This window comes from Peromyscus maniculatus, chromosome 12, assembly GCF_049852395.1.
Source record: "Peromyscus maniculatus bairdii isolate BWxNUB_F1_BW_parent chromosome 12, HU_Pman_BW_mat_3.1, whole genome shotgun sequence".
Taxonomy (NCBI): domain Eukaryota; kingdom Metazoa; phylum Chordata; class Mammalia; order Rodentia; family Cricetidae; genus Peromyscus; species Peromyscus maniculatus.
Window position 1 is genome coordinate 39025226 of NC_134863.1, and position 71091 is coordinate 39096316.

The 71091-nt window shown below is 44.3% G+C and overlaps 2 protein-coding genes across 2 annotated transcripts; both read left to right on the forward strand.

Annotated features, from left to right (window-relative positions):
- Positions 1–23372: 23372 nt before the first annotated feature.
- Positions 23373–31684, forward strand: Dppa4 (developmental pluripotency associated 4). The gene is made up of 7 exons (XM_042259654.2): positions 23373–23461; positions 25056–25173; positions 25992–26155; positions 26248–26298; positions 27563–27869; positions 29539–29734; positions 31112–31684. The coding sequence occupies exons 2-7, from the start codon at positions 25095–25097 to the stop codon at positions 31143–31145; spliced, it is 831 nt and encodes a 276-aa protein (XP_042115588.2). The 5' UTR covers positions 23373–23461; positions 25056–25094; the 3' UTR covers positions 31146–31684.
- Positions 31685–45956: 14272 nt separating this feature from the next.
- Dppa2 (developmental pluripotency associated 2) lies at positions 45957–56166 on the forward strand. The gene is made up of 7 exons (XM_076548326.1): positions 45957–46080; positions 47471–47597; positions 49004–49152; positions 49243–49296; positions 51020–51275; positions 54124–54319; positions 55648–56166. Exons 1-7 carry the CDS (start codon positions 46048–46050, stop codon positions 55715–55717), a joined length of 885 nt encoding a protein of 294 aa, XP_076404441.1. The 5' UTR covers positions 45957–46047; the 3' UTR covers positions 55718–56166.
- Positions 56167–71091: the final 14925 nt, after the last annotated feature.

A 71091-nucleotide genomic window follows, 5' to 3' on the forward strand; every position in this document is an offset into this window, starting at 1 on the left:
AAGAAAAAAATTATTTCCATATAAAAAGGAAGTGACAGGTTCAATTACTGCTTAAAGTGAGAGCTGTAGGTGCCTAACATGGAAACGGGAGAATGGAGAAAGTCTCTTCGAGGGCAAACAAATGAGTTCCCTCAGGAAAGATGAATGGGGTTTTAGACAAACTAAGAGGCTATAGGAATGTCTGAGATAATGTTTGTTTACCCAGGTGCATGTGGTCTTTCCTTCTCGGCCAGGAACTCCCCTGAAGAGATTTATAGTAGCCACAGTCCACAGAAGTTCCTGCTTCCGTCCGATAAGCCAAGCCTCAAGATTTTTTCCCCTATATCTACTGGATCTCTAATATCTTCAGTTAAAATAATCTTCATATTAACTCTGGGCCTCCAGGTGAGTGTCTACAATGGAAAACACGATGGTTTCTGAGCTGTTTGTTACAGATAACAGCGCTGAATTCCTGGGCAGATGGCTGCAGGTTCTGAACCAGCAGTCTGGGCTTTTGCTGTTTGTTGTTGTTGTTTGGGAGGATTTGGGGAAGAGGTTGTTTGTGTGTTTGCTTGCTTGCTTGCTTGCTTGCTTGCGGTTCTGAAAATTGAACCCTTTAGGCCAGCCCTCCCCGGCTAACCTATCTATCTCTTGCATTCTAATTTCTGTTTTGTTTGTTGGCCAGTTGGTTTTGTTTTTGAGGTAAGGTTGTGTAGCCCAGGCTGATCTTGAATCATTGATCCTTTAGCCTCAGCCTTCTGATAGCTGTGATTAAAGGCATATGCCATAGGCTCACTTTACAATTTCCATTTGTAGTTGAAGATACCAGATAGAAAGAAGAAAACACCAAAACTCCCTGAATTTGAAGTGGCTTATTGGTTGCATCAAGCAATTCCTTTTTTAGTAGAAATTCTGTTGGATATATGTCGGCTTCATTGAACAGAACATTTGAAAACATTGGTACCATTCAAAATATTAAGTTCGATGTGGTGATACAGCTGAATGTAGTCCCAGCATTCATCAAGCAGAAGAAGAAGAATGTGGAGATCAAAGCCAGCCTGGGCTCCACGGTGCCATTATGTCTCAAAAAACATCCCCTTTTATTTCTGTTTTTGGTACTGGGAATTAAAGCTAGGGCCTTGCACATGTTGGGTAAGCATTTAACCACTAAGCTACCACTCTACTCCCAGAATTCTATTTTCATATGTAGCCCAACCACTATTCATTTTTATATCCATTCTCTCACTATCCTATGGGGTGCCGTTTGGGGAAAAAGGAAGGGCAGATTTTTTTTTTTTAATCTTCATTTCCTTAATATGTTCCTAATGAAATATGTTCATTTCCTTAATATGTTCATATTGTTCTGAATTATATAAGCACCATTACCAGTAATTTAAAGGAGTGTAGACTACGTTCCACACAACAAGCTTCTCCCTTCTGTTTCCATTTTAATTGTACTATGGTTAGAGTCTGTAATGGGGGAAGAACTGCATTCCTTAGCCAAATCATATGCAGTGGACTAGGAACTAGAGTGAAAGCCTGGAGGCACACAGATGTCACAAAGCAAGTGTGTGGTGCTCTTGCAAGAAGTGGTTGCTTCACTTTAACCAAAAGAAGAGTAATGGATGATGTTGAGCAGGGTGATGGAGAGAGATGGAGAAAAAGAGAGAGAGATGGAGAAAAAGAACACACACACACACACACACACACACACACACACACACACACACACACACACACACACACACACACACAGGGGCTGGAGAGATGGCTCAGAGGTTAAGAGCACTGGCTGCTCTTCCAAAGGTCCTGAGTTCAATTCCCAGCAACCACATGGTGGCTCACAACCATCTGTAATGAGATCTGGTGCCCTCTTCTGGCCTGAAGGGACACATGCAGGCAGAACACTGTATACATAATAAATAAATAAATCTTTAAAAAAAAAAGAAGAAGAAGACACACACAGGAAAAGACTGAGGCTTAAGAACTTTCATTAACATGTAACTCCCCACCCTCCCCAAAAAAACTGGTTAAAATGGCCAAGCCTTTTCATCTGCATAAGCTAGTCCTCCTCTGTCTTCCCTTTTATCAACTCTAAAAGGGATTTTTTTTCTCCCTACGGGTCTAAGATTAACCACAGGCCTTGTTCCCATTTAGAGAGAGACTACAAAGACTTACAGGACAAAATCAGTTGACCACAGTAGTATATCACAGATTTCGAGAGAAAAAGAAGGCAGGAAGACTGTATGATTAATGCTACCTAAGGAAATAAGGACTACATTGAAAATTGAGAGAGGGTCCCAGACCTTAGCATAACTGACTCCATGATGGAAGTGCTATTCAGACTGTAAAACTCAGCACATAGATAGCACCACTTGCCAAAATGAAAACAAGACTCGAAGAAAGAAACATTTCAATTCTGTGACACGGGATTTTCTCAGGCACAAAAAGGCTGTAGCATGAGGTTTGTAAACCTTGACAAACACTGTATCCAAAGTATTCAAGAGCTTGACAATTCAGTTTTGCCAGCAACATTTAAAAGAATAGCCCAGTTAGGCAGTGGTGGTGCACGCCTTTAATCCCAGCACTTGAGAGGCAGAGCCAGGTGGATCTCTGTGAGTTCAAGGCCAGCCTGGTCTACAGAGTGAGATACAGGACAAGCACCAAAACTACACAGAGAAACCCTGTCTCGAAAAACCAAAAAAAAAAAAAAAAAGAATAGCCCCATTTGTTTCTTTCTGGTTTTTTTCCCCCTGCATTCTGAAGCAGGACCAAACTCTAGAAGGCATCCTTGCATATAACCCCTTCATTATGTCTGTGAATCCCTTTCCTTGCCTTGGTTTTTCTGTTGTATATTACACTTTATAACATACCAGGCTAACTTTTTTTTTTTTTTTTTTTTTTTTTTTTTGGTTTTTCGAGACAAGATTTCTCTGTGTAGCTTTGCGTCTTTCCTGGAACTCCCTCTGTAGACCAGGCTGGCCTCGAACTCACAAAGATACACCTGGCTCTGCCTGCAGAATGCTGAGATTAAAGGCGTGCGCCGCCGCCGCCGCCGCCGCCGCCGCCGCCGCCGCCGCCGCCGCCGCCGCCACCACCACCTGGCCATACCAGGCTAACTTATTTTTCTTATTTCAGCCTCCTTGCACTGGAATACAGTTCCAGTCACAAGGTTTTCTGTCTGTTCGCTGTGACATCACCTCATCGATGTGCTGTGCCTGATTAATCATGAGAGTGTTCAGTAAACACTTGACAAAGGAAGAAACTAATCTGACCAAATGAAGCAATGGGACACACAAAATGAGTGTTGAGTGAACAAAGAAGTCTTTGTTGTCACGTGATTGCAAACAGTCCCTACCATGACAGCCATTGTCAAGAAGTGATCACTTAGGACTCATCGCCCTTGACCTTGATGTGAGCACCACTTGGTAGCCCTAACGTCTTCCCTTGTCTTCCTCCATTGGTCCTCCCTTTGTCCTCCCTTTCCTCTTGACAAAGGAAGAAACTAATCTGACCAAATGAAGCAATGGGACACACAAAATGAGTGTTGAGTGAACAAAGAAGTCTTTGTTGTCACGTGATTGCAAACAGTCCCTACCATGACAGCCATTGTCAAGAAGTGATCACTTAGGACTCATCGCCCTTGACCTTGATGTGAGCACCACTTGGTAGCCCTAACGTCTTCCCTTGTCTTCCTCCATTGGTCCTCCCTTTGTCCTCCCATACCATGGCTAGGGCAGTGTGCCAAGTTTGCCCTCTAGTGATGTGCTGCCCAACAAGTCTGGCAATCCCATATGAGCTGGGCACAGCGGTCCCATTTCTCATCATCTAAAAGCAACATTCTGGCTAGCAGTGCACCATCGGGAAAGGGTGCTGAGCATGTGTGCAGCTCTGGATTCACTAATGGCCCTCCCTAACACACACAGCACACACACACACAAAGCATCAGTCTTTGGGAAGGATTTCCAGGACATTTCCACCTGTAAAAGGTCCAACTCCAAACTAGTCTCCCCACCCAGGGAAGAAGGAGAGGGAGAAGAAAAAGCAATAGAAGAGCTAGCCCTAAGGCTTGTGCCCAGGGTGTTTCTAGAATGTAGTAGTCACCATGTTGACCTACTAAGGTTTGTGCCGGTCATTCTAGAGCGCAAGGCATCCACTAGGAAGAAAGGGGTACTTTTTTTTTTTTTTTTTACTTTAACAATGTAAACTTTCATGATTGTCTTCCATCTTTTTTTTTTTTTTAGTTTTTAGAGACAGGGTTTCTTTGTGGAGCCTTGGCTGTCCTGGAACTAGCTCTATAGATCAGGCTGGGCTTGAACTCACGGAGATCTACCTGCCTCTGCCTCCCAAGTGCTGGGATTAAAAGTGATTGTCTTCCGTCTTGACAAAATACAAAAGCAAAAATCAATACATTTCTTGGCGTCCCAGTGGTCCCAGTCTGTTACTTTCCTCTAGGATCTACAATCCCATTTGGTCAAACGGCCTAAGTTGTCTCTCTCCCTGTCCTGTCTCCACTCTTCTCCATCTTCCCCAGCACAGTCTCCTTGTGGCTCAGCTCTCTGGAGGGGGCTGACCCTTCAACTTCTCCTCACACCCTTTTTTCACACCCTCTTTGTGCACAATATTGTCCACTTCCTGAATTCATGACTGCAGCTCAAATCTCCCAGCAGAGCGCATCATGTTAATGTCTCACCCGGGGTCAAATACACCTCGATCACCCCCATATGAACCAAAATTTAATGTACAAAATAAGCAAAAGATATGAACAGGAACCTCTCAAATACAGACACTCATAGGACCAGGAAATAAATGAAAAAAAAAAAATGTTCACCATCCCTATTCAAAACCATAATGAAATCCCACCCCGTGAATCTATGTGCAATATATGTATATCAGTTAATTCGTTTTTGAGACAGGGTCTCTCGATGTAGTCCTGGCTGGTCTGAAACTCACCATGTAGACCTGACTGTTCTCAGACTCACAAAGATCTGCCTGCCTGTGCCTCCCAAGTGCCGCAATCAAAGGCATGTGCCACCCTGCCCTGCTGAGCTATCTTAATTCAAAACTTCCTATAATTTGCCTTAGTACTCAAACTGCCCCGTATATCTCTGCCCCGGTTTCAGCCTGAACACTCTCCTACCGCAAATGTTTACTATAGCCGTCCTACTTTGAACTCATAACACTAGAACTGCTAAGCAGAACTGTGTAAGTAGTGACCGACCTCTCCCCATGCCTTCACTGATTAAGAACAGTTTGTGTTTCTGTGGGTGTGGCCTACGTGCACAGTCTGGGCAGACTGTCACAGTTTTCAGTATTGTGCTAGAACCTCACATTTGCTCACTCTTCACTCGCTGTCTCCACCAGCGCAAGCCCCAGCCCGGATAGCTCCTTCATGGCAGGCTGGTAAGGAACCAAGGTTTGGGGGAGAGGGTTTTGGACCATCTCAAGGAACCAAGTATTTGAGGAGGGGAGTTCATTCTGGCTTGGTTGGGTTTGAGTGTTTATTTGCTTTTTTTTTTTTTTTCTATAGTCTGTTTTCACTTTTGTTGTGAAAGGCCTCAATAATAATCCTCCTGCCTCAACCTCCTCCGTGCTGGGATTTCAGGTGTGGGCCATCATGACTGCCATTACGTGTCTGTGTTGCCCTCCTCTTTATTTTTCTACCAATGTTTCTAAGGTTTTTCCTATTTCTTAAAGGTTGTTTGTTCAAAGCTAAACTACAAACAAGCACACATCATCCGAAAGCCCTCGCAGGGTCAGAATAATCAATATCACTGTCCACATCTTGTCCCGCTGGAGGGCCCCAAGGGCAGAAACACACTTGGAGTTGTCATCCTCGTAATAACAATGACTTCTGGAATACCTTTTAAAAGACCTGCCTGAGGCTGACTTGTCAACTCACTTTTTTGTAAGCAAAAGGAGTGCATCATAAAATAACAGCACAAAGTTTGGGTAATACAGTAGATGCATAAAGGTAGTAACCTGGTGGCATTATAAAGCACTCATTACCATCTGGACATTTTGTACTTTGATAAGACTGGAAGGAAGCACACGAGCTTGATCACACCATCACTATACACATGATTAGGGCAACTGCACTATGAAGGGACAGTTTATCAGCTCAATCATAATTACATGGTACCACTATCTTACATGTGGCTTCTGGTTGATTCAAACATTATTATAGAAGGCAAGTGTGATGTCACATGCCTATAATCCCAGCACTTGGGGGAGAGTTGTGGAAGAATCATAAATTCAGAATCATCCTTGACTAAACAGCAAAACAGAGGTTAGCCTGAGCTACATGAGACCCACTCTCAAAAGACCAAAAGCATGTTCCTTGTTTTAGGCAGATGACCACATTTTGATGAAGCTGAATATCTCCTTCCAAGTCACAGGCTGTGAAAAGCTCATTGAAGCAGACCATGAACACAAACTTTGTACTCTTTACAATAATCACCTGGCCGATGCTGAGTGAAGTGTCAAAGGGTTACGTTGTCGGAATCAGTGGTAGGAATGGTAAATGAGGCATGGTGTCTTGACCTGTGGCAGAGTGCACCTGATGTTGAACAGGACCACTTGTTATGGACCAAGGAGAACTGGAGAGAAGAAGCACGGGAATGCACTTTGGATGCAAACCTGAGTGTTCTCTACTTGCTTATTGTAAAAGAAACCAGAGAGAACATTCCTGGACTGACAGCTACTACTGTCCTCAGCAGTCGGGGCCCAAAAGAGTGAACAGACGGTGCAAACTTTTCAGTCTCTCCAATGAGATGATCCCCACTGATACGTTGTCGGAATGCCCTGAAACAAAGAGCATACTGCTTCTCCGCTTTGCCTCCTTGTCCACACGGACGTCAGTGCCATCTGCGTGTGCCACACATATACACACAGTTACACACATATTCATATAATTAAAATAAATAAATAAAAACTGATTGTCTTCATTTGTGTTTTTCTCTGGGTGGGGATTTGTTCTCAGGGCTGGATGTTCAGCCTAGACAGAGCCTAACACGCTTGTGACGGGAAGCAATACTTCCCATGAGCTGCTTTCTCACAATTACAATTTCTCCACCTCCAGGCGGATATTTCTTGTCAATTTAAAGGAAGTTTTTTTTTCTTTTTTAGATTTTATTCATTTTTATGTATGTGAATGCCCGAGTGAATGTATGTCTGTGCATCCACATGCATGCAGTACCCACAGAGACCTGAAGAGGGCATCTGATCCCCTAGGAATGAATGTTATATACCTGCATACTGGTGCTATTAAAAGACCCCTTTAAGGCCAGTGGGTGGTGGTGGTAGTGGTGGCACACACCTTTAATCCCAGCACTCAGGAGACAGAGCCAGGCGAATCTGTGTGAGTTCGAGGTCAGCCTGGTCTACAGAGTGAGTTCCAGGACAGGCACCAAAACTACACAGAGAAACCCTGTCTCAAAAAACCAAAAAAAAAAAAAAAAAAAAAATAGTCCTTAGGAACAGCAGGCAGTGTTCCTAACCACTGAGCCATCTCTCCAACCCAAAAAGATTTTATTTTTTAACACTGTCTCTTTTTTTCTTGTAGATCATCACTCAATTCTGGCCATTTCATTTACGTCCCTGCTTCTTGCAGAAAAACACAGGTATCATCTGTCAGGTGGTGAACTTTTGCTTAGCTAGTTATATCACCGGGCTAACTTACATACACCAGATGTTGCCTAGTTGACAATGCATTGTTTTCATACCCATCTGTGCTGATCTTGTCATTTAATTCTCCAGCTGTATTGCTCTCTGCCTCCTCATAGAAATGACATTATTAAAATTTCCCCAAAAATATGCCACTTTTACTTTTTTTTCTTCCTTGTCCATAAGGACCTCGGTGTCCTCGGTACTCCTCAGGACCTCCTCATTCCACTCACACATTATTAAAAGCATCCCAGTTATACCACTGCATTCTACCTGTAAGGAAGGATGAGGCAGTTCTGAGACTGATTGAACCAACTTTAATTGGAACTTATTTCTAAATCCATCTAGGCATCACCAAGAGCTTTAGCACAGGCTTTGCCCACTCCTACAGAATGCTCATGGATGGGGGCTGGAGAGATGGCTCAGCATTTAAAAGACCTGGGTTCAATTCCCAGCACCCACATGGCGGCTCACAACTGTCTGTTGCAGGGGATCAGTCACCTTTACACCAATGCACATAAAATAAAGTGAAATAAATTTAAAAAAAAGAAAGAAATTCACCAGCCCCAGGTTATTTAGAGGAGGGAAAAAAAGAATGCTTATGCCTCACGGATGACGGAGGAAACAAAGGGCATTAATAAATAATGAAAAAACTGGTTTGGTCTGGTTTGGTCTGGTTTGGTCTGGTCTGGTTTGGTTTGGTTTGGTTTGGTTTGGTTTGGTGACGGAGTCTCACATAGCCCAGGCCTCAAGCTCACTCTGTAACCTAGGCTAGCCTTGAACCCCAGATCTTCGTGCCTCTGCCTCCACGTGTCAGGATTACAGCCTGCACCTCTAAGCTAGTCTGTAAAGCACATGTTTTCATATTATTTTCCTAGGGTGGATGAGTGACAGCTCAGTGGTAAAAAACACTTACTGATGCTCTTGCAGGGAATCCAGGTTTCATTCCCAGCACTCATGTCTGGCAGCTCACAGTTGCCTGTAACTCTAGTTCCGGGAGACCTCTGGCCTCTGAGGCCACCTACACTCAGTGGTGCACAGAAACTCAAGCAGGTGCCAGGGTGACGGTGGCACACACCTTTAGTCCTGAGTTCAGGCTGATCTCTGATTTCGAAGTCAGCCTGGTCTAGAGAGGGAGTTCCAGGACAGCCAGGGGCTGTTACACAGAGAAACCCTGTCTCAAAAACAAACAAACAAAAACAACTTATGCAAGCACACAGACAGACAAACAGATGATAGAAGGCTGGAGAGATGGTTCAGTGGTTAAGAGCACTGGCTGTTCTTCCAGAGGTCCTGAGTTCAATTCCCAGCAACCACAAGGTGGCTCACAACCATCTGTAATGAAATCTGGTGCCCTCTTCTGGCCTGCAGGGATATATGCAGACAGAACACTGTATACATAAATAAATAAATCTTTAAAAAAAAAAAAAAAAAAAGATAATAGAGTCTTTCTAAGCATCAACACCTCTTTAAAACATGTTAGATTTCATTAGCAAATATTGTTTAGCTAAAATCCTAAATGTTTGAGGCTTTAAATCAATTCCTAGAGTTCATCCCTTTCAGAGGACAGGATCATTACGATTTATTAATATCACCTTTAAAAGGGTTTGAGCTGAGCTGAGCACACTCCTGTAATCCCAATGCTTGGCAAGGGAAACAGAAGGTCGTCTTGGCTACAAATCCAGTTAGAGGTCATCCTGGGATTCATGAGCCCCTATTTAAATAAGAAAAATAAACAAATAAGCAGGACATTCAAAGTGAGGAAAAATAGCTCTTCATTCTCTGGGAGAATAAGATACTAAAACTTTGCTTATGTAATAATAAAATTGTATCAGAGAATTTATTGATGACTTCATTTTCTTTTAACGTGGACCCTGTGGTAGAGGTTGTGGTTACTTCTGCTTTGCCGAGTAAGTGAGGTAGTCTCAGGAGTTCCAGGCTAGCCTAGACCAGTTAGTGAGCCCCTTTAGAAACAAAATAAAGGGACTTGGGAGATATTTCAGCAGCTAACCGTGTTTGTTCTTCTTCCAGAGGACCTGAGTTCAGATCTCAAAACCCACTCTGGGCTGTCAAGTCAGCACCCTCATCTGATCCCATTGCTCAGACACATACATAAAAATAATAAATCTTTTTTAAAGTAATTTTATCTTAACCAATCTTTTTTTCATACTGTTCACTTTCCTTGTCCCTTCCTTATAAGAAAAGTAATTTTTTGTTTTATTTATTTGTTTGTTTTTCAAGATATGGGTTCTCTGTGTAGCCCTTGCTGTCTTGGAATGGCCTCTAACTCAGACCTCTGCCTGCCTCTGCCTCCGGAGCGCTGGGATTAAAGGCAAGTGCCACCATGATAATCTCTTTCATTTTATTGATTTACTTATTTATTTAATTTTGTGACTGCTGTTCTGGGGTTTAAACCTAGCGTCCCACACAAGCCTGGGCGAGTGCCCTCCCACTGAGGTCCTGCTGCTGGGGGCTCCTGGGTAATTATAATTACAAACACGTGGTGCCAAACCAAGTCTTGTTTCTCCCTTCCTATTTTTTGTTTAATGGGGTTTTTCTGGAAATGTTTTTCTTTGAGACCGGCCAGCCTCAAACTTCAGTGAGGATGACCTTGAACTCCTCCTGACCCCTCCCCACTCCCTCTCCGGTCCTCTTTTTATTTATCTGTTTTTGTTAGCAGGGAGATCGTTAACCTTGCATCAACAGTAACGTCCTTGTCCTTGTATTCATGTCGAGTCTCATCAGGAATAAACAGCTCCTGTCAACGGTTGTTCCCAGGAGTGGTGGCACACACCTGTAGCCCTGCAGTTTGGATCCTCAGGGACAGAGCAAGTTTGAAAACAACCTGTGCTACCTGAGGCCTTGCCTCGAGGACCCTGCAACAGATAAGGAGGCAGTTATTAAGTGCTGAGACTGTACAAGTTCAGAGTCATCCTCCTCCTCTCCACGTCTCTTGATTGAAATGTGACATCGCTAATCCCCCTCGTATCCAAAGTGAAACCCCTCTCCAGAAATTACGTTCACGTCCCCGTATCTAGTAAGTTTCTCTCCTGAGATTTTTGCCTTTTGATGTCTCATGCGACTGTCACTTTCAGTCCCATCCAAATTCCCCTTATTCTGGGCACTTTGCAGAGCAAAATTCCTAAAGTATCACCACCATGGTGCACTTCTCTGTAACACAATGTGCTAATCATTAAATTCCTATCAGTGCGGGGCCCATAGGAGACAAAGCCTGTTTGTTGGAATTGACCCTTGACCCCTGCTAATGAATTTGCCAACACAAGCAGAAGGTCTATTTCACTGTAGTAGTGAAAGGGAATGTTTCCGCACACTGGCTGAAGTCCTGTTCTCCTTTGTATTAGGATAAACAAAACAAAAACTGGCATACTTTTCTTCTCCGATGTTTTAGTTTATAACAGAGCGTGGCCACATTCCTTCTCTTTATTTCTGCCTTTTTATGTGAAATCTGTTACCTATTTGTTTTAACTGGCAAATAAAAACTATATATTTATGCTATAAAAACAACGTGGAATGGTGCTGCTGCCCGTGATCTCAGATGTTCCTTAGGCTGAGGCGGAAGGGGGTTACAAGCCAAAGACGTGCCTGAACCACAGAGTGAGTTCAAGGCTAGCCCGTAAAGGTAAGGAGACACTGTCTCGAAATAAAATTTTAAAGTGAGCTGAAGATAACGGTTACTAGTAAAACACTTACTTGGTAAGTTTCAGAGGGTTCTAGGTTCAATCTTTAACCCTACAAAAAACTTACCAAGGGAATGAGTGTCACTCAAGGGGAAGTATTTTCTCAGTATTTTCGATGTCCTGAGTCCACCCTCCAGCATCACCGAATGCTAAAAATTACCATCTGAGGCATTTTATGGTATACACCCAGACTGACATGTTCAACTTTTCTCATCCCTTCTTGTGAAAACTAACACCTTCCCTGGACAAGGTGACAAGCTCTGCCCTGGACATTGTCTCCCACAGAAAACCAAACCAATTCCACTCGTGTTTCCAGATTCTCGGCATCTTGTTCAAAGATACGAAACACACAAAACAGAGTAACAAATGATTTATTCAGAAACGATATTAAAGCACAGAGTAGGTGCTCTCCAAAAAAAAGGTGAAAAGGGTGTGGTAGCAAAAACCTTTAATCCCAGCACTCAGGAGACAAAGGCAGCCTGACCTTTGGATTCCAGGCCAGCCTGGTCTACATAGAGAGTTCCAGGACAACCAGAGCTACAAAGAAAAACCCTGTCTCAAGAAAAAAGTGGTGGTGGGGGTGGGGGTGGGGGGCGAATGCAGGGAAAGGAAGGAAGGAAAGAAGGAAGGAAGGAAGGAAGGAAGGAAGGAAGGAAGGAAGGAAGGAAGGAAGGAAGGAAAGAAGGAAGGAAGGAAGGAAGGCAAGCAGGCAGCAGGCCCTGAGTGAAATTCACTCAAGAGCCTATGGTTACTGCCTGGGGCTTCCATTTTTGGGTCCATCCCAAGTTCTGGGATTCCAAGTGTGGCACAATACCCTGCCAAGGACTTTTTAAAAACCCCTTTTGGGGCTATCAAGAGAACTCCGTAGTTAAGAGTACTTGTTGCATTTCCTGGGGGGCCTGAGTTGGGCCCCAGCACCTACACAAGGGAGCTCATATGACTGCAGCTCAGAGCTGAGCCTTTTTCTGACCTCTGGGAACTCACACACATGCATTTTAAAAAATATAACTACCACATTCCAGAATTCTCAGAGGTTAAAAAAAGGTAAACACTTCTTTTCTTTTCTTCCTCCTCCTTCTTGATTCCATGAAAACACACACACACACACACACACACACACACACACACACACACACACACACGTGGACATGGAGCTCAATGGGAGAGAAGAATGGAGACACAGACAGTATTGTGTTGGCTGTGCATTCTTATTTTCAGAGGGTAAAGATTTTCAGAGCCAAGCACAATGGCACAGAGTTGTAATCCCAGCACTCGGGAGGCTGAGGTAAGAGAATGGTGTAGTGTTCAATCAAGGACTGCATGAGACACATATAACCAGCCAGGACTATATAGCAAGACCCTGTCTCAACACCCCCCTCAAAATCCCTAGAAAAAGCAAGCATTTTCTACAATTATACAAAACTTTCTACAAATGACTAAACAGATAATAATGTCACATGGATGTTTTTTTTTTTTTTCCTTCCTTTCGTTTTGTCTTGAGACAGGGTCTCGTAGCTCAGGATGGCCTAGCATTAGCCATATAGTCCAGGCTGCCTTTACACATTTCTCCTGCCTCAACCGCCAATGTCCTGGGATTGCAGCTGTAAGACTCTGTAACCTGCTGTGTATTTTGTTGTTGTTAGTTTCATGGCACTGTAGATTAAACCTAAAGCTTCACAAATGCTAGGCAAGTGCTCTACCAACGAAAAGCAATTCCTGTGTGTTGCTTTTAACTCGTTATACCGTAACTCAGGCAATATGTATGGATAGCCTCATTTGGAGATGATTTTTATTTTTATTACTTTTGTCAACACTGGGGTCAAATCTATGTATGTATGTATGTATGTATGCATGTATGTGCAAGGCAAATATTTTGCCACTGACCTATATCCCAGTCCTTAGACAACTGTCTTATTTATTTATTTATTTATTTATTTATTTATTTATTTATTTTTAAAGATTTATTTATGTATTTATTATGTATACAATATTCTGCCTGCATATGTCCCTGCAGGCCAGAAGATGGCACCAGATCTCATTACAAGTGGTTGTGAGCCACCATGTGGTTGCTGGGAATTGAACTCAGGACCTGTGGAAGAGCAGTTAGTGCTCTTAACCACTGAGCCATCTCTCCAGCCCTTATTTATTTATTTCTAATAGGGTACCTCCATCAGACAATTTTTTTTAGCTTGGGGGGGGGGTTCGAGACAGGGTTTCTCTGTGTAGTTTTGGTGCCTGTCCTGGATCTTGCTCTGTAGACCAGGCTGGCCTCCAACTCACAGAGATCCACCTGGCTCTGACTCCCAAGTGCTGGGATTAAAGGTGTGTGCCACCACCGCCTGGCTGACAATTTTAAAGTTTAAAACAAAAATGTAAACAAAATCACACTGTTATGTTGTGGTATTGTGTTCCCCAAAATATTGTGCACCCTAATAAACTTATCTGGGGTCAGAGAACAGAACAGCCACTAGACAGACATAGAGGCCAGAAAATGGTGGCACTCACACCTTTAATCCTATCACTTGGGAGGCAGAGAGCCATCCGGATCTTTGAGTTTAAAGCCACACTGGAAACAGCCAGGCATGGTGACTCACGCCTTTAATCCCAGGTAATGGCAGAAAGCAGAAAGGTATATAAGGTGTGAGAACCAGAAACTAGAAGCTTTTGGCTAGTTAAGCTTTTAGGCTTTTGAGCAGCAGTTCAGCTGAGATCCATTTGGATGAGGACTCAGAGGCTTCCAATCTGAGGAAACAGGATCAGCTGAGGAATTGGCAAGGTGAGGTGGCTGTGGCTTGTTCTGCTTCTCTGATCTTCCAGCATTCACCCCAATACCTGGCTCCAGGTTTGTTTTTATTAACAAGACCTTCCAACAATTCGTGCTACGCTGTTACCAGAGGAAACATGTAAAGCAGGTCAGAAGTTAAGGAGAGGGCTCACCACATCAAAGCGCTGGTTGGGAATCCTGGCAACTTGAGTTCCAGCCCTGAAACCCACAGAAGTCACCTTACAAAGTCATCTTCTGACCTCCACACATGTACTGTGACATGTACACCCATCCCACCTCTCCACACAGCCCGCAGTAATAATATACATATATTTTTATAGAGGGCTGCTGGGTGGTGGTGGCACATGCCTTTAATCCCAGCACTTGGGAGGCAGAAACTGGCAGATCTGTGAGTTCAAGGCCAGCCTGGTCTACAAAGTGAGTTCCAGGAGAGCCAGGGATATAGAGAAACCCTTTCTCAAACAAACCAACCAACCAGCAAATAAATAAATAGATAAATAAATGGGGGTGGGTGGATGGATGGATAGGTAGGTAGGTAGGTAGGTAGGCAGGTAGACAGACAGACAGACAGACAGAGGGCCAAGCAAGCTTTCAATCACAGCACTTGGAAGGCAGAGACAAGCAGAACGCTCTAAGTTTGAGGCTAGCTTGGTCTCCATAATGAGTTTCAGGCCAGCCAGGGCTACACAGTGAGACCTCAAAATAATAATAAAAAAATTTAAACAGAGTGTCAATATCGATGTGGTTTTTCAAGATTTCTGAGCTTCTCATCTGTGTACAGAACAGCCATCATCTTCTAATCTAATAATTTCTCTGAAAGAAATTATTTCCACATGCACCACTGCACATCCTGCAAAGCCACCCTTCAGCAGTGTTGTCGGGCTCATTCTCCCATACTTTCCTGGGCTATGTCTTTACACTCTGATTAAATAACTTCTGGGAATGCACAGAACACTCTAGGTCCACCTTCATCTCAGTGCGTTGCCGCCACAGCCTTTTAGAGAGCAGCTGAGAAAAACGTCTCCCTCTCCCCGATCATTATGATTTTCTCCCACGATGACAAACACTTCAAACCCATGGAAGCAGGCGGTTCATGGATGCAGTGATATTAGAGGGATAGAAAATAAGAGAGAAGGGCTGTGCTCAAAATCAGTACACTCTGCATTCTAGAGTTTCTTTAACTCAGTATCGTATTTAAGGGTGATACTCGGGAATAAGGAAATTGCATGGGTTGCAATTTTAACCATAACACAACATCAGCCACATTTTGCTTCCCTTTCTGGTGCTCTGATGAAAGGCAAGCTAGTATGAATGCAAAGTGTGATTACCTGCCTCTTCTTTGAAGCTACAGTTTATGAGTAATCATTCCCATCTGAGTTTGTCTTGCTGTTCCGTGCATGGGGATGCTCCAAGCTCAGGAGGAAGATAATTTGTATCATAAAAGCCACCTTATTTTAGATCTGGGGAAAATGGAAAGCCAGAAGAAAGTGAATTAAAGTTAACAAAAAGTAAGGGTTTGGTTCAAAAAGGAAAGCACACTAGAGAATTAAATTAGACTGCTTTCATTCACCTATATTTACTCTTTAAGATTTGTTTTCATTTTTATTGGTACGAGTGTGGGGTGGGTGGACATTCAGAAGCCAGAAGGGAAAGAAAGCTGAAGTTGAAGCAGTTGTGAACCGCATAGGTTGTGAGCTGCCTGATGTGGGTGCTGGGAATCAAACTTGGGTCCTCTGGAAGAACAGCAAGTGCTCTTAACTGCTGAGCCATCACTCCAGCCCCTGTGCTTTGTACCACAAGATGGTTCATGAGGGTGGGAATCCATCTGCCTCAGCCTCCCAAGATCTTCAGTTAGAGGTATGAGCCCCGATGTATAGGCAAACTACCCCACTTTTTATAAAACACATAGTGTTATTTACTTTTCTATTGCTGTGAAGCGATCTCCTCACCAAGGCAACTTTTAGAAGAGTTTATTGGGGGTTTGTTTACAGTTTTCGAGGATGAGTCCATGACCATCATGGTGGGGAGCATGACAGCAGGCAGGGAGATATGGAGCTGGAACAGTAGCTGAGAGCTTGTCTCTTGAGACACAACCATCAGGCAGAGACAGATAACTGAGGATTATGTGGGTGTTTGAAACCTCAAAGCCCACCCCCAGTGATACATTTCCTCCAACAAGGCCACACCTCCTAATCCTTTCCAAACAGTTCCACCAACTGGGGGAGAGGGGGGGTTGTGGGGGAGACAAGCATTCAAATATATGAGCCTATGGGGCAATCCTCAATCAAAGCATCTCACATTCTAGCACGGTTATCTATGTAAAGGGTTTCATTTAGTCTTTCTGTCCCGCCCCTGTTCTCTTAGCCATTGCCATTTCAAAATCAAAGGGATTCCAAGGCGTTTCACTCACATCAGACATGCATCCATAGGGAAGATTGGGAAGAGGCAAAACTGGATGAAGAACCCAGTCTGGTGGCATGTCTTGTCATTCTGTGCACTTGGGAGGCTGAAACAGGATGTGCTCAAGATCAAGAGCAGCCTTAGTACTTAGCAGAACTCTATGACCACGGAAGCCTCTGCTCGTAAAACAACAACAGCAACATTCGAACAAAATCACAGAACAAACAAAAAGCAAAAAGCACTGTAAACAAAATTACTGTGTCTGTCCCGAGTAACTTAGTTGTGTAAGAGTGTAAGTTGCTTGAGACATGTATCCACACCACACCACACACACACACACACACACACACACACACACACACACACACACACAAACACACAAGGAGGGGTCGGGTAGGGAGTGGGGTTGGGGGTGGGGTGGGGACACAGGGCGAGCTTCCTTCCAGAGTTGCATAGTCTTTGTTCTCTGTAAGGGCCACTAGCAGAGCCCGGAGGCCTTATTCAGTTGAATCAGAGTTGTCCCCGCCCCTTCCCACAAGTGACAATTAGGCAATTGCTTTATAATTGATGCACTTAATTTCTCTTTATAATGTGTTAACCACAAGATGTTCTCTTTGCAAATGCTTACAGAATCTTGTGTGTGCTAATGATGGCTCCAGGACACACCATTTCTTTGGCATTTAGCACTTCAGAGGGTCAGAAAGGGAAATCAGGAGGCACGGAGAGTGATTCCCTGCAGAGGACAATTAGTTGGGAGGTTGGGGAAGCTAACAGGGAAAGTGCAAGGCAGAGCCCAGCAGAGGGAGTAGCTAGGTAGAGGGCTTGCTGACCTGTTCCAGGCCTGGGCTCCAAACTCCAGCACCAGAGACAGAGAGACAAGTTAGGGGACACCCTCCACTGCCACCTTCCCTCTCCCTATTTTTTAATTATATTTACTTGTGTGTGTGTGTGTGTGTGTGTGTGTGTATGTGTTTTTCTTTTGTTCTTTGCTGCCATTTTGTTTTTTGAATTGGGTCTCTTTATGAGCCTGGGACTTGTTATGTAGACCAGGCTGGTCTCCAACTTGTAGCAATTCAAATTTCCTCTCCCACATGCTGAGAGTACAGTGGGGTTCTCATATGTCCAGCTTGTTTGTGTTTATTTGTTTTGAGACAAGGTTTTCTGATAGCTAAGGGTGCTAAACTTTAACTTGCCATGTAGCTGAGGCTGGCCTTGAACTCTTACTTTCAGGCCTAAATCTCCTAAGCATGAACATGACCATTTTTCTTTCCTTTATTATTATTATTTTTTTCTTTCTTCTTTAGAGATAGACTCTTACTGTGTTGTTGAGTCTGGCCTTGAACTTGGAACTCCTATACTCCTGGGCTCAAGTAATTCTCTCAGCTTCACAGGTGCTGAAACCATGCATACATGTCTCTAAGCACAGCTCCTTGGAAGAGGTATTATGTATTGATTAATTTAGGTTGTTGTTTTTATTGTTTTGAATTGAGTTCTCACTATGTAGTCCAGGCTGACCTGGAACTCACTATGGGGGCCAGGCTGCACTTTCACTTGTATTGCTGCTCATTCTGTCTCTGCCACCCACCTCAGTGCTAGACACTAGTATGCACTGCATAACCATGCCTGGCTAAAAATATGCTAACTGAACTCTCTACATCTCTCAAATCTGCATTCCTCTTTCACACTTGTCAAAGCATCTACAGCTGACATTGCTCCCATTTATTCTGCTGTGAGAGACACTGGTGGTCTTTCTGTAGCCATTTGCTGTTTGGTGTTGTGTTTATTTTGTTGTTTTGTGAAGCAGGGTCTAGACATGTAGCCCAGGCTGCTCTCAAATTCTAAAACTGCCCGACTCAACCTTCCACATGCTGTCTTCATTGGCATGCCCCATTAAAACACTGTTTTTATCAAGTCAGGCGTGGTGACACACACCTTTGATCCCAGCACTTGGGAGGCAGAGGCAAACGGATCTCTGTGAGTTCGGGGCCAGCCTAATCTACAAAATGAGTTCCAGGATAGCCAGGGCTACACAGAGAAAACCTGTCTCGAAAAACAACAACAACAAAAGACGCTGTTTTCTCAAGACACAATCAATCCTTCTGAGAAAGAGCTATTGTTCTTCCCGCTCCACACACACACACACCATAATCTTATCATCTCTCTGTAGTCAGCAGCCCAGCTTACAACCACCTCAGCCACCATGCACCTGCCCATCCACAGATCCATGTCTACTTTTTCTCCCTTGTTATTGACAGATTCTTATGAAATACTAATCCATCTTAATGTTCAGCCTCACCTCGAGTCTGTCTGTCTGTCTGTCTTTCCTTAGTGTTTCCTCCAATACCACTATTCCCTCCCAACTTGCTGTTTTTAACTCCTCTGAATCCACTCAGCATTGCCAATATGTGCATGTGCATATGGCCATCAACGGGACCATGAGCTGGAAGAAAAGGGACTCTGTCTCCTAGCAACAATCAGTTGCCAATTGCTTCTCAGCTAGGGATGTGATTTTTGTGACCACCTCCCCCATCCATCCTGGGATTTTGACCAGCTTTCTCAGGTCTCATGCATCCTGTCACAGCCATTTGAGTTCATATGTATAACTGCCCTGTTCAGTCCAGAAAATGTTATTTTACTATAGTCATCCACCCTCTCTGGCTCCTACAGTCTCTCTGAAGGAATCTTCCTGCAGGATCTCGGAAACTCGGAAGGAGGAGGTGTAAGGTTTTTTCTGGTGCAAGGGCATCTTGGCAGTTAGGAGCCAGGGAATACCACAAAGTCATACCATGAAACAAACTTCACACAACAGATTTATTGGGGAGAAACAGAATGGTGGCTGCCTCTGACTGGGAGCAGAGAGACCAGTGGGCTGAGCAGAGGAGGGAGAGAGCTTCTATAGGGTCTTTGGCATATTTGTGGTGAGCTAGTGGCAAAGTGTAGCGAGACCAGAAGTGTTACTAGGCCTTCTATGAGACTGAGTCACGGCAGTGGGGGTGTGTGGTGTGTGTATTTCCAAGTCTCGGAGCTCAGGTTCAAGCCAGGGGTAGAGTGTTTTTTCTTGGCCCTTTTACCTTACAGGAGGTGACATAGCCATCCCATTTAGGGATGAGCACTCTGTAATCCCTTGTTCTCTGCACGTTGATGAGATGTGGGTGTATGGCTTAATTGCTGGCTACTGCTAAAAGAAGCTTCTCTGATGTCGGTGGAGAGATGCTACATGATCTTCATTTAATGATAAATCTTTAGGAGACAGTTTAATAGTAAGTCCATTTAGCAGAATAATAAAGTCCATAACCTATCTAACCACCAGTTCTTGGCCAAATATCAGTCAGTTTGAGGCAGGAGTTCTGTCTTGTAGAGTGGGCCCTAAATCCAATCAGAAACCACACCTTGAATTGTTAAACGACCCTTCCATGATCTCAGCCTTGAGAACCAATTGCCTGCCATCGAGTCTGGCTCAGACTTCCCTCCTTTCTGAACACCTGGAACCCACGTGGTAGAAATAGCCCTCTGATCTTCAAAGGAGTGCCTTGGCACATGCATGCCCTGACCCTCACACACGCAAAATAAATTTCCATGTCTCCAAACCTAGCAATGTTTTCTCCAATTACAATGAGAAAAGAAAAAACGATTCAATATGATCTTTCTTTCTTTTTCTTTTCTTTTCTTTCTTTTTTTTTTTTTGTGTGTGTGTGTGTTGGGGGTGGGGGGTGGGAGTTGTTCTCTGTGTAACCGTGGCTATCCTGGGCGTCTTTGTGTAGCCCTGGCTGTCCTGGAATTCTCACTGTAGACCAAGCTGGCCTCAAACTCACAGAGATCTGTCTGCCTTAGCCTCCCCAGTGTTGGGATTAAAGGCGTGCATCACCACCGCACGGCGGACTTTGAAAACTATTAACATTTGGCAGATGGAAAGGTAAGGTTTTAAGTCAGGTTTGGTGGCCTGAATTCCAGCACTGGGGATGCTGAGACAGGGAGATCAGAAATGCAAGCCCAGGCCAGGTGTAGTGAGGAGCCCCTGAATCCCAACATTCAGGAGCAGAGGGACAGGAAGATCTCTCTGTGAGTCCCAGGCCAGCCCGGACTTAAAGAGATCTGAGGCAATGGTGGAGAGGAATTTACAAAAGTTGTAATTTTATGGGCCGGGGTTGTAGTTCAGTGGTAGATGGATTAGTATGCAGAAATAAGGCCCTTGACTTGAGCCTTGCACCGTAAAAACTGAGCCCCCTGTGGTTTACAGAAAGGGAATTCACAAGGGACAAGAAATGGGTTGTTTTCATCAAATCCCAGGCTGTAATTTGATTTGCTAAATAGGCAGTCGGCTCACACAGCTTGTTCGGAATTCTTTAGGAATTCCACTTGCCCTCGGGAATATTTCACTATGTAGGCCAGGCTGGCCCAGGAGCTCACAGAAATCCGCCTGCCTTTGCCTCGCCAGTGCTGGGATTAAAGGCGTGCGCCACCACACCCACAATATTTACAGTTTTTAGTTCCCCAGGAGCAGGGCGTGGCAGCTCACGCCTCCAAATCACAGCCGTCTGCTGAGGCTGAGCCGTACATCTCCGGGGTTTCCAACTCAGCTGGGCGACATAAGTGAGTTCCAGGCCAGCCTGGGAAACAGTAGAACCCTGCTTCAAAAAAAAAAAAAAAAAAAAAAAAAAAGTTCAGAGGAAAAAGCCCAATACTATTGGTTTTGGGTTTACCACTTTAGCATCACAAATTGTTGGGGGTGGGGTGGGGGGGTGGGATCAGGAGGTTGGGGAACGGAAGAGGGCATCAAGGCAACAGGAAGTAGGAGGAGATTTCTAAAAGCCGACTGAGGCCAGAGGTCATTTGGAAGCTGGAAGAATTTTCTTTCGGCGGGTTCATCTGATTTGAAGATGGAGCGTGCTGGAAGCAAGGAGGTGAGAGCAGTTTTTTGGGGGGTGGGGGAGGCTTTCCAAATAGGTGGGTCTCATGCCTCTCCTTTCTGAGCACACTCCAGCCTTTGTTTGGGGGAGAAAACAACGAACATTTCGACTTGTCCCACGCAGGTGTGTGGCTCTGCGGGGTGCCCGCTCACACAGCCTTGCACGAAGCCCCCCCCCCCCCCCCGCCCCGGGCCTGGCTGCTGGAGGTGGGTTAGGAGAGGGCCTTGTGTTTTGGAAGTGCTGTTTTGCTGGGAAGGAATTTAGAGTGCCATGGCTGGAAAGAAGTGGTCACAGGATAAAAGTAGGGAGGTAAGATGAAGCTGAGACGTTGGGTAGCGGTCTGTCTGGGAAGGAACAAGAGCCACCAGTTACCCCTTAGAGGGCCAGAGGCCCTAACCCACACGTGCCTGCTGTAAGGCTTCCAGGCTCCTTATCTTATCCAAGAGTCCTCAGGGTTGAGGAATTCCCCGGAAGGCAGACCCAAATGACAAGCCTTGCTGGTTCCTAACTGCAGGAGCCAGACTCCTGAGCGCTCTCCGGGTCTCCTTCCCAAGAACTTGCCATTTCCAGCTTTCTTAGTGTAAGAATTTTGTCAGGTCCAAAAGTGAATACTTTGGGGAAAGGATATGCAAGCGTAAATCTTGAATGTCAGCATGAAGCTAGTTCCGATTGAGATGTAAAAGCACTGAGGTGTGAAGTAACATACGAATGTTAATTTATCTCCCACTCCAGCTCTTGGGGGGTGGGGCTTGGAAAGGACTTAGGTTTGAGAGCGAACTGACCAGGGGTTGCTTTTATTTACTTACTTACTCATCTGGTTTTTCCAGGCAGGGTTTGTCTAACAGTTCCTCTCCTGGAACTCACTTTGGCCTCTAACAGAGATCTGCCTGCCTCTGCGTCCTAAGTGCTGGGATTAAAGGCGTGCGCCCCCCCCCCCCCAGTTTATTCATTTATAAAATAGATTTATTTTTTATTTTACATTCCAGCCGCAGAGCCCCCTCCCTCCTCTCTTCCCAGCCCTTCCCCCACTCACTCCTCTGTTTCCACCCCCCAGTCCTCTCCTCCGTTTCTGTTTAGGGAAGGGCAGGTCTCAACAAAACATGGCATATCAAGTTGCAGTAAAACTAAGCGCCTCCCCATGTATTAAGTAAGGCTGGGCAAGACGACCCAATAGGAGGAGTAGGGTCCCAAACGCCTGTAAATGAGTCGGAGATAACCCCTGTTCCCGCTGTTAGGAATCCTCGAAGAGGACCAAGCTACACAACTGTATAACATAGGCAGAGAGCCTAGGTGAGTCCCTTGCCGGTTCCCTGGTTGTCGATTCGGTCTCTGTGAGCCCAGGTTAATTGATTATGTGAGGTTTTTTTGTGGTACCTTGACCCTTCTGACTCCTACAATACTTTCTCCCCCTCTTATGCAGGATTCCCTGAACTCCTAATGTTTGGCTGTGGGTCTGCATCTGTTTCCATCAGTTGCTGGGTGAAGCCTCTCTGGTGACAATGGGGCTAGGCACCAATCTATGTGTATAGCAGAATATCATTAGGCATCATTGCATTGACGTTTTCCCCCTCCAGTCATGTTTGGTTCTATTCCAGGTCTTTGGGTCATCCAGCCTGTGGGTCCTGGTGCTCCAGGTAGTATCAGGAGTGGGCTCAGTCTCCTGGCATGGGTTTTAGGCTAGACCAGTCATTGGTTGGCCACTCCCTCAACCTCTAGGGGTCACCCTTGATCCTGGCACATCCCATAGGCAGGACACACTTAAGTCTAAGGTTATGTGGCTGGGTTGGTTTCCCACTCCCTCCGTTTAGAGTCTTGCCTGGTCGCAGGAGATGGCCAGTTCAGGCTACCTACCAGCAATAGCGATTGTTACGAGTCTTAGCTGGGGTCATCCTTGTAGATTCCATTTCCCGTTCCCAGGGAGATTCGGGTGCCCCTCCCCCCATGAAACTTCTTCGTTACCTAGTCTCTCAGGGTCTGTGGATTGTAACATAGTTATCTTTTATTTGACAGCTAGTATCCACTTACCAGTGAGTATTTACCATGTTTGTCTTTCAGTCTGGGTTACCTCACTCATTTTTTTTTCCTAGTTCCATCCATTTGTCTTCAATTTTCCTGATATCCTTGTTTTTAATAACTGAGTAATACTCCATTGTGTAAATGTGCCACATTTCCCTTATCCATTCATCGGTTGAGGGACATCTAAGTTGTTTCCAAGTTCTGGCTATTATGAATATAGTTGAGCATGTGTCCTTGTAGTATGATGGAGCATCCTTTTGGTATATGCCTAAAAGTGGTATAGCTGGGTCTTGTGGAAGATTGAACTGCAATCTTTCCTTCTGTAATTACATGTAATTTTCTTTCCTTTTTTTTCTTTTTTCTTTGTGTGTGTGTGTGTGTGTGTGTGTGTGTGTGTTTTGTTTTTTGTTTTTCCGAGACAGGGAGATGGGGTTTCTCTGTGTAGCTCTGGAGCCTGTCTGTACACCAGGCTGGCCTTGAACTCAGAGATCCTGCTTCTGCCTCCCGAGTGCTGGAATTAAAGGCATGAGCCACCACTGCTAGACTTTAATGAGCTTTTAACTTTGCATCCTGCAAGTTGAAAATACAGTAGTGTTTGTGAAGTTATAGGAAGATTAAATGAAGATAAGGGGTGTGCCTTCTCCATTATCTACTTGTTAGTTTTTCTGTGTTTAGCTATGTTTGTTGTAGTCTCTTCGCTCCCTTAATTAAATCAGTGGATATTTATTATTATTGAGTGCCAGCAATGGAAGAGAAAGAGACCTACTCTTGTGGAGTTCAGAAGCAGATGGAGTTAACTCATAGGAAGCTGCAACTGGCAAGTAGAAATGAGGCAGCATGTGGTTGATTTGGCTGGAAAGAGATGCCAGCCAAATAACCCCTGAACTGGGGCTGAGGGAGTAAGGTGTGGTAATTGAAGTAGAATGTGGATGGGTTTAGAACCACGGACTGATGGAAAACAGTCTTTGGGGTGAGAGATAAAAATGGAGTAAGAGGCAGGCTCCTGACTCCAAAAGCAGACTAGTACTCTTGCTTCATGGCTTCCTTCCTCTTCCTTTTGTTTGTATCTCACCTTGTACTCTTGGTTTCCTTCTGTCGACTAAACTTGGCCTGAGGCTCATTATGGCTTCTAACTGTTGGTAATCCTCCTGCGTTTGCAGCCCAAGTGCTAAGATTACAATTACTCCAGCGGTTTCTCTTAAGATAGTCTCACAAGGGACTCACAAGTCATGCACGCCTTTAATCCCAGCACTAGGAGACAGAGGCAGGTGGATCTCTGTGAATTCAAGGCCAGCCTGAAGAGAGTGAGTTGCAGGTGACACAGAGAAACCCTTGAAGGGAAAATAAAAAGAATCTCCTGGTACTCGGGTTAAAATTGTATTGCCAACCAGCCTGTTTTTCCTGCTGGCTACCTCTCATTTCCCCCAACCACTGCTTCCCTATTTTATACATCAGACTGCTTATTCAAATGTTGCCCCGTGAGAATTCACACTGGCAGTCACGTGCAGTGACCTCTTGGGGAACCTTAGATGTGAGTTAGTTTAGGGCAGGTAAGGGGATGTGCTGGCTCAGGACAGCACATAACTGTCTGACTCCTGTCCACAGTGGAGCGGCACCGGAGAGTCGAGAGAAGTGGACTGCCAGATGTCCAGTCAGCCAAGCACGTCCTTTGCAAAGAGCCCGGCAAAGGGGAAAAAACAAAGAAAGACAGTGAAAGATAACGGTAAGAGTCTGTAAATGCTTGGTCCTGCATCTCTTTGTCTAAGAAACTTAAGAAATATAAAGTATAAAAAAAAGGGATGAAAAATGTCTGTGCTTGGCTAGCTTTGTACTTCCTCTGGGGTCTAACTGAGTTCTGTTTTCCAAAGAAAGGAAGATGCTCCCCATCTCCTGCCAAAGCTAATCCCTCCCATCATATGACTCCCATCACATACTTGGCTCTGAAAGTCATTTTGCTCGGAGAGGTGGGGACAGGGGCGGGGCCAATAGGCAAGGATTGAGGGCCCATTGCACGTTATCCTAAAACAGTGAGGATAGACCTAATCTTTAAGTGGTGGGGTGGAGGGGTTGGTAGTGATCTGCACAGACTCTTAATGGGGCTTACCGTCAGTACAGTCTGTCTGTCCTGTGAGATGCGGTCTAGGAATCTCACAGAATTGTAACTGTGAACCTAGAGGCCAGAGTGCTGCTGTGGCTGTGGTTGAGGACTGGGCAACACTGAGTATTGATGACCTCAGATCTAGTTAGTCAGTTCCCTGGGATAGAATAGGCACCAACTAACTGCATTCTTCCTTGGAGGGTCCTCAGAGGAGCAAGCCGAGGCACGTTCACTTAGGCTTAACAAAGATTTGAGATTTGAAAGTCTAGGCTTTGAGGTGTGTCCCCTGTGGTCTGTATGATCTTTGGTGGATCATTTAAGCATGCACCTCTTTTGACATTAGGCGACTGCTACCTACGTAAAGAACCAAAAGTAGTTGTGTGTGCTTTGTTCAAATCCTGTAGAGCTGTGCAAAAATGGTTGCTATTCCCTTTGTCCCTCAGATTGTAAACCAAAGGAGGAAGCAGGAGATGCTGAGACTCCAAGACCCACTCGTAGGAAGGTACCAATTCCTCCTCTACCGGCCCATCTGCCCCCAGTGAACCTGATTCACCGCGATGTTTTGCGGGCATGGTGCCGGAAAATGAAGCTGAGCAGCAAAGGCCAGGTGGGGCCCCAGTGGGGGCCTCTTGCTGAGTGGGAGCGTGGAACCAAACTTTTCACTAACAACTCTTTTCTTTGTTGTTGTTTTTGTCTTAGAAATTAGATGCTTATAAACGACTCCTTTCAAGGGCTTTCCCAGAGCAAATGGTAACTATTTACTTCTTGAGACTACTATTTAGTGTTTAGCCCAGGCTAGCCTCACAGTCCGCGTGTGGAACAAAGTGACGTCAAACTCAAGGTCTGCCTACCTCCCGTTGGTCAGCTTTTTAGATACGTACCGCCCTCCATGCCCAACATGTGGCCTTGTACTTTAAGGAAGAGTGGCAAAGAGAAAGCTTTGGCTCTTCCAATTAACGTCTTTCCTCATCAGGGAATAAGTTGAGGAATTGTCTTGGCCCCCTTTTACCCCTCTACCCCCAATTTGAAGAGAGAACGTGAAGCAATAAAACTAAGTAAGGTCCTTTCCATTTTTGGTGCTGGAAAATGAATCTAAGGTTTTAATGCATGTTCCACCACTGACCTTCACCCCAATCCCTACCTCACCCCCTCTTTTTTTTTTGATGAGTCTATATGTAGCCCAGGATAACCTAAACCTCAAGCACTTCCTTTCTCGGGCTCATAATTACACACGTGTGCCACCATACTTCGATCACTCCCTTATTTCTGTTAATTTTTGATGTAGGGTTTCACTGTGTAGTCCTTGCTGGCCTGAAACTTTGCAGTAGCAATCCTCCTGCCTCTGTATCCTGAGTGCCCGGCTGGCATTTTGATTTTGAGGCTAGGATTCATTGTGCTGCCTAGGCTAGTCTCAGATTATTGGAGTGAAGCGATGCGATGCCTTCACTTACTGAGTAGCTGGGACCACAGGCATCCATCCACCCTGGCCTCAACTGAAGAACACTTAGCATCTTTAGCGAGCCTAGTGTGTTCTTACTAACTCTTGTCGCTGCCTTGTCTGGGTCTCCTTTAGTTCTGTGCATTGAGCCCAGGGCCTTGGACATGCTAGGCATGTGTTCTGCTACTGATCAGTTTCTCCAGCTTTGCTTGATCTGCTCACCTAATACCTTCTGTCCGACTGAATCGGTACTGTCGCTAATCCCTCCCTCACGCAAAGCCACATTTCTGGTCACCTTTTAATCTTGATATCAGTTCTTGCTTTCTCCGTTGTTTTAAGACAGTCTCTTTGGTATTTGCTAATGGATTCCCTAGCCTAGCTGGCTAGGTAGTCTCCTGTTCCACCTCCCATTCTGCTATAGGAGCATTGGAATAGAATTACAGATGTCCGCCACTCCGTGTGCCTTTTTCTACGTGGATTATAGAGATTTGAATGCAGGCCTTTCCCCCGTGTTTTAATCACTGAGTTGTCTTAACGGCTATTAATATTTCCCATGTGTTATCTATAATATCCTAGCCTGATTTAAAGAACGTTCCTGACACACCCAAAGAGGCCAGAGTGAAGACATTTCGAAAGAAAATGAAGACAGAGGAGGGCGCAGTGCCTTGTCCTCAGATGGCAGTTCCCATTGAAGTGGTCCCTATACCTGTACCCGAGGAGCAGGTACCTGCCCTTACGGAGCCTCCTGTCCTCTATGAGGAAGTCAGCACCACTGTTGTGACCACAACTGCCTCAGAGGCCGTGTTGGCATCTTGGGCCAGAATTGCAGCCAATGCTAAGAAAAATGAGGCAGTGCCATCCACGGCAACATCAGAGACCTACGGTAAGTCAAATATTAGAACCAGACACAACCGCCAGTGATTTCTGGACCCGGTCTATCTGGGGTGGGGCCTGTGAGCTAGTGTTAATTTGGCTTATTGAGATAAGCATCTTTTTGTTTTGTTTTTCAAGACAGGGATTCTCTGTTATACAGCTGGCTGTCTTAGAACTCGCTTTGTGGACCAGGCTGGCCTTGAACTCACAGAGATCCACCTGCCTCTGCCTCCTAAGTGCTGGGATCAAAGGTGTGCACCACCGCCACCCAGCTTGAGATAAGAATCTTAAAAGTATAACCCAGGGTGACCTGTTTGCCCTTATGCCAGGGTGACCTCAGCTGAGATTACTTGTATTCACCACCACCCCTGTCTCCAGCTGAGGTCTACATTTCTAAAAGCTACCCAAGCAATAGTGAGGATGCTGATCCAGGGAATCACACTTTGAGAATTACTTCAAATTACTCATGCACCAAGCAAGAAGCGATGTGCTTTGGTGCCGTTTCTTCCCCTTGCATTAAAGAACTCTCTGGGACTGGGTTTGGGATCTCTTTGTCTGTTAAGTAGGCGATGCTAACAATCTCCAGTTTGTCATTGTAAAATAGACATAAGTCAGAAAAGGCATCTCTTCATTAGGGTTTCTATTGCTGTGATGAAACACCATGACCAAAGAGCAAGTTGGGGAGGAAGGGGTATATTAGGCTTACATTTCAACTTTGCTGTTTAATCACTGAAGAAAGTCAGGACAGGAACTCAAACAGGGCAGGATTCCAGAGGCAGGAATTGATGCAGAGGTAGGTCGTGGAGGTGTGCTGCTTACTGGCTTGCTTCCCAAGGCTTGCTCAGCCCACCTTCTTATAGAACCCAGGACCAGCAGCCTAGGGATGGCAACCACCCACCATGGGCTGGGACCTCCCAGGTTGATCACTAAATAAGAAAATACCTTACAGATGGAGCTCAAGGAGGCATTTCCTCGACTGAGGCTTCTTCCTCTGATGACTCTAGCTTGTGTCAAGTTGACACACAAAACCAGCCAGTACAAGACATCGTAAGCCAATTATCCCAGCACCTGAGTAGGAGGATCAGGAGTTTGAGGTCAACCTGGGTTACATGAGACTTTCAAAATAACAAGAGAGAGCTTACGTTATAGGAATAACAGAAAATGCAATAAAGGAAAATCATGCTTAACGTACATCATGCAGTGGGTGTCAAGGGCTTAGTTGAGGGCTGGAAAGATGGCTCCGAGGTTGAGAGCACTTGCTCTTGTAGAGGACTCTGCCTCAGCACTTGGGAGACAGAACCAGGTAGACCTCTTACCCTCTAGGCCTGCCAGGGTTGCATAGTGAGACCCTACTTCAAAACAAAAGGTTGATGCCCCTAGACCTATGTCATGAAAAGCCTTTAATTGTCTGGGAGTTTTGTTTGGTGCATGTGTGGTATGCTGGGATCAGACTTTTGCGGGCTAAGCAAGTACTGTACCATTGAGCTCCATCCACGAAGCCTGAAGGTCTCTTGTATAGTTTGTGGCACAGAGCAAGATGGCTTGAGATAAAGGTTGGATTCCCAGGCTTATCTCAGGGCCGGCATTCCATTGAGGCATTAATTAAGTCTAAGCTGAAAGGCTGTGGTCAGTCTTGTGCCTGAGTGTGTGACTCGTGTTAAATCTCTTTACCTCCACAGGGGAGATGTGGTGTGTGGTTCACGGGAGAAGCCTTCCTGCAAACTCAAGTGGTTGGGCTCGGCTGCAGTTCCATGCTGGACAGGCCTGGGTCCCTGAGAAGAAAGGGAAAGTGATTGCCCTCTTCCTGCTTCCAGCCTGCAACTTTCCACCCCCACACCTGGAGGACAACATGCTGTGCCCCAAGTGTGTTCACAAGTAAGCGCCTACTCGCACACTGACAGTGGGGGTGGCTTACTTCTTTAATCCTGGCACTCGGGAGGCAGAGGCAGGCAGATCCCTCTGAGTTCAAGGCCAGCCTGGTCTACGGAGTGAGTTCCAGGAAAGGCGCAAAGATACACAGAGAAACCCTGTCTCCAAAAACAAAACAGCAACAAAAAACAAAGATGTTGAAGGAAATTAGTCCTTTGGGAAGGTTTCAGTCAACTGTGAGCTGGGTGTGGTGATGCACACACTGTCTTTCAGGAGGACTGTCCACAAATTCAAGGCCACCCTGATCTACATAGCCCAAAGGCTCAAATCAACATGCTTGCTTAGTCTCAAGGAGATTTTTTTTTTTAAGGTCTTTGGCGTGGTCAAAGGCCTTATTCACGATCTTTAAATTTTCTTGTTCTGTGGAGCTTGGACTTGAACCCACATATTTACCATAGAACTACATTCCTAGTACAATTTGAAATTTTTATTTTGAGACTAGATCTTACCGTGTAGCCCTGGCTGGCCTGGACGTCACGGTCATGTGTTTGCAGGTTAAATGTGCACCACTCCTGATCTTTAAGTTCTATGGCCATTTTTGTTTACTTTTGAGACAGGATTTCCTGGAACCCAGGCTCATCTGGAACTTAGAGCTGAAGCCACCGTAAAGTTCTGATTCTCCTGCCTCAACTTTCTTTTTTTTCTAGAATTATTTGTATTTTCTGTATGAGTGTTCTGCACACCAGAAGAGGGCATCATATCCTCTTATAGATGGTTGTGAGCCATCATGTGGTTGCTGGGAATTGAACTCAGGACCTCTGGAAGAACAGCTGGTGCTCTTAACCACTGAGCCATGTCTCCAGCCCCCTGTCTCAACATTCTGAACATGGGATTGGGATTATGGGTGTGCCCCCAGGTTTGGCTTATTCGGGGCTGGGGATCAAACTCAGGGTTTCATGTGTGATGTGTGTATTCCCAATCTATCTTGTCTTTTTGTTTTTGTTTTTCAAGACAGGGTTTCTCTTTGTAGCTTTGGAGCCTGTCCTGAAACTTACTCTGTAGACCAGGCTGGCCTCAACTCAGAGAGATCCACCTGCCTCTGCCTCCCGAGTGCCAGGGTTAAAGCATGCAACAACACCACCTGGCCTATCTTATCTATTTTAAAGATTGAAATTTGGTGATTCTTCATGGTTCTGGTTTATTATCTGTATATGATATACCTGTAATCTCAGCACTTGGGAAGTGTAAGCAGGGATGATGGGGAATTCGGGACCAACCTGATCTACATGACACCCTCTCAGTGCTGTGGGAGGGTGGGGTGGGGTGGGGAAGGAGGAAATGAGTGAATGAGTGAATGAATCCATGGATAAATTTGTTTTCTAGGAACAAGGTCTTAAATAAGAGCCTCCATGGATAAAGGGAAGATCTCTTAGGTTTGGGCTAGCTGCTGTCCTCACCCACTCTGGTGGAGTAGTCTACGGAACTGCAGCCAAGACAGAGACTGATGGAAACCCGAATCTATGCCCTGGAAGATGCCCATATCACCCAGAAACTATGGGACATTCGCTAATTGTTGCTGTAGTTCGAGCAGCTTGAGAAACTAACCAGTGAAGACACCAAGACGCAATGGTTCCACCTCTGTTCATTGTGAAGACTAGGTTTAAGTAGCTATACCTCTCCTGTTGTGTGAAGATGAGAAAGTGTCCTACACGTTTTGCTGCAAGGAGGTCCTGGGTCAGGAATATGACATCACCAGACATAGTACTCAGATATAGTCCTGCTTGTCCTGTCTCCAGCACAACAGGGTCTTGGCCAGTTCTGTGGTCCATTGTAGAGACTTAGCTTATGCCTGTAGCCTCCACATGCCCCCTTTCCTGGGTTGTGTTATGTTAGTGTGTAGTCCTTAAGTGTGTTTTTTACTGTTGCAAAATATTACACCCCATCTGGTTTGTGGTTTTTGATGTTGTTTCTTTTCTGTTTGATTGGTTAACTTCTCCCTCAATCCCTTCTTCCCCTCTCTGGACATCTTGTTTGAAAGGACTTTGGAATGATGCTTGGAGCAGAGGGAGGCAGGGTGGTGGTATCATCTTAGCAGTCTTTCCATTAACTATCCACCCTGCTCAGGGTGTGAAAGGGAATGAACACTACCACTCCTTGGTGGACCCTTCTGCCAGGCATGCATGATCATTCCATAAAGGCGTTGAATGACCGAGGAACTTGCTTGCTTGGTTGCCCTGGGGGGTTAAGTACAGGTTAGGGAAGAAGCATTCTGTGAGATCGTTTGGTTCTGTCCAGGTGTCATCCACTGATGGACCCCCGTTTGTACTTGATGTGATACACTCAATGCCAGCCCCCATTTCTGCTCCCATTTTTTGAGATGGGCATGGAGCTGGAGGTCAGCACTCCATGTGCCTCAGATGAAGCCCATGACAGGAGGGTGGCTAGTGTGCTGATGATGCTCATGGGAAGTCAACATGAGATTTGCCCTTCACTTTTGCATCTAGATCTTTGAATCCAGCCACAAAGACAGGTCCCTGTCCACAAGTGTGTGTGGCATGCCTGCCTGTAAATTGAAGTAGGAAGCCTGGCACCCTCAGCCCTCTGCTTTTTCTTTTTCTTTTTTTTTTTTTCCTCAGCTTTGAAAGAGCATGGGAAGTTCTAAGAGTAGGTGCCAAAAGTCAGGATGGTGGAGAAAAATGAGTCTCCATGAAGAAAGCCTGTCCCCTCCCTGATGTTAAGGGGAATGTGTCCAAGTATCCCTAGTCACGAGTGGTGGGAAATGGAAAACAAGGTGTGGGGATTTGTTAAATTAACTCTTTAGTAAAATACCTAACATTATGCCAAGAAAATATCTGTATTTTGTCAGATGGAGCTTTTCCATCAAAACTACAGTGTGAACTAAGATTACTGGTGAGGGTCTGACATCCCCTCAGAAGGAGGGTCGTGTGTGTCCAAAGCCTGCCTTGGCTCCATGGAGAATACAAGACCAACCTGGTCAATACAGTGAGACTGTCTCCGTGAAAAGGGCAGAAGTAACTCATGCAAGAGCGCTTAACATACATGAGACGCCAGATTCAACCCTTGGTACCACTAACCCCCTAACAATGTCCCCCCGGGCCCCAAGTCCCTTCAAGCATAGTGCTACATTAGTGGGAATGATTAAAAAAAGTCACTGAAGTGATACAATGGGACGTGCACAGTTATTACTGATAATTGCTTTGCCAAGAAAGACTTAATGTGAATCCAATCATGATGAAGCAGTCAGTCCTGATTATATATATCTCTAGTCAGAGTAATTACTGGGTGAGCCCAGTAGGCGCCCTGTTTTTCTGTTTCTGACATTCTTAAATAAACCCGAATTTCTGAAGTAAGTTAATAACTTAACACCATTCAAATATCATGTTTACCCCCTCTTGTATAATATCTCTACCATACTGCCATCATTATTGAGTCTTATTTGGGGTGTCAGGTTCTTGGGAAACCACTACCACACCCCTATGTGAAACTCACAAAGCTGCAAAGAATTTGCCTGTGTGTTACATACCCATTTAATTTATGTGTGTGTGCAGGGGGCAGTGGGGTGCCCACAGAAGCGTCAGATCCTCTGGGGTTACGCAGGTAGCTGTGAACCGCCCAACATGGGGGCTGAAAACAAACTTGGGTCCTCTGGAAAAGCAGCAAGGGCACTAACCATTGAACCATCTCCAGCTCACATACTCTTTGTTTTTCCTTTGTTTTGAGGTGGTCTCAGTGTTAGCCTAGGCTAGTCTTGAACTTGCCTTTTTTAGCTCAGGCCATCTACAAACTCGATGGCAGCCTCTCTGCCTTGACTTCCACGGTGCTGGTATTATCGCAGGGAGCTGTCATAACCCAGCTCGAAAATTGCTTAAGAATACGGTTTTTTGTTTGTTTGGTTGGTTGGTTTTTTTTTTCCAATTAGAAGGATACTGGGGAAAAGGACTCAGGATGTATTGCATTGGTGAAATTCTGTCTAGTGTGCATGAAGCCCTGTGTTAGGTCAACACTCAATAAGTGAGCTATATAGTGTCCCTCATCTGTACTCCCAGGAGGCAAAGGCAGGAGTGTGAGAAGTTCAAAGTCATCCTCAGCATGGCTATATAGAATGTCTATAAGACAGAAAATATTTTAAAATAGCTCAATAGAGCTAGTGAGGTGGTTTATCAAGTAAAGGCACCTGTCACCAAGGCTTAACTACCTCAGTTTGTTACCCAAGACCCACGTAGTCGAAGAAAAGAACCGATCTGTGAATTGTTCAGTGGCTAGATGTGGTTATGCATGCATTTAATCACAGCACTTGGGAGGCAGAAGCAGGAAGATTTCTGAACTTTGGGCTAGCCTGGTCTATAAATCAAGTTCCAGGACAGCAAGGACTACTTATAGAGAACCCATCTCCAAAAAACAAAACACAGCAAGCTATGGGAAGCAAGCCAGTAAACAGCCCCTCCATGACCTCTGCATCAGGTCCTGCCTCTGGGATCTGTAGACCAGGCTGGCCTTGAACTCACAGAGATCTGCCTGGCTCTGCTCCTGAGTGCTGGGATTAAAGGCGTGCCACCATACTCAGTCAAAAAAATTTTTTGTTTTATTTTTAAGTGACCTCCACATATACACTACAGCACATGAGAAATTTTAAAAATTAGAGTACTAATATTAGCAATTGGCTAATGGGGAGCACAGGTTACTTAACAGGTGTATCAACTAATACACTGGGAGTTTTTTGTCAGGGGTGATAGAGACAGGGTCTCTCTGTGTAGCCCTGGCTGACCTACCTCGGCCTTCCAAGTGCTGGCATTAAAGATTGTGCCACCACACCTGTGAGAATTTAACTTGGGGGGGGGGGGGGATACTCAATTGAACATGAGTACGAAAATGAAAAGATCCCCTGAAAATGAAGTCAGACCACAACTGTGTGAGCCTCCTGGAGGTCATTTCACTCCGAGGAGAAGCTAGAGTTTTTGTTTGTTTGTTGTTTTTGTTTTTTGAGACAGGGTTTCTTTGTGTAGCTTTGCGCCTTTCCTGGATCTCGCTCTGTAGACCAGGCTGGCCTCAAATTCACAAAGATCTGCCTGGCTCTGCCTCCCAAGTGCTGGGATTAAAGGCGTGCGCCACCACCTCCCCTGCTAAAGCTAGAGTTCTTAAACGGACCCTCAAGCCTTTCCTTTCCATTTTCTGCCTCCCTTATCTTAGAAATCCCCTCCAGCAACCCCCACCTCCCATTTCTTCCCCTGCTCCAGTCCTCCCTGGGTTAGAGCCTTATCTTTTCTTATCTTTTGCCTGGAATGCCTTCTTCCAGATTCCAGCTTGATCAACTTCCCTCAAAGCCCTGGCCGTGGAGCTGGCTAGTGGGAAAAGTGTCTTATCTGGCAAGCCTGATGATTTTGACTGGAGTTCCCGGGGATGCCTGGAACCGGTGTGCGGCAACACCTCACACTTTTGTTTTCAAGCTTGCAGCTGCTCCTCCTGACCTCCCTTCACTGCCTCGGGTTCCCATTTGACTTCTTCCTCTAGTAATACAAAGACGAAAGGTTTTATAATGAGTTCTCAAATCAGTCTTGTTTGTTTGAGATAATGTCTGTCATTGAGGTTCTGATTCTCCTGCCTACACCTCCTTGCGATGTTTCACCTGAAGCTTTGCCTTTTTCACCACCCCCCACCCGCCGTGGTGCTAAGGATGGAATCCACAGCCTTGTGTGTGCAAGGCAAGCACTTTACTCCTTGAGTCTCTCCTCGTATCGCGCACAGTCTCCTAGAGCAGAGGTCTAACCCATAATTAATGCTCAGTCGGTGTTTGCTCATTCCCCAGCACTGAAAATAATCACAAATGCTCGCCTCTCCCTTAAAACAAACAAAACACCGAAGGATGAGAATTGTAAATTACTTAACGAATCGGTATTAAAATCAACTCAGGGACTGGAGCGACGGCTCTGTGGTTTGGAGCCAGAGCCTAGAGTGCCAGCATCCCTCCATCTGCCTGAGCCTGCCCCACAGGCAAGGATAGGCAAAGATAAGAAGAGTGGAAAAGAAGCCAACTGCATAACTTCAAACCCTGTCTCCACTTCCAAACACAGGGATACTAGGAGCAGGTGACGATGACCATTTCTAGTGCTGTGGCTTGAACCCACCGAGCCATACACTTTACATGAACACTACCCACACGGGTGTATCACTGGCCAGGAAATTTGTGGGTTTTGTTGTTTGTTCTCTCTCTTTCTTTTTCTTGAGACAGGGTTTCTCTGTGTAGCCCTGCTGTCCTGAAACTCCCTCTGTAGATCAAGCTGGCCTCGAACTCACAGAGATCCACCTGCCTCTGCCTCCCAGTTTGTTTCATTTTGCTTTTACGTTTATTTACCTTTAGGGCTGAGTTCTTACCTCATGCCTACAGAAGACGGTGCTGTCTTCTGTATTAGCTGGAACTGGAGTTACAGATGGTTATGAGCTGTTGTGAGGTTGCTCAGAGTGGGATGCAGGTTATAAGCAAGCATGGTCAATGCTCTTAACCACGCAATAATCTCTCCACCCCTCGAAATAAAATTTTTTAAAGCATCTAGCAATTGTCTCTTTACTGCATCCCCCATTGAGCTGAACACATTAGAGTTCAAAGTCAGCCTTTGGCTTCAGTGTTTCTTTCACATTTGAGTAAGAAAATGAAGTCTGAAGAAGAGAAACATCTAAAGTCAGAGAGAAAAAATGCAAAACTTTATTTAAACCCACCCCGACAGTCTGTGAAGAGTCCTAGGCTTTTAGAATCTATTTTAAGGTCCTTCCTACAGAGGGATTATTTGGTGGCAAATTTGGAGTTATAGTTTGTCATTCATACTGAATCTTTTTTTCCCTGAGACAGGGTTTCTCTATATCTTTGGCTGTCCTGGAACTCACTCTGTATACCCAGCCAGACTGAATCTTTTAAGCCCTCAAATTGGTTGACCCTGGTGTTCCTGTGAGTGATGTCTCTAGAGAAGGAGAAAGGTCCCTGTTTTTTCCTTCTCCATTCTGAGGTTCCCGTTCAGACACTGACATTCTGTCCTGGCAAAGTAACTCAAGAAAGAAAGAGGGTTGGAGAGATGGCTCAGGGGTTAAGAGCACTGGCTGCTCTTCCAGAGGTTCTGGGTTCAATTCCAACAACCACATGGTGGCTCACAACCATCTGTAATGAGGTACCCTCTTTTGGCATGTAGGCAGAACACTGTTTACATAATACATAATAGATACATAAATTTAAAAAAAAAGAAAGAGTTCATTTTGGTACACAGTTCAAGAATATAGACTATGATGTGAAGATGTCATGTGACAGGAGTTGGCAGCATGCCCAGCTAGAGCTGGTCAATTTGCAGTCATGGAAATTGGAAAGCAGAGAGGGATGAAGTCTCATAAATTACTGCCTACCAAGAATTGTGTTTGGTGGCCCATACCTATAATCCTAGCACTTGGAAATGGGTGTAGGAGGATTAGAAATTCAGCTGCCTGGCCAATGAACGGAACTAGAAAATATCATCCTGAGTGAGGTAACCCAGAAGGACAAACATGGTATGCAAGAAACATTCAGACTGCAACCCACAGATCCAGCGAGGCTACCTAGCAGGGAGGCCCCTAGGATGACTGTGACTTATAATAAGTTTTGGTTTTGCCCAATCACTGGGCATGCTTTAGTGAAACATTTCACTATTAGGATAAGAATTTGTTCCATATCAAGCTGATGAAAGGATATGCTGGCTGTACTTTCAGGAGGGGAGACTAAAATCTTTTTAGATTATGGATTGGCCTATAGAAAAATGTCTGCCGTAAATTAAACAGTGAAGGGAAAGATGAATAGGAATCTCTCTTATACATCTTAAGTAAAATATAGCTCTGAACAGATGAAGATAGGTTTTTTCTGTATCCCAGAATCTAATCAATATTTATATGTATAATTCAGCTATTATTTGGCTTAAAAAGGCTTATTGGGAAATGTTACGATTTTTACTATTTTCTACAGGGAAAATATTTTCCAGTTTCAAATAACTCTGGACTTTGGAATTATAACCAGTTTCAAATAACTCTGGACTTTGGAATTATAACCTGTTTTTATGTTTAAAAAAATTTAAGTGGAAAATGCTAAAGGACCACTGAACTCGATGTTGTATTTACATATCTATATCAGTATAAAATAATTATTAAAAAAAAAAAAAGAATTTCAGCTGCCCAAAGAATTTGAGTCTAGCCTGGGCTATATGAGGCCTTGTATGGAAAACAAACATCAGGGTCTGGAGAGTTGGCTCATGGGTTGAGAGCACTTCTGATGTTACAGGAGACCTGGGTTTGCCTCACAGCACCTGTATAGAGGCTCATGACCATCCATAACTCTAGTTCCCTGGATGGACGTCATCGTCTGACCTCCATGGCACCAGGCACACATTCCATGCACATAGATACCAGCAGGCAAAACATTGGACATACAAAACAATATAATTCAAAATTTGAAAACAGAAAAAAAAACAGTTTTGAGATTTTATTTCTTTTGACTCTTTGTGTATAAAGGTATTACTTTTGTGTCTGTGTACCATGTATGTGCAGTGCCCTCGATGGACAGAAGTTGACTTGGATACTGATAAATGGTGGGGGTGGAGGTAAGATTGATGGTAATTGCTGTTGGGGATTTTTTTATTCTTTTTTGGGGAGGCCTGCCACCCAGCTACCAAATAAATCACACATAGAGGCTTATACTTAATCATGAGTGCCTGGCCTTAGCTTGGCTTAGTTTCTAGCCAGCTTTCCTTAACTTATCCCAGCTGCCTTTTGCCTCTGGGCTTTTCCCTTTCTCTTACTTCTGTAAATCTTACTCTTACTCCATGGCTTGCTGGTTGTGTAGCTGGATGGCTGGCCCCTGGAGTCCTCCTTCTTCTCTGGCTACTTCATCCTAGATCTCCAAACCCTCTTCCCAGAGTTCTCCAGTTTATCCTCTCTGCCTGCCAGCCCCGCCTGTCCTTTCTTCTGCCTTGCTGTTGGCCAGTTCTTTATTAGACCATCAGGTGTTTTAGACAGGCACAGTAACACAGCTTCACAGAGTTAAACAAACACAACATAAACAAAAGTAGCACACCTTAAAATAATATTCTATTACAAGTAATCATTAATGGACTAGATAGCAGAGACAAAATAATTCAGAAAGTAAAGAAAAAAACGTAATTTTCCTTTGGGCCTTATGGCGCAGGCCTATTATTTCAGCCACTCACAAAGGCTGGGAAGAATCACAGGTTAAGACTTGCCTGGTTGTTGCATTCAAGGTCAGCTTAGGGGACTTGGTGATATTCTGATTTACCTCGCACTTCAAGCAAGCAAGCGTGCTTGACCTTGAGTACACACACACACACACACACACACACACACACACACACACTTCTGAGTTCTCTTCCAGGATGGGGTCAATATCTTAGAACTAAATTCCTGTATAACTAATTGAGAAAGTTCTGGAATAGCAAAAGAGGAAAGAGAATATGCTCCAAACATTAGCTGGAATGCAGAGAGTAGCTGGTGTGCACAGGCAGGAGTTAGGGGACGAATCACCAATAGAACAGGAGAGCAACTGATCTATGAATACAAGTATGAACCAGCAAGAATTCATTCCAGGAGCTGGGCGGTGGTGGCGCACACTTTTAATCCCAGCACTTGCGAGGCAGAGGCAGGTGGATCTCTGTGAGTTCAAGGTCTACAGAGTGAGTTCCAGGACAGGCTCCAAAGCTGCTACAGAGAAACCCTGTCTCAAAAAGCCAAGGGAAAAAAAAAAAAAGAATTTATTCCATTGGGCACCATTTCTCCTGGCTCTAGATACAACATCGAAGCAAGAATCCTAGTAGATAGTGATGAGGCAAATTCAATGCTAGGAGGATTCGTAGCCAGAGAAAGCAACAACCAGTGCTGATCCATGTAGAAACACTCAAGTAGTAAAGACGAGGGAGAGATGAAGAAATGATGAGGCTGAGGAAAATAGGCCTGGAGGGATGGAGATTGTGGTGATTTGAAAGAAAATGGGCCCCAAAGGGAGTGGCACTATTAGGAGGTGTGGCCTTCTGGAAGTAGGTGTTGTCTTGTTGGAGGAGGTGTGCCACTGTGGAGGCGGGCTTTGAGGTCTCTTCTCTCAAGCTTGGTTCAGGGTGACAGTCGACTTCCTGTTGCCCTCTGGTCAAGATATAGCCGCACCACAACTACCCAAATGCTCCCCATCATGGTAATAATGGGCTAAACCTCTGAACCTATAAGCCACCACCTCAATTAAATGTTTTGTTTGTAAGAGTGGCCGTGGTCATGGTGTCTATACATCGATGATAAAAAAACTCAGGAAAAAAAAACTCAGAAAAAAAAAGACAGAGAAGGTATTCAAGGTCACATTTGGGAAGCCATGTTCTTTGCACAACCTCATAGGATGAAATATTGAGAAGGCCTATCAGGAATGTGCTGGAGAGGGACGAAGCACAGCTGAAAATGTTCTCTGATGAGAGACAGTGTTGTGGCACGATACCAGTTAGTGGATAATAGACCCTGAAATGATACAGCCAGGTTACGGCATTTAATTACTAGAAGCCTACATGACTAGGAGGCTAAAACTACCAGGAAGACTGAATGGCAACCAGAGGACACTGGCCTTGAGGCACTATGAGGCTGGGGTCCTTGTAGGCAAAGCAGACCGGCAGTCAAGAGGATGCAAATGCAAGCTCAACATCAAGTCAAGGGGAAGAAGGATATAATTCAATGGTTAGAGTGCCTGCCTGACATCCCGGAGACCCCGGGTTTGATGCCTTGCACTGCACACACTGGATGTGGTAGCACACACCTTGATCCCAGCCCAGGAGAGGTAAGAGGCAGAAGCTGATGCTCATCCTCTGCCTCTGCTACATAGTCAGTTTCAAGTCGAGACCCGCCCGGTCTCAAGAAATAGAAATGGCTGACGGGCGATGGTGGCACAGGCCTTTAATGCCCCGCACTCAAGAGACAGGTGGATCTCTGTGAGTTCAAGGCCAGCCTGGTCTACAGAGTGAGTTCCAGGGCAGCCAGGGCTACACAGAGAAACCCTGTCTTAAAAACCAAAAAACAAGCAAACAAAAAGGACTGGTAATTTACACTAAAAATGGTGAATTTTAAACAACAGCAACAAAAAAATTTGTTTTTTTGAGATAGGGTTTCTCTGAGTAGCTTTTGGAGCCTGCCCTGGAACTCACTTTGTAGACGAGGCTGGCCTTGAACTCACAGTGATTCACCTGCCTCTGCCTCCCGAGTGCTGGGATTAAAGGCATGAGCCACCACAGCCCAAACAAATTTTAAGTAAATTTTAACAGTACTTTAACACCTGTTGAGTACATTGAGATGGTGGTGGCTCCCTTTCTCTACCACTGAGCTATGTCCTTAGCCTAGTCTAATCATTGGTTGTTTTGAGATAGGATTTCATGTAGTGTATTTAACCCAAGCTAATGTGGAACTTGATTTCATAACTGAGGATGACTTTGAACTTCATACTTGGACCTCCAAAGTACTGAGACAGCAGGCTTCTGCCAAGACAGGCCCGAGTCAACACACCTGTCTGCAAGGTTCTGGGGATTCTCATGTATGCTAGGGAAGTACCCGGCGAGCTACAGAGTGTCAGACCAATCTGAAAATCTTTAACACCAAACTGTAGCTACTTCGAGTAGACATGAGTTCATCTTTCTATTCTGGTTTGTTTGACAGACCATCCTGTCTCATAGGAAACATCCTGGGGGGAAAAGCTCCAAGTACAGAAAGAAGATAGCTCATTTATCTCCCTCCCTTCATTCTGTCCTTCTTTCCTTTCTTCCTTTCTCCTCCTCCCTCCGTGTGTGTGTGTGTGTGTGTGTGTGTGTGTGTGTGTGTGTGTGTGCGCGCGCTGAGAATCCATCCAACTTGCAACCTTGTACCTGCAGCATGCCCTATAGCACTGAACTACATCCTTTTTGAGACAGGTCTCCCTACATAGTCTTGGCTGGCCTGAAACTATGCAGATGTCCCAAGTACCAGAATTATAGATGTACAACACCATGCCCACTTTTATTATATTGCTGTTGCTGTTATCATTTTGTTGTGCGGGGGAACCAAACTCAAGATTTCATGTACACCAGGCAAGCACTCTACCAGCCCTACATTCCTAGCCCCGAATCTGACTTTTCTTTCTTTTAGGAGGAAGGATATGGGAAGCGTTTGAAAGAGGTTCTTATGTTGCCCTGGCTACAGTAAACTCACTCACTGAACAGACCATTCTGGCCTTTGAATGAGCTGCTGCCTCCAAGATGAGCTATCCTATCTAGTTTAGGAGGCTTCTCCTTAGTTGGGCTTGACTCTTCCCTTGAATCCTAGCATCCCAGCGGTGCAGAGGTCAAGGCAGGTGGAACTCTGAGAGTTTGAGGCCAGCCTGGTCTACATATCAAATGCCAGGCCAATCAGGAATACACACAGATACGTGCCGCCCCACCCCCAACACACACACACACACACACACACACACACACACACACACACACACACACACACACACACACACAAAGGAAAGGATTCTTTTGTTGCTGTGGTTGCTGTTTTGTTTTTCAAAACAGTGTTTCCGGGGTTGGGGATTTAGCTCAGTGCTAGAGTGCTTGCCTAGCAAGCTCAAGGCTCTGGGTTCAGTTCTCAGCTCTGGAAAATAAAAATAAAAAAAAAGACACTGTTTCTCTGTGTAGCCCTGGCTATTCTGGAACTTGCTCTGTAAACCAGGCTGGTCTCAAACTCAGAAATCCACCTACCGCTGCCTCCTGAGTGAGTTCTGGGATTAAAGGTGTGTGTGAGCTAACACCACTTGATGGATTCTTTTTTTTTTTTTTTTTTTTACTTAAGCAGTCTTTAATGAAAAAGTTGGGCATGAGTTCCCCCAATCCCACATCTTCTCAATCATTTCTAACTGTATTTGCTTTGTCCTTCTTCAAATCTAGACTCAGCTTTCCTTTCCAGGATTTCTTTTCTTTTCTTTTCTTTTCTTTTCTTTTCTTTTCTTTTCTTTTCTTTTCTTTTCTTTTCTCTTCTCTTCTTTTCTTTTCTTTTCCTCATTGTCAGCTTTAGTCTGGTGATATCCTCCTCACTGGGGTGGATGTCCACACGGACTGTTTTGCCATTAATCTTTTTTTCCTCTGCACTCCTTCCGTGTGGATGACGTATTTCTTCCTGTACACCTGGAACACTTCGTCCATCTGCTGGCCTTTGTAGTGTCCCCAGCAACCTGAACTTCATTGTCCTTTCGCACGGGCGTAGACAGAACATTATACTTCCTTCTCAGCTCTGTGGGAAGTGGGGAAGACATGATCTCCCCCTTGGATGTGAGAAGGTGAACTGAAAGGCTGTTGGCGGTTCTTGTTCCAGTCGGAAGTCAGCAAGGGATTGAACTTCATTTTGGCAGTGGCCAGTCCAGCGATGGCCACAAAAGACAAAAAAGTGGAAACTAAAAAAATAAAAAATAAAAAAAAAAAAACTAGCCAACAAAAGAAAAAAGAAAAAGAGAGGGTCTGGAGAGATGGCTCAGAGTTTAAGAGCACTGGCTGCTCTTCCAGAGGTCCTGAGTTCAATTCCCAGCAACCATAAGGTGGCTTACAACCATCTATAATGAGTTCTGGAGCCCTCTTCTGGTGTGCAGGTATACATGCAAGCAGAATGTTGTATACATAATAAATAAATACATAAATAAATAAATAAGTAAATACTTGCCAGGTGGAGGTGGCACATGCCTTTAGTCCCAGCAGCTGGGAGGCAGAGCCAGGCAGATCTCCGTGAGATAGAGGCCAGCCTGGTCTACAAAGCGAGTTCCAGGACAGGCTCCAAAGCTACACAGAGAAACTGTCAGAGAGAGAGAGAGAGAGAGAGAGAGAGAAACAGGGTCTCAGGTGTAGCCAGTAGGGTAGCCCTAGCTAGTCCAGAACTTCCTGATGTAGCATAGACAAGTCTCAAACTCAGAGATCTTCCTGCCTCTGCTTCCTGAGTGCTAGGGCGAAAGATATGCACCATCATATCTGACTGATTTGTTATTATTACTGTTATTGGCTTTTTAAGACAGAATCTCTCTGTGTAACTGCCCTGGTTGTCCTGGAACTCGTACTCACAGAGATTTACTTGCTTCTGCCTCCCAGTGCTGGTATTAAAGGCGTGCGCCACCACACCCAGCCCAAGAGGAGACCAAGGATTTTTAGGTGTTCAGCTTCATTTCCACTCCTAGTCACTAACCCAGGCATTTCATTTTTCCCCCATTCTTAGCTGCTTGCACATCCTGTCCTGTGTAAGCTAGCTGATGTGGTGCTCTGGAAGGGGATCATGGAGCTCTAATGGGATAAACCTGTCTAAATTATTTATTTTGTTTGTTTCAGACAGTATCCCCACTTTGAATTCTTGGTTAACCTGGAACTCTTTGTAGACCAAGCTGCAGCTAGCCTCTGCTTCCAGAGTGCTGAGTTTAAAGGTGTGTGCCACCACACCCAACTTTAGTGAAAAGGTAGCTTGTCTTTTTTTGTTTGTTTTGTTTTGTTTTTTCGAGACAGAGTTTCTCTTTGTAATAGTCCTGGATGTCCTGGAACTTACTTTGTAGACCAGACTGGCCTTGAACCCACAGAGATCCGTCTGCCTCTGCCTCCCCAGTGCTGGAATTAAAGGCATGTGCCACCACTGCCCAGCTGGTAGCTTGTCTTTTAAGTTCTAATTTAAACTTCATTTTATTTTATTATTATCTTTGCACCTTTCCTGGAACTCACTTTGTAGACCAGGCTGGCCTCAATCTCACAGAGATCCACTTGCCTCTGCCTCCCGAGTGCTGGGATTAAAGGCGTGCACCACCACCGCCCGGCTGGTAACTTGTCTTTTAAGTTCTAATTTAAACTTCATTTTATAAGTATGGTTATTTTTCCTGCATGTATGCATGTACACCCCTAAGTACCCTTGAAGTCCAGAAGGTCTCAGATCCCCTGAAACTGGAGTTACGGACAGTTGAGAGTCATTGTGTGGACACTGGCAATCTAACCTGGGTCCTCTGGAACATCAATCAGTGCTCTTACCACTGAACCATATCTTCAGTCCACGAAGCCTGGTTTAATTCTTAATAAAAGAAATGAAGAAAATTTAAAGGGGCGGACGGAGTGAGAGAAGAACTCTAGCATGTGAATAGGGCATGATGTCCCCTGTAATCACTGTATTAGGGAGGTTGAGGCAAAGTTGCAAAATAAAGACAACAGCAAGGCTTTGTCTCAATGCCACCCATGTCAGGCCACTAGGTCATCTTCATCAAAGCAGCTATGGCACCCACATGGGAAGGAGGAGTCCTTGCCTATCCCCAGCTCTCTGGATGTTCCGCAGATTCTATCCCACAGGGGAGGGGCAAGGAGTGTCAGCTCTCGTGGACCTGTCTCCAAAGCTATTTCTAGCAAAGCTTGATTTGGGCAGTGCTACCTGACTGTAGAAGAAACCCCTGAGGGCATCATGGAAACACAGATTCCTGGGGCACACCCTCAAAGGAGTGATTCAGGAGATAGGGAGGGCTTCATAATTTAGATTTACAGACAATCCCTTAACAAATTAAATATTTTTTTTTGGGGGGGAGAGGGCTGTTTTTTGTTTTGTTTTATTTCTTTCTACCTTCCTTTTAAAAATAATTTACTCATTTTTATTTCATGCACATTCATGTTTAGTCTGTGTGAAGGTGTTGGATCCCCTGAAACTGGAGGTACAGGCAGTTTTGAGCTGCCATATGAGTGCTATGAACCTGGGTCCTCTGAAAGAATAGCCAGTGCTCTTAACCACCGAGCCATCTCTCCAGCCCCCTTCCTTCCTTTAAAGACAGAGGGTTTCACAGAGGCTGAGTGGAACTGAACCTTTTCCTGGCTCAGGCTCTCCAGCTCTGGGATAACTAGCATGCACCACCCTTAAGGAGGCTCTTGTTATGTAGTCCAGATAAACTTGGCGTTGTTATGATCCTCCTGCTCCTATTTCTGCATCCAGAAAACTGGGATTACAGACATTTGACACCCTGAGTAGCTCAAAGGCCCAGATTTTTAAAAAGGGGAGTGGCGTAGGCTTTTGATTGACTTAATAATTCCGCTGTGTACCATCAGTTATCTCCTGAGATCAGTGGAGCTGATAAAGCCACTGTGAAAGACAGAAAGGGGTGGAGAGCGGAGGAGGGGAAAGAGCCTATTTGGAGGACAGGAAGTAGGAGGCGGCATTTACCTGTAAAAGAACGCTCAGGTTAGCAGTAGTGAGCTGCAGACATCCTTACTTTTGCAGCTTTTGTCTTCCCTGAAGCCTGCGTGGAAATGGCACAATGCAGCCAGGATGCTTATAACGAGGTAACCTTTCTTTCTAAGAGAATTTATTTTTCTCCGGGAGTTCTTATCGCTGTCTTCCGAGGTCTCACTTTTGTTTCCAACTTGGAGGAATCAATTCGGGTTCAAAGCCTCCATCTTGGAATCCTCTTTGCTTGTTACTTTCTTTCCACATGTTTGACACTATGTATCTCCTGGGAGCAAAATGAAACTGTTGCCTAGATGAAATAGTAACCTGTAAATTTGTCTTCGACAAGGAATGCTGTAGCTAATTAAAAATCTCTAGGAAGAGTGAACTAAATTTAAGTGAATTTTTTTTGACAACTTATACATTTAAAAACATTTATATATTTAAGTAGCCATTTTTTTTTTCTAATGAGAAGTAACCAGTTCCCAGTACCTCTAATGCCAGGTGGATGTAGATTTCAGTGATCCTGGACCAGATAGGGCCACTGTATCATGCTACAAGACAGAACTGGCCAGGCCAACTCACTACTGCTTTTAGACCTCATCCCCAGAGTGGGGTGATGTATTTTGTTTTGTTGATGTGTAGCTCAGGCTGTCTTGGAACTCTATGCAGCAGCCCAGGCTAGGCTCATACTTAGAGATCTGCCTGTTTCTGCCTCCCGAGTGCTGGGATTAAAGGTATGTGCCACCATCATCTTGCATTTGTTTTTTGTTTGGTTGTTTGTTTTTTAGGTAACAAAAGTGAATCTGTGTCTGGAGTACTTTGAAAAGGTGCTATATAAATGTAAAATAATAATAATTATAATCAGTAATTCAAGTTTGGAAGTAAAGGGGATGTTGTTTGTTTTTTAGGTAGCAAAAGTGAATCTGTGTCTGGAGTACCTTGAAAAGATGCTATACAAATGTAAAAAAAAATCAGTAATTCAAATTTGGAAGTAAAGGGGGTGAAGATTTCTCCTGAAGGGGAGGGGTGTGGCACAGTCTATAGAATGTTCAAGAACTTCCTCGAGGAGATGTCACTACCCCTTAGTCTTAATCCATTCCTTTCTTTCTTTCTTTTTTTTTTCTTTTTTCTTTTCTTTTTTTTTTTTCTTTTTTGAGACAGGGTTTCTCTGTGTAGCTTTGCACCTTTCCTGGAACTCGCTCTGTAGCCCAGGCTGGCCTGGAACTCACAGAGATCGGCCTGGCTCTGCCTCCCCGAGTGCTGGGATTAAAGGCGTGTGACACCCCCGCCCGGCCTTCATTCATTTCTTTTCTAGGTATATATCACTTGCAAAAGAGGACAACTGAGATAACTTACCCTGGTACAGAAAGTCCTCCCACAGTGGCCACACTCCTCCAACTTTTGGGCATCTTGCTTTTCTAACACCCGAACACAGATGGTCAATGATGACTTCACTAAAGCTTGCCTTGTGAACATGCAGACTCTCACTGCCTCTCTTTGCAGAGCTTGTTTAAGGAAGAAATTGATGAAGAAAACATTATTTTAACGCTGGTCCCAGTGACAGAGGAGCCCACCATTGAAGTGTCTACCGAATCAAATATGTCTTCACCCATTGGCCTCCAGCCACCAGGTAGGTATTGTCAAACGGAAGAATCCTGGGGAAGCCAGGCAGCAGTGGTGCATGCCTTTAATCCCAGAAACAAACAAACAAACAAAAAGAATCCCGGGGAAAACAATGTAGATGTGAGGTAGATTTCTCAGTAAGCCTCTGGAAAGCCAAGAAAAGTAGACTTAGTTTTTTTTTTTTTTTTTCTTTTTCTTTTCTTTCTTTCTTTTTTTTCTCCAGATAGGGTTTCTCTGCGTAGCTTTGCCCCTTTCCTGGAGCTCACTTGGTAGCCCAGGCTGGCCTCAAACTCACAGAGATCTGCCTGGCTCTGCCTCCCGAGTGCTGGGATTAAAGGCGTGCGCCACCACCGCCCGGCTTAGACTTAGTTTTATTTGACATAGTTTTTCACTGTGCTGCCTTGGCTGTCCTGGAGCTTTCTATGTAGATGAGGCTTGCCTCAAACTCAACAGAAAAAATCCCCCCTTTCTGTCTCTCTGGTGCTGGGGCTACAGGTGTAAAGACCTGCATGGCCAGGCCAAGCAGGCTTCTTCAACCTCACTGTAATTCCCCAGGAGAAATTTCCACCTAGCTCAGTTGCTAAGCCCCTATATGCTGCCTTGTTTAAGACAGGGAATAGGTGGAGCAGTGGTGACACACACCTTTAATCCCAGCCCATGTGAGGCAGAGGCAGGCCGAGAGATCTCCGAGTGTGTAGACTAGGCTGGTCTACAGAGTTTGAGGACAGCCTTATTACACAGAGAAACCCTGTCTTGGAAAAAACATAACAAGGGTTGGTGGCGCACTCCTTGAATCCCAGTACACTCGGGAGGCAGCAGCAGGTGAATCTCTGTGAGTTCGAGGCCAGCCTGGGCTACAGAGTGAGTTCCAGGACAGGCTCCAAAAGCTACAAGGGGAAACCCTGTATCAAAAAAAGAAAAAGAAGAAAAGAACAAAAACAAAACAGAAATAGCTCAGTTGTCTAGAATGCACATTGGCACATACACAAACATAATAAGACAGAATCTTAAGAAAAGAAAGCATAGAAGTTGGAATGTTAAGGTGGGTTGCTGTCCCTCCCAGGTCGACTGTTTTAAGGGGTATATGATCTTGGTCAAGTGAATTCCTCCTTTTTTTCCCCTCATTTTTTTTTTTTAAAGATTTATTTATTATGTATACAGTGTTCTGCCTGCATGTATGCATGCAGGCCAGAAGAGGGCACCAGATCTCATTCTAGATGGTTGTGAGCCACCATGTGGTTGCTGGGAATTGAACTCAGGACCTCGGGAAGAACAGCCAGTGCTCTTAACATCTGAGCCATCTCTCCAGCCCTTTTTCCCCTCATTTTAACAGGAGGGAAAGAAAAAGAGGTTTATGTGCAAACTGATTTGTGAGCAATCACCTGGTATTCGTTATTGCTTTGTCTCTTCTAGTTCCCCCTGTGCCAACTTCTAAGGCTAGCAAGCCTCCAGCGTCCCCACGAGTGCCCAATCTGCCAGCTGTGCTGCCCCCCATTAATGATGTGTCCCGGAACACTCTTCGGGAATGGTGTCGCTATCACAACTTGAGTACAGATGGAAAGGTTGGTGCCCTCACACTGGGATTCTGTGCTCTATGGACTAAGTGTGTAGAGTCTGGTCGGATTTTAACTATTTTCTCTTGGTTTCCTTAGAAAATTGACGTGTACAAGAGACTCCTGGAGAATTCATATTCAAAACAACAATGCGTGAGTAATGGATATGGTGATGGAGGGGAGGTGGGCTCTCCCTGTGGGCTCACTAAAACTTCTATACGTAACCTTTCTCCTCTAAGGCATGGTTATTGACATTTGAGGGACCAAATGTGTGGTTAAACTCAACCTTCCATTTTTCACTACGTATTTGGTTGTGTGAGTGGTTTTGTTTTGGGTTTTTTTTTTTTTGTTTTTGTTTGTTTTTTCGAGACAGGGTTTCTCTGTGTAGCTTTGCCCCTTTCCTGGAACTCACTTTGGAGACCATGCTGGCCTCAAACTCACAGAGATCCTCCTGTCTCTGCCTCCCGAGTACTGGGATTAAAGGCGTGTGCCACCACCGCCCGGCGTTTTGTGTTTTTTGAGACAAGGTCTCACTGTGTAGTTACCTGGGCAGCCTGGAACTCAGAGATCCACCTGTCTCTGCCTCCTTCATGCTGAAGTTAAGGATGTGTGTGCCTTGTAGTAGTTTGTCTTGATAAGATCTCCAAGTGTCTTAGGCTGCCCTACAACTCCCTGGGTAGCTTAAGGAGATTATTGAGCTTGGAATCCTGCTACTTCAAACCTCCCAAGTGCCAGGATTATAGGTACCAATCGTTGGGATGATAGGCCTGCACCACTAGGCCCCACACGGATTTATTGATTTGAATGTGGTCAAGTAGGGTTGTTTAGAAGCACTCAAGTCCTCTCCACTTCACAACTTCCCATCTTACCATGGTTTTTGTTTTTCTAACTGGGTGCTACAGTTGGACACGACAACGCTAGGAACCCAGAACTGGGGAGGTTGGGGACAAGAGGGTCTGTCTATCTCGGCCACATAGTAGATTCTAGGCCGAGAAGATCATTTTGTTGTTGCCTCAAACCAAAAAGAGTTGGATGGGCAGCCAACTGTAATCCATCCTATCATTTGGAAGATTGAGACAGGAAGGTGGACATCGAGTTCAAGACCAGCCTGGGCTACAGAGTAAGACTGAAAACAAAAACAAACCACCAGCCGGGTGTGGTGGCCCACACCTCTCATCTCAGCACTAGGGAGGCAGAAGCAGGAAGATCTCTGAGTTCTGGAGGCCAGCCTGTCCTGGAGCTAGTTCCAAGACAGCCAGGACCGTTCCACAGAAATCCTGTTTCAATAAATAGACAAAAAACAAACACAGCACCTTCAACAAATCCCACAACTAAGTGCCTAGACCTTGCTATCTTAACATGTAGCCGAGCCTGCCTGGCTTTGAATTTATGATCTTACTTGTATCTCCATTTTTTTTTCCTGTGTGCAGATCCATGTACCTATGCACATGGAGACCAGAAGAAGGCATTTGGTGTCCTAGCCATGTGCCTACTGTTTTGAAGCGGGCAGTGTCTCTCCCTGTATCTGGTGCTCAAGTTTTCTCTGCTATTCTGAAAGCTAACTAGCACCAACAAGTCTGTCTCATCTGCCTAGGAGCTGTGGTTATAGGCATTTGTGGGGAAACAAATGTTTATTAGCAGTTTGTTGGAATGTTACCTCCAGGCCAGTGATCTTCCTGATCTTCTGCACTAGCCATTTCTCCAGCCGGATCTGAGCTTTTAACTATCAGTTTTCTCCCTGCTGAACCAACACTATAGAGAGCAGCGTTTTAAAATTTTCATACTTGGCTCAAGCCAGTGTGAAATTACGGTGAAATTGGCATAACAAGTCCTTTCTGCAAGAGCTATTTTGAATACTGGTGAATTTCATTTTCAGCACATTCCCGACACATCTCTTGAAGCCAGACTGAAGCCACTTCCCAGGAAACCCAAGACTGTTGTCACCAAAAGATCCAAGCCTGAAAATCTCAATAGTAGGAGAGAGGAGACCGGGATAGTTGAAGTGCTAACTTCAGAAAGGGAGTCGGTATTCGCAACCTGGGGAAGGATCGCTATGAGAGCTGCCCTGCCTAGAAATGTGAACCGACAACCTCTTCCCTCTAATGTAAAGGCCTTTCTGCCTCCAGCCACTGGTAAGACCATCAGCAAGGTGTGAGTACTACTCTTTAGAAGCCTGCTTAGTTTACATCAGCATGGGACAGAAGGACTAGAAAGTATCCGGGGTTATAATAAAGTCTAGAGACTAACCAGGTAGGGTGGTGCATATGTGTGTTCCCAGCACTTGGGAGGTGGAGGCTGGTGGGTCAATAGTTCAAGATCATTCTTCACTTTATGGTGAGTTCAAGACCAACCTGGGTAATCAAAGGCTACATCTCAAAATGAAGCCAAACTAGATCACTGGTGCTCAACGTTCCTAACGCTGTGGCCCTTTAATAATACAGTTGCAGCCGGGCGTTGGTGGCGCACGCCTTTAATCCCAGCACTCGGGAGGCAGAGCCAGGCGGATCTCTGTGAGTTCGAGGCCAGCCTGGGCTACCAAGTGAGCTCCAGGAAAGGCGCAAAGCTACACAGAGAAACCCTGTCTCGAAAAACCAAAAAAAAAAAAAAAAAAAAAAAAAAAAAAAAAAAAAAAAAAAAAAAAAAAAAAAATAATACAGTTGCTCATGTTGTGGTGACCCCTAGCCATAAAATTATTTTCATTGTTACTTCACAACTGTAATTCTGCTACTTTTTGGAATGTTTGGAGATAGAGGTTTGCCAAAGGGGTCATGACCCATAGGTTGAGAATGACTGCCATGAATTATAAAATTGATTCACATAGGACTTCATTTTTTCCTTTTATCCCCCTTTTTCTGTGTCGTTTTGGTGCCTGTCTTGGATCTCTCTCTGTAGACCAGGCTGGCCTCGAACTCACAGACATCCACCTGGCTCTGCCTCCCAAGTGCTGGGATTAAAGGCGTGCGCCACCACTGCCGCCCAGCTTATCTTTTCCTCCTGATGAATAGCAAAATCTTACTTGGACTAATGACACCCTCTCATTGCTAACTATGGGCATTCCTGTGTTGAGAGGGAAACTTAATGTGTTATCAGCCTGAATAAAGTATACCTTCCTTTCCTACTTAAGGTATTCATAGGGACTGGGAATGCAGCTCAATCAGTATTCTAGATATTTTGTTATACATGTACACACACACACACACACACACACACATCTGTGTAGCAAAGATTTTCTCTCGTTTTTATGGGCTGTCTTTTCAGTCTTTGTTTCCTTGTTATATGAAATGTAATTTCACGAGATCCTATTTATTAATTACTGGTATTTCCAAGTTGGTAGAGTCTTATTCTGAAAGTTCTTTCCTATGCCTGTTTCCTAAAGTCTTTTCGTTTTCTTAACAGTCAGGTCTTGTGTTAATGTCTTCCATCCATTTTAGAGTTGATTTTTGTACAGAAAGGCAGATCTTTTCTTCATGTGGCTCTCTGATTTTTCAGGAATCCTTCAGCAAAGACGCTTTTTTCCAATGCGTATTTGTGGCGTCTGTGTCAAAATTGGGTGGCTATAGCTTCCTGTGTTTCTTATGTCAGGGTCTTCTCTTCCATCAGTTTGTGCCAGGACCAGTTAATTTGGCTCTGTAGTCTATCTTTTTTTTTTTTTTTTTTTTTAAGATTTATTTATTATGTATACAGAAGAGGGCACCAGAACTCATTACAGATGGTTGTGAGCTACCATGTGGTTGCTGGGAATTGAACTTAGGACCTCTGGAAGGGCAGTCGGTGCTCTTTACCTCTGAGCCATCTCTCCAGCCCTCTGTAGTATATCTTAATCAGAGGCTTCTGCATTATTTGTTGCTGTTCAGAATTGTATTGGGTCTCAGGTCTTTTTGTGCTCTCATTTGAGTTTTAGAATTTTTTTTTCCTGTTTCTGTGAAGAATGACTTTGAAAAATTTGGAAAGTATATTGAATCTCTAGTTTGTTTTTGGTAAGAGCCATTTTTACAATTTTTTTTCCCCAGTCTAGGGCCATGATGGGAGTCTTCTCCAATTTCTTTCAGGCTTTTTAAAAGTCTTTTTATAGGTCTTCCACTTTCTTGGTTACATTTATTCCAAAGTATGTATGTATGTATGCATTGAGGCAATTTGGGGTATGGAATTTTTCCCCCTGATTTACCAGTCATGACTCCTTAAGTCAAATCAATACAATGTAGTTGTTATAATAAGTGGGCTGTGTGAGAATACCTGGGTCAGTTTATTGGGGAAAATGGTATTTAGTAATAAGTACTTGCTCTCTCCCCTGTAGGAAAAGCAAGGGTTTGGGAGGCTTGGCGCAGTGGTAGAAATGTTGCCTAGTGTGCATGAGGTCCTGGATATAATCTCTAGTATTGGAAAGAAAGGGAAGTAGAATATAAGTATCAATAATAGACGTATTAATATGTGAACCATTTAGCAAAATCTTGAGCACAAAGCAAGCATTCTTCAAAGTCACTAAGATTCCTTTGGACTACATAACTTGTGGTTAGAAACTGTCATCGGGCCTGTTTTCTATGCATCTCACTCAATTTCCTTTTTTTTTAATACTTAAATTTCCCTGTGCACATTATGTGAGAGTTCTGACAGTTTTTGTCCCCCCCCCCCCCCATACAGGTTTTCTTTATGTAGCTTTGTGCCTTTCCTGGAACTCACTTTGGAGACCAGGCTGGCCTCGAACTCACAGAGATCCGCCTGCCTCTGCCTCCCGAGTGCTGGGATTAAAGGCGTGCGCCGCCGCTGCCGCCGCTGCCGCCGCCGCCGCCGCCGCCGCCGCCGCCGCCGCCGCCGCCGCCGCCGCCGCCACCACCACCACCACCGCCTGGCTGAGTTCTGACAGTTTATAAGCTATCATAAGGCATTGGATTTTTAGCAGACCCTAAGACAGCAAATTCAAGAGTGGCTTTCTGAGAGGTCATGGAGCGTTGTCTTGACTCTCTGTTTGTTCCTACCTCTCAGGATGCAGGTGGTGTGTTGTCCATGGCAGAATGCTCCCTGCAGATAAGGCAGGCTGGGTGTGCCTGCAGATGCACGCCGGGCATGCCTGGGTTCCAGACACTCCCCAGAGGATGATGTGTCTCTTGCTACTACCAGCCTGTGTTTTCCCAACCCCAGGAGTGGAAGACAACCTGCTGTGTCCTGAGTGCGTCCACAGGTAACCCCCAAGTATCTCTCTAAGCATAGGGAACAGAAAAAGCAAGACATTTAGATGAACTTCGGAATAAACAAAAAGAAACCAGAAAGCAAACACCCTGTTTTCTTATTTTGCCATATAAATCGGGTGAAAATAGGGATAGCATGCCAGGCAGGTGGTGGCGCATGCCTTTAATCCCAGCACTCGGGAGGCAGAGGCAGGTGGATCTCTGTGAGTTCGAGGCCAGCCTGGGCTACCAAGTGAGTTCCAGGAAAGGCGTAAAGCTACACTGAGAAACTCTGTCTCAAAAAAAAAAAAGAAAGAAAGAAAGAAAGAAAGAAAGAAAGAAAGAAAGAAAGAAAGAAAGAAAGAAAGAAAGAAAGAAAGAAAGAAAGAGAAAGAAAGAAAGAAAATAGGGATAGCAACATGCCTGACAAGTGAGGACCTTAGCTTCACTTTAATTTTAGGCAACTAGTCCAAAAACTAGAATAAGTGGCTGGGAATGTAACTCAATGGACACAATGCTTGCCTGGCATAAATAAGACCCTGGGTTGGGTTCAATCCCCAGCACAGCATAGAACCAGAGGTACAGGTATAGAGGCCAGCCTGTATGAGACCCTGCATGAACATTAGTGCCAACTACGTGTCTATGTCTTGGAGGTACAAAAATTAGTGAGAAAAATCTGTGCTGAAAGAGAAGTGAGTCAAGAAGTTGTGATTGGAGTAGCTGTGGGAAACTCAGGGTGAGCAAGGATCCCTGTTGTGCTGATGGGTAGAGAGGCTTTCTTGATGGCTACAAAGACCCAAAGAAAGTATATATTGATTGGTCTTACAAATACTGCTTTTGATTTTAGTTCCATTTATTTTGTTTGGGATCAGGTTACACAGGCATGCCACAGCACAAATGTCATGGCAGAAGTGATCGAAATCAGGTCCTCAGAATCCCCGGCAGGCAGCTCTTCCTGCAGAGATATATGCCAGCCCTGCGTTAGACTCTAAAACTCAAAATCTATTCATGAGTACAAAACATATGTGAACCCTTAGAGTGTGGGCAAACTTGACTGTATAAGGCTCTTCACTCATCACTCCAGGAGTCAGGAAAACCGTCTCAGGGGCTCCTGAAATAAAATGGATTCCTTACTGTATTTGTTCAGATGTTTTGGTTTTGAGACAAGGTCCCAGGCTGGCTTCAAACTCAGTTACAATCCATTCGCCTGCCTCTGCCTCCCTGCCTGGTACTGGGATTAAAGGTGTGTGCCACCACATCCAGCTTTTATCTTTGTTTAAGGGAAAAGTCTTGGATCTTCCCCCTAGCAACTTTTGACCACCTTCGAACATTTCTCTTACAGCAATAGGAAGATGTTGAGAAATTTTGAAAGCGAGAAACGCAAAAAGCAATCTCCAAATTTGCCAACTTAGACCGATGTCAAGGTTTCTGCTCTGAGGTGAATGGAAGAGCCCTACAATGGCTAAGAAACTGGACATCCATTCCTCGGTTGGACTTACTCAATGCTATCTTGTTCATAGGGTCCAGAGAACAATTTGAGTAGAAAGATGTCTTATAACAAAATAAAATCCCCAGTCTTCAAGCAACTCAGTCTCATCATTTACAGAAAGTGCCTAACTGAACTTCAGAGAACAGCAAAGAAGTTCCTCATAGTGAAGGTCCAGAAACCAACGAGTGGTTAAAATGAAAAATAGGTGTTTTTTTGTTTTGTTTTGTTTTTTGTTTGTTTGTTTTTTATACAAGAAACAGCATAATTTAAACCTGCTAGTCTGTTCTGAACTACACCACTGGCAATCTGTACTGACTTAAAATGTCTGGGTTCTAATCTGTATTAAAGGTGTGCACACATTTTTCCTTAGTATTCCCTGAACAATCCAGTTCTTTGTCTACTTATACAGCATTACATTGTGCTAAGCACCACACATAATAAAAGCGAGGATACAGAACCAGGCATGATACATGCCTAAAATCCTAGCACATGGGAGGGAGAGGCAGGTGGATCTTTGAGTTCCAGGTCACCCAGAGTTACATGAAATCCTGTCTTAAAAGAAGGGGAGAAGCCGGGCAGTGGTGGCGCACGCCTTTAATCCCAGCACTCGGGAGGCAGAGCCAGGCGGATCTCTGTGAGTTCGAGGCCAGCCTGGACTACCAAGTGAGTCCCAGGAAAGGCGCAAAGCTACACAGAAACCCTGTCTCGAAAAACCAAAAAAAAAAAAAAAAAAAGAAGGGGAGAAAAGGGGAGGGGTGAATACTGAAGAATGTGGTTGGTGTATACAAATGCTTTCCCGTTTTGTTTAGAAGACTTGAGCATCTTGATCTTAAGTATCAGTGAAAGTGTATGGTGCTATTCTGGAGCCGATCCCCCAGCAGTTACTCGGGCACCTTAAACAAAAGACAGCATGCAAAGTCATGGGGTTTATGATACAATTTTCACTCCTTTTGAATATCTCTGTTATTAGGTGTATGCTTGAGTACGTGTATGTCCAGGCACCATGGAGGCCAGAAAGTGTTGGAGCCCCTGAAGTTTTGTTTTAGGTGGTTGAGAAGTGCTTAATGTGGGGTAGGCAGCCAAACTTGGGTCCTCTGGAAGAGCAGCAGCTAGTGTTCTTTTTGTTTTGTTTTTTTGTTTCTGTTTTTGTTTTTTTGAGACAGGGTTTCTCTGTGTAGCTTTGGAGCCTGTCCTGGAACTCACTCTGTAGCCCAGGCTAGCCTCGAACTCACAGATATCCCCCTGCCTCTGCCTCCCGAGTGCTGGGATTAAAGGTGTGCGCCACCACTGCCCAGCGCAAGTGTTCTTACAGTTAACTGCTAAGCCATCTTTCTACCCTCCCCCTCCTCCTGAGATAGGCAAACACAGGGAATAGTTTAGCAACATGAGACAACAACTTCTGGGAGTCAGTTTGCTCCTTACACCACATGAGAAGCTACCATGAGAACTGGAGATCAAATGTAGAGTGTCACAAGTGTCTCTGGTTTATGGACATAAAGAACTTCAGGTATGTATTCCGAAGTGGGCTACCTGAGTCATATGGTAGTTGTGGTTTTAGACTGAGGAACCTCTGCTGAGTGTCACAGATCAGCCCTCCCACCAGCAGAATATGAAGGTTCCTCTCTCCCCTCCATCCTCTCTAGGATTTGTTGTCCTTTTCTTCGGGCTGGTAGCCATTCCAACTGGGATGAGTTGGAATCTCAGTTTCGTCTAATTTGCATTTCCCCGATGGTTAAAGATGGTGAACTCTGTTTCCAGAGTTTATTATTTGAGACGTGATTGTCAGACCTTTCACTGTAATTTAGCTATGCATTAGAAATATCACTTGTCTTTTCAATGGTGTATTTCATCAAGACAGTGATTATACTGGTGTATTTCGTGGTGTCCAACCAGGTTGTTAATATCTGTAATTCATGTACCATAGAGAATTCTACAAAAGAAGTCTACGGGTGCAATTATCCCTTTACTGGTAATTTTGATAATGTATCTAAGAAATTAGAGTTTTGTTGCCCTAAACCACATGGTCGTTGGTTCCCTCAGCTATTTCCTGCCTCAACTACTATTTTCTCCAAGTGATTATTCAAAGGGTAATTCTATTTCCAGCTGAGCATGATGGCTAATTCCTGTAATTTTAGCACTTGGGAGGTGAGGCAGGAGGATTACTGTGAGTTTGAAGTTAGATTGGGATACAGTGAGATCATCTCACCCCCACCTCCAAATAATAAGCCCCCTCACCCCAAAATAATTCTATTTCAGGCATGCTCTATATTGGGTAAATAGCTTCTTTTGCTGGGTGTTTATTAAATATATTTTAATGTGGGCTTAAGCATGAAGGTTAAGAAAGAGAGCGATTAGGAAGAATATACGGCATCCCTGAGAGCATGGGAGTCGATGTCTCTGACAGGGTCTCAGAAATGGCATCTGATCCTCCTGCTTCCGCTTCCTGAGTGCTGAGTACTAGGATTACAGGTGTGAGTCATCACACCTAGTTTCTATGGTGACAGAGATCCCACCCATGGCTTTGTGTATGGTAGCCAAGCACTCTTAACAGCTAAACTACATCGTTAGTACTCCCAACACCATCTTGCTCCTTGGAATGTCAATAATCTGGCTTTTCCTGACCTTTTAAATAGGACACCATTTAAATATTGTCTTTGATACACATGGATTCCTATGCTTACTTAACTTCCTAGCTTCAAAAGGTGCCTCAACTTTGCCATGGAACATGCCTGTAATCCCTGCACTCAGCAGGTGGAGGTAAGAGGGCAAGAGTCAAGGTAGACCACACAGAAAAATTCCAGGCCTGGCTAGACTACGGGAGACCCTGTCTCAAGAAAAGTACCTTCAGCTAGTCTAATGGTGTACACTTGCAATCCCAACATTTGGGGAACAGAGGCAGGAGAATAACCGTGAGTTAAAGGCCAGACTGAGCTATTTATTGAGACTTCCTCTCAAAAATGCAAGCAAACAAAACTCAAGTTGACCCAAGCAAAGCCTGGATTCAGTTTTTTATTCATTCATTTATTTTTTCTATTATCAGCTTGATGCAGTACAAATTCTTATCCTAATAGTGAAATGTTTCACTGAGGCTTGCCCAATGACTGAGTAAAACCAAAACTTACTATAAGCCACAGTCATCCTAGGGTCCCCCCTGCTATGTAGCCTCCCTGGCTCTGCAGGTTGCAGTCTGATTGTCCTTTGCTTTATATCTAGTACTGGATTCAGTTCTTACAATCCCACTCTCACTCTTCTAGGGCTGTGGAGTTCGTAAACATGCTTCCAACAATGCTGGGTACAAATTCGTGGCATCAATTACTTTTTAATCATTACTTTTTAATCTTTTTTTCCCGTTTATTGAAAATAGACTTTCTTTGTCACATACTATATCCTGATTATGGTTGCCCCTTCCTCTGCCCTTCCAAGTCCCCTTCCTCCTCACCTAATTCTTGACATAGGATCTCATTCTGAAGACCTGGCTGGCCTGGAAATCACGGTGTAGACAGACTGGCCTCTGACTTCTCAGACCGCTTCTGCTAGTGGTCCTGATATCTTCTAAGAAATACTATGTCATAGTTTGGAGGAAATATGACCAGGACTATGATAAAATACTTCCTATTTATATCAAGTAGGTGCTCCAGTCTCAGAAAGATAACAACCAAACAAAAACATCTGTACTTTTTCATGTAGGCTAAAAGCATGCTCTGGAAATCCTGGGCTGTGGTGAGGCACCATGTGGACGCTGTGAAACAAACCCAGGGTTGATGCAAAGGCCAAGTGCTTAACTTGAATGTGAAAAGGCAGCCCTGTGGGAAGGAGGACCTGAGGAGGGGGTGGATGGGGACTAAGCTGCAGAGAGAAAAGACAAAACCAAGTTGGTTTGAAAAACATCACAACAGAACTTAATTTCTTGTAAGCTAAAAAAACAAAAAACAAAACAAAAACTGTAGCCACAGTCTTCTGCTCTAAGTGTGCCAGAACTAAACCTCTGCTGTTGGTGTATTGAATGAAGTGGGAATTTATACACAGTTTTGTGACTTGGTAAGCCACTTGGTATCCATATATGAATATCATTCCCTATTTTTAACTCAGTTTGTTTCTTGGTTTTGTGTTTTTGAGACAAGGGTTTCTCTGTGTAACCCTGGCTGTCCTGGAACTTGCTCTATCGACCAGGTTGGCCTCAAACTCCGAGATCTGCCTGCCTCTGTCTCCCAAGTGCTGGGATTAAAGGCACAGGCCACCACCACCCAGCTTTACTTTATTTTTATTAATTAATTAGTTAATTAATTATTTTCAGAGCCAGAGTCTAACTCTGGAAGTTTTGCTTTTTATTGTTTTAATTATGTATCTGTATGTGTATATATGCACATGAATGCAAGTGCCCACAGAGGTCTGAGGTGTCAGATCCCCTGGAGCTGTGGTTACAGGCAGCTGTGAGTCAGTCACCTGCTGTGGATGCTGGGAACAGAACTCAGGTCTTCAGGGAGAGAAATATGTGCTCTTAAGCACTGAGTCATCTGTAGATGTAACCAACCGTCTTATTAAATAAGAAACACAGAAACAATGTAAAAGAGAAAGCCAAGAGGTCAGAGCTCAGAGCTAAAATCTCACCCTTCCTCCTGCTGTCCCAGCTTCGCGAAAAGAGACCTACTTCCTGTCGGTTCGTATTTTTAAAGTATGTTGTTCTGCCTTCTCATTGGTTGTAAACCCAAACACATGACTGCCTCGTCACTGTCTGAATGTACAGCCCCCTAGGTCTTAAAGGCATATGTCTCCAATGCTGGCTGTATCCCTGAACACACAGAGATCTTATGGGATTAAAGGCGTGTGCCACCACCGCCACACTCTTGCTATGGCTCTAATAGCTCTGACCCTGAACACACAGATATCTATGGGATTAAAGGCGTGTGCCACCACCGCCACACTCTTGCTATGGCTCTAATAGCTCTGACCCCCAGGCAACTTTATTTATTAACATACAATCAAATTAATATTTCAGTACAAATCAAAATAATATTTCAATACAATTAGATTACCACCACAGTCATCACTCTAGCTACTCTTCCTCTCTCTCTCAAGGTTTTCAATTTAATTTTATTTTCTTATGTGTGTGGGTGTTTTACCTGCATGTATATCTGTATAGCACACGCACGTCTGGTGCCTGTGGAGGCCATGAAGAGGGCGTTGGGTCTCCCAGAACTGGTGTTACAGAAAGTTGTAAATTGCCATGTGGGTGCTGGGAATCGAACCTGAACCCTCTGGAAAAGTGGCCACTGCTCTTAGCCGCAAAGCTATTTCTCCAGCCCCTATATTCTTTCTCTTTTAAGACAGTATATCTTACTATATAGCCATGTTTGAAGTGGAATTTGCTATGAAGACCAGACAGGCTTTGAACTTGAAGCAATCCTCCTGCCTGTACCTCTCTGTTTTGTTTGTTTGTTTTTGTTGTATGTTGTTTGTCTGTTTGAGACAGGATCTCTCTACATAGCCCTGGCTGTCCTGGAATTCACTCTGTAGACTAGGCTGGCTTCTAATTGAAAGAGATCCACCTCCCTCTGCTTGCACCACCACCACCTAGCCATTTGTTTGTGTTTTGGATACAGGGTCTTCTGTAGGTCAGTGTGGCGTGGAACTCAATAAGCAGCTGAACCAGAGCGTGAAGTTCTGATCTTCCTGCTTCCACCTTCCAAGTGTTATGGGAATAACCACTAGAAATGAGCACAAACAATAAAAGAACACCTCAGTTTGTGCAACCATAACATGGCTCTCTTTTTAGTGTCACTGAGATCTCATTATCTTCAAGGACACCAAATTTTACCAACCCTCCTAGACACTTGTAATATATTACACGTTTTAAAACTCACATGCATTTCCTGAGCTTTTTGAGAAGACGTTCACTGTTTTAGAATGTGTTATATATTAATGTCTAATCTTTTTTCAGGGACTGTTCTGACATTTATAGTAGCTGCCATCTAAGAACACCAGCAGAAGTATGTCTTTATAGGAGAAATTTGGTTGGTGCGGTGGCACACCCCTGCAATCGCAAGTGCTTAGGAGGCCGAAGCAGGAGGATCATTTCAAGTTTGAAGCCAGCTGCATCTACATAGTGAGTTCCAGGCTAGCCATGGCTAAATAGTAAGATTTTGCTGAAATTAAATATAATGAAAAATAAGAACAACACTTTTTCCCAAAAGAAAGAAAAAGATAGAAGGAGAGAAAAAGAAGTGTGTGAATTTCTCTCTCTCTCTCTCTCTCTCTCTCTCTCTCTCTCTCTCTCTCTCTCTCTCTCTCTCTGTGTGTGTGTGTGTGTGTGTGTGTGTGTGTGTGTGTGTGTGTGTGTGTTACACTCCTTTGTTCCCAGACCTTGAGAGGTAGAGGCAGGTGGATTTCGGAGTTTGAGTGAGTTCCAGGACAGACAGGGCCACACAGAAACATTGTCTTAAAAAAAAAAAAAAAGAAAGGAAGGAAGGAAGGAAGGAAGAAAGAAAGAAAAAAAAGAAAAGAAAGTCAGTGGATCGCAGGTTAGGCTTGGGAACTACTGGGACTAATCTACCAGGAAGTTCATGATTTAAATACTTGGAGGAATCTTTTTTTTTTTTTTTTTTTGAGACAGGGTTTCTTTGTATAGCTTTGGAACCTATCCTGGAACTCGCTCTGTAGACCAGGCTGGCCACAAGCTCACAGATCTGCCCAGTTCAGCTGGGATTAAAGGTGTGCACCATCACCGCCTGGCCTTGTAGGAATCTTTACATAGATTAAGAAAGTAAATATTTTCTAAATGGATGCCTCTTCTGCACCTGATACACAAAGAATAAAGACTGCAAAAGAGAGCCCTATTAGCTTCTTTGAAATGGACTCTTAGAAGGATTAATCACCAATGACAAATGTTCACTGTCCCCCAAGAGCTGGGTGCATTGTGCTATTCTGAGCAAATCCTATCCATCAGCGTTGACCCATAATAGCACCCATCTATTATACTGACTTGGAGCTCTGTCCAATGACGTCAGCCTTAGGGTCTGCCTGGCTCCAAATTACCACGGGATTAACATGCCTGTCTCTGTCACCAAACACTCTTCCTTTGGACATTGCTGCTAACGCCCAGCCTCACTTCCTCTTCACCTTCAAGTAAAAGAGAAACAGGGTGGGTGTTTCTTCTGTCTCAAGTCTGCCTGCCAACTCTCTGAGAGAAGAACACTCGGCTTTCAACGTCATCAATTATTGAACACTATTATAATAGAGCATGGATTTTGTAAACACATTGTTTGCACCGTTAGCAATATGAAGACGCACAGATGCCGGCTCTCATCTTTAGACAGTTTCCTTAATGGTTATTCTTGACAATAGAAATGTCCTGAAAAAGTTTACTCTGATGTCGGATGGAGGTGGCACCAAGGCTAGCAATCTGAGTTTGATGCCCATAAGCCACATGGTGGAAGGAGACAATTCACTCCCTCAACTTTTCCTCTGACCTCCGTACTTAATGGTATGTGTACTTCCCCAATAAACAAATAAATATAATAATAAAAAATTAAGCAATAGGTTGTATGTTGGAGATTTATGAGAACCATGTTTTTGAGGCATTTATAACCGGTTTTATGCTTAGGTATAATCAACCAATAGTGGAATTTGTTTTCTTGAGATAATATCTCAAGTAGCCCAGGCTAGCCTCTAATGACTGACCCTCCCAACTCTAGCTCCTAAGTGTTTGGATTAGAACATGTGTGACTTCACTTTCAGTTTGTTGTTGTCGTTTTTTTTTTTTGCACTCCAGAGTCAAACTCAGGTGGTCAGTTGTGTGGCAAGTGCCTTTACCTAGTGAGCAATCTCCCCAGCCCCAGATTTTCCTACTTTGAAATCTGAGAAGGGGGTTGAGGATTTCGCTCAGTGGTAGAGCGTTTGCCTAGCAAGCGCAAGGCTCTGGGTTCGATCCTCAGCTCTGGAAAAAAAAAAAAAGAAAGAAAATGTGAGATCTGGAGAAATGGCCTAGGGACTAAAAGCACTGGTTACTTTTACAGAAAACCCAGGATGGATTCCCATGGAAGGTAAAAAAAAACGTCTACAACTCTTGTTTCAGAGGTTCTGAGACCCTCTGCTGGCATCTGCGGGCATTGCATGAACTTGATAGACAAGTAGGAGCAAAACACCCATAAACAAAATAAATACATCTTTAAAGTCAATTAACTAGGCACCACAACACCTTTAATCCCAGCACCCTGGGATTAAACCCTCTACCTCTTCCCATTCCTATGCTGGGAACTGAACCCAGGACCTCAGCAAGAGCTCTCACTGCTCTTAACCACTGAGCTATTTCTCCTCCTGCTCTTTTGGTTAGTCTTTTTTGGTCTTCTCTCTTCAGCCCAGGTTTCTCCTATTGATTCTCTCTGCCTGACGGACACACCCATCCTTTCTTTGCCTACCTGTTGACCATTCAGCTCTTAACCCATCAGGTGCTTAGGCAGGCAGATTCAAACAGATGCAGCCCATCTTTACTTAATTAAACACACATCCTTGCATCATTAAGCAAATGCAGCATGAACAACAGTAACACGCTTTTACCCAGTTAAAAGTAACAGCCTACAGCATAAACAAATGTAAATACATCTTTGCCTAGGTAAAATAATATTCTACAACCGTCATTTTGTGATGTGATTTGCAAATATACCTGCAGAGACACATAAAATAGGCTTTAAAACTATGTAAAACCAAAGCCATAGTTTAAGACGCTCCATTGCAAGAGAAGTGCAAACCACGTACCAAAATGTTAGCAGAGGTCATGTGGGGAAGAGAATTATGTGGGATTTTCTTTCTTCCTTCCCCTTACATTTTCCACATTGTTTATGTGGTTGGTGTCACACGCCTTTAATCTCAGTACTAGGGAGGCAGGGGCAGATGGATCTCTGAGTTTGAGGTCAATCTAGGCAGTTAGAGTATCTCAAAAACAAAATACAACAAAAATGCTTTTGAGATAGGGTCTTTTTTTTTTTTTTTTTTTTCTTTTCTTTGAGACAGGGTTTCTCTGTATAACAGCCTTGGCTGTCCTGGAACTCTCTTTGTAGACCAGACTGGCCTCAAACTCACAGAGATCCACCTGCCTATCACTCCCAAGTGATGGGATTAAAGGAGTGTGCCACCACCACCCAGGTCTTTTTTTTTTTTTTTTTTTTTTAATGGTTTTTCGAGACAGGGTTTCTCTATGTAGCTTTGCGCCTTTCCTGGAATTCACTTTGTAGACCAGGATGGCCTCAAACTCCCAGAGATCTGCCTGCCTCTGCCTCCTGAGCGCTGGGATTAAAGGCGTGCGCCACCAACCCCCGGCTAAGATAGGGACTTAAAAAAGAACAAAAATGTTTTTGAGATAGGGTCTTACAAAGAGGAAGGCTGGCCTTGAACGTTCAGTCCTTTCCAAGAGTTGAGATTACAGCAGGTTTACCTGTAGGGTAAATATAAAATGTCTGGGTGTGTCGATGCACACCTTAATCCCAGCACTGGGGAGTCAGAGATGGGAGCATTTCTGTGAGTTTGAGGGTAGTCTGATCTATGAAATGAATTCCAGGGCTAAAAAGTGAGACCTTGTCTCCAAAGCAATAACAAAAATAGAAAGAAAGACAAACTGACTGACCGACTCATTTTTGGTGTTATTTACCCAAGTGTGGGCTTGATTTATTCAGCTAGTTTTAATTGCTCCTGTTTTTTTTTTTTTTTTTTTTTTTTTTTTTGAGACAGGGTTTCCATGTGTAGCTTTGGAGCATGTCCTGGAACTCACTCTGTAGCCCAGGCTGGCCTTGAACGTGATCACAGATATCTGCCTGGCTCTACTGCCCGAGTGCTGGGATTAAAGGCGTGTGCCACCACGCCCGGTGATTGCTCCTGTTTTAATGAAATGATCTAACCTGAGGGAGCAGCAGTCCTGAACAAAGGCCATCCCCTCTGTACGACAAGGAGCAGCACTGCACATATGCTAATGAAAAGAATCCTTTACAGGATTCTCCTCAGGGAGGAACTTTTTTCTGGCCTTGCCGACTCAGGACAGGACACTGTCAGATTTTATGACTCTGCACCCACATGTTATTTCCAACCTCTCTGGGGACAGACATTGCTTCCATCACATGGTCTTAGACGGGGACACCACATCTCACACAGACTCTTCTGGTCACGAAGAAATCGGGAACACAGTGCAATAAACGCCGTGCACTGAGCTGAGCTTATAGCGTGAATTACGTAGGAAGTCCCAAGTACAGGTGTAGGAAGATTGATTACAATATTGCTCAAAGAGATCGGTTAATTTTGAGCAGGCTGAGGACACAGTATGTAAGGGAGATGAACTTGGTTCCAGGTTGACTGAGAGCTTGATTTATAAAATCAAACTTGAAACAAGCACTTCTCAGGAAAACTATGCCCACAGGAACTCACATAGCGGAAGGAGAGGACAGGCAAGTTTTATTAGTTCAAAGACAGACAAACCAACAAACAAATAAATCATTGCATGTAGCACAATATTAAAAGCACTTGCTTAGTACTCTCAAGACCTAGCATCTGTTCCTCAGACAGGAACAGGCAGACAGAAAGACAGACCTATGAAATCAATAAGGAGCTGTATCTAACACATTAAAATAATACTTGGTTTCTTGAAACATTATTTATTTATTAATTTGATTTTGCTATATAATTTTTACCTGGACAAAAACCTGAAAGTGCTGGAGAGATGGCTCAGAGATTAAGAGCACTGGCTGCTCTTCCAGAGGTCCTGAGTTCAATTTCCAGCAACCACGTGGTGGCTTATAACCGCCCGTAATGAGATATGGTGCCCTCTTCTGGCCTGCAGGCATACACGCAGACAGAACACTGTAAACATAATAAATAAATAAATCTTAAACAACAACAAAAAAAAAGGTTTTAAGACTCAAATTTTGGGATTGGGGATTTAGCTCAGTGGTAGAGCGCTTGCCTAGCAAGCTCAAGGCCCTGGGTTCAGTCCTCAGCTCTGGGGGAGAAAAAAAAAGCCAAAAGGAAAAAACCTGAATGAAAAAAATGACCAAAAATATTTAAATAATAGTCTTATTTTTTCCTCTTCCTAGCATGATGCCTTCTGCTGGACATGAATTACAAAGTATGCAAACTCCATTAAGACAAACGGGCAGTGGTGGCGGGCATCTTCAATCCCAGCACTCAGGAGGCAGAGACTGGTTGATCTCTGAGTTTGAGGCCAGCCTGGACTACAGAGTGAGTTCCCGGACAACCAGGGCTGCTTCACAGAGAAACCTTGTCTTGAAAAACAAACAACAACGAAAGACAGATGCGTGCTCGGTGCTGGTGGTATGGCCATTCCTGGCCATAGAATCTTGGTGGAGCCACCAGCGCACTGGTTTGGGCTTCGTCCCAGGAGTGAGCAGTGATGGCCAGGGTAAGCCAGCCTTTCCTGTTATACCCATAATCTTTCTGTCTATCTTCTGTGATGGGAGCTGACTCGGAATCTTGGCCCTGGCTGATGTCACTGGTGCACAGTCACTGACTGCCTGACTCTTCTTCCTACACGTCACTTACCTTATGGCCCCCACTGAGATGGCTGAGAATTTGTGCAGCCCCTGGAGTGGCTGCACACTGGATGAGGCACCATCACAGGTCCAAATGAGCATGCCTGGGCCCTGGGAGCAAACGGGCTCATGGTGCTGGTGGCAGGCCAACAGAGCATGATCAGGACACATCTTGAACCTGGTGGCTGTGTGCCTCCCTTTGGCTTCCGCTCCTCCACTGGGTCTCCACAGCTTCCTGAGCTGACGGCTCTACAGCTAATGATATGATTGATATTCATCTTCACTTCCCCCTGGCCTACACAGGAGTAGGTCAGCAGGTCATAGTCACATCACAGTTCAAGCCAGCCATAATCATAGAGGAAGGAACACAGCATGTAGGACTTAAGGAGGGGTCGTGTTCCAAGTGCTCATGGGTTTTCTCCGGGTGCTGTTTTCCTCCTTCCAGATAATGACTTTCTGGCTGTAGGAAGTCAGGATATCGAAGTGCATGGGGTAGGTCTAGGCCCAAGGAGTTGTCACACTGGCCCCTTCTGTCCCCAGGTCAGTCTTTTTTTTTTTTTTTTTTTTTTTTTTTATAAAGACAGGTTTTTGAAGGGACCTGCTTACCTCGGGGTGCCCCTTTTGACCGCAGATTAGGCAGAGACCACATCCAGACACCAATTTCCAACACAAAGAGATCCTTTACTAAAGCAAGACAAAGAGACAAGGTGGCTGAATCTGAACCGGGCATAAACAGCAGCAACTATCTTTGCAGGCATAATCTTAAGAGGGAAAAATGGGGAGCTCTGTGTTAGAACGAGTTAGGATGTGTTGCTATGTTCTGACTGGACATGTGAGCCAAATGGGGGTTTTTGATTGCTGGACCTTGATGCTTTGATCGTTGGACCTTGGAGATCAGCATCAGGAATGAGCCAGGCATAAGTAGGTGGCCAAATAAGGGAATAGACCTCGGTGGCTAGCTTTAGAAATGTGGAAGTGCTGCTGGGCGGTGGTGACCCACGCCTTTGATTCCTTTGATTCCCAGCTCTTGGGAAGCAGAGGCAGGTGGATCTCAGTGAGTTCGAGGTCAGTCTGGTCTACAGAGTGAGTTCCAGGACAGCCAGGAGTGTTACACAGAGAAACTTTGTCTCAAAAAAACAAAGCAAACTAACCAACCAACCAACCAACCAACCAACCAAAGAAGTAGAAGTGCCTAAATAAGGGATTTTAATCATTTAGCAAGGGCGAGCAAAGGGGGAGGGCAAGCACTGCCAGCGCCATGTTTGCCATGCTCCGGCTTGTTAGAGCCCTTCAGGTTTCATGCCCAGGCTGTCTTCAGACTTTTTGTGTAGCTGAGAATGACCTTGAATGTCTGGTTCTCCTAGGTCCATCTCCCAAACGCTGGCACTACAGGGTATCTGCTTCCATGCCCTGTTTCTCCCGCGCCCCGCCCCCCCTTTGTTTGTTTGTTTTTTGTTTGGTATTTTTCAAGACAGGGTTTCTCTGTGTTGTTTTGGTGCCTGTCCTGGATCTCACTCTGTAGACCAGTCTGGCCTCGAACTCACAGAGATCGGCCTGCCTCCGCCTCCCGAGTACTGGGAACAACTGCTCCCAGAGAAACAGAACCCACTAACACTGATTTGACTAAGCTGCTCCCGAAGAAACAGAGGCCAACAGCACTAATTTAACCAAGAACTCCTAGTGAACCAAGACTAAAAATTAGAACAAGAGAGGCACCTTCAGACACAGACACTGCCTGCACTGAGCAGAGGAAGAGATGAGTAGACGCCAGTGCAAAATACAGGCAACAACATAAAGACCTATATGACACCATCACAACCTAGTGATTCTATACCTGCAAGACCTGAACATACCAAGGCAGAAGAAACAGAAGAAATTAATCCTAAAAATAACTTTAAGAAGATGATAGAGGCCCTTAAACTAGAAACAAACAAAAAAATTCCCTTAAAAAGGAAATGAAAAACTCCATTGAAGAGGAAATGAAAAACTCCCTTAAAGAGAAAATAAAAAACTCCCTTAAAGAAAAGGAAGAAAAACCAAACAAAAGATTGGAAGAAATCAAAGAAAGCCAAGAAAAAGTAATTAAATAGATGAAAGAAACATCCCAAGATCTGAAAAATGAAATTGAGACAATAAAGAAAACACAAATTGAGGGAATGCTGGAAATAGAAATCCTGACTAAACGAACAGGAACTACAGAAACAAGCATAACCAACTGAATGCAACAGATGGAACAGAGAATCTCTGACACTGAAGGCACAATAGAGAAAATAGATTCATCAGTCAAAGAAAACACTAAAGACAAAAAAGTCATAACACACAATGTCCAAGAAATTTGGGACACCATGAAAAGACCAAACCTAAGAATAATAGGGATAGAAGAAGGAGAAGAATACCAACTCAAAGGCACAGAAAATATATTCAACAAAATCATAGAAGAAAACTTTCCTAACCTAAAGAAAGAAGTACCCATGAAGATACAAGAAGCGTACAGAACACCAAATAGGCTGGATCCAAAAAAAAGTCCCCTTGCCACATAATAATCAAAACACTAAACACACAGAACAAAGAAAAAATGTTAAGAGCCGCAAAGGAAAAAGACCAAGTAACATATAAAGGCAAACCCATCAGAATAACACCAGACTTCTCAATAGAGACTATGAAAGCTAGAAGGTCCTGGACAAATGTTATGCAGACACTAAGAAACCACGGATGCCAACCCAGACTATTATACCCAGCAAAACTCTCAATCATCATAGGCAGAGTAAACAAAATATTCCAGGATAAAACCAGATTTAATCAATACCTGTCCACAAACCCAGACCTACAGAAAGCACTAGAAGGAAAAATTCAACCCAAAGAAACTAAACACACCCACGAAAACTCAGGCAATTGATAATCCCACACCAACAAACACCAAAGAAGGACAATACAACATAACCACAAAAAAAATAACAGGAATTAACAATCACTGGTCATTAATATCCATCAATATCAATGGTCTCAACTCACCTATAAAAAGACACAGGCTAACAGAATGGATAAGAAAACAGGACCCATCCATCTGCTGCATACAAGAAACACACCTTAACTTCAAAGACAGACACTACCTCCTAGTAAAGGGCTGGGAAAAGGCTTTCCAAGCAAATGGACCTAAGAAACAAGGTGGTATAGCTATCCTAATATCTAATAAAATAGACTTCAAACTAAAATCAATCAAAAGAGACCAGGATGGACATTACATATTTATCACAGGAAAAATCCACCAAAATGAAATCTCGATTCTGAACATTTATGCCCCAAATACAGAGACACCCACATTCATAAGAAAAAAATTGCTAAACCTTAAAATGCACATCAAACCCCACACATTAGTAGTAGGAGATTTCAACACACCACTCTCACCTATCAGACTGAAACTTAACAAGGAAATAAAGTACCTAACAGATGTTATGACTCAAATGGGCTTAATAGATATCTACAGAACATTCCATCCTAACACAAAAGAATATACCTTCTTCTCAGCACCCCCATGGAACCTTGTCAAAAATTGACCACATGCTTGGTCACAAAACAAATCTCAACAGATACAAAAAAAAAAAAAAAAAAAAAAGTGGAATAACCTCCTGCGTTCTATCAGATCACCATGCCTTAAAGTTAGACTTCAACAACAACAAAAATTATAGAAAGCCTACAATCTCATGGAAACTGAATAATGCCCACCTGAAACATCAATGGGTCAAGGAAGAAATAAAGAAAGAAATTAAAG

What these genes read in the sequence shown, in the direction of transcription:
- Dppa4 (XM_042259654.2), top strand. Translation starts at nt 25,095, where the DNA reads ATGTCCAGTCAGCCAAGCACGTCCTTTGCAAAGAGCCCGGCAAAGGGG. An exon ending in AAAGACAGTGAAAGATAACG is followed by an intron (nt 25,174 to 25,991) that starts GTAAGAGTCTGT and finishes TTTGTCCCTCAG; the next exon opens with ATTGTAAACCAAAGGAGGAA. An exon ending in TGCCCCAAGTGTGTTCACAA is followed by an intron (nt 29,735 to 31,111) that starts GTAAGCGCCTAC and finishes TTTGTTTTCTAG; the next exon opens with GAACAAGGTCTTAAATAAGA.
- Dppa2 (XM_076548326.1), top strand. Translation starts at nt 46,048, where the DNA reads ATGGCACAATGCAGCCAGGATGCTTATAACGAG. An exon ending in CATTGGCCTCCAGCCACCAG is followed by an intron (nt 47,598 to 49,003) that starts GTAGGTATTGTC and finishes TGTCTCTTCTAG; the next exon opens with TTCCCCCTGTGCCAACTTCT. An exon ending in ACTTGAGTACAGATGGAAAG is followed by an intron (nt 49,153 to 49,242) that starts GTTGGTGCCCTC and finishes TGGTTTCCTTAG; the next exon opens with AAAATTGACGTGTACAAGAG.